The following is a 72089-nucleotide window of genomic DNA, read 5'->3' on the forward strand; positions in this document are numbered from 1 at the left end:
AGGCACAGAGAAATTAAGTAACTTGCCAGAATATGCAATAAACAGCACACACACAAGTCAGGATTTGAACCCAGGCTGTCTGAACCAAAGCCCAAGTAGTAAACCACCATATTATGTTATCTCTTAGTAGAGAAGGGGAATTAGTTGTAAACAAACTCAGCTAGTGAGTGGCTATTTTAATAAAACGTAAAAACCTTTGAAAGGTATCTAGTCTAGACCTTGGCACACAGTACATGTTCAATAAAAATTGGGACTGGGTGATGAGGATAGATGTATGTACGCATGCATATTGACCCACGTTCACTTAGGGAAGCAGCTGGGAACACTGGGTTAACCAGAAGTAGGTTATTTCCAGCTCGTTCCATCACTATGTATGTGGCCTTACAAAACCAACTTAATCACACTAAATTCCATTTCCCCCATCAAGAGACAATACCAGTAGATGCCACCTCACAGAGTTGAAGTGAAGACAAATGAAATGAGACATCGAAAAACATAGCACACTGCCTGGCATAGGGTAAAAGGTTATGATTCTGCCCTTCAGTTTCATTTAGACCCAGGTTTATTTAAGGACTTAATCAGTGTGTAGTATCATATAAGAGCAAATATTTACTCAAACATTTCCCCTAAGAGCAAGTTCAACTATTTTTGGAGAGACAAAGAAGCCTTTGGTAATTAACATTGATTTAAGGTTTTGAAAGAAAAAAAGATTAAGAGCACCATTAGAAAACCAGTTATGAACAGAAATTTGCAAAGTTTATAGAGCTTCAAGTTCAATACTCCACTGTCCCCAATACTTTATAATGTGTACAAGAGAAAACTGGAAACTCTGCCCTTGACAGGCCCAGATGATAGAGAAACCAGAGAGGAAAAGTTCAGATTGGCCACACTCAGAGCAACAGAAGGGGAAAGCAGGCCTGCCCCTCTCCTTGCTCCGTCTCTCACCCCCATGCCATCTCCTCTTCTCATTTCCTTCTCACTTCCTCTGGCCTAACTCCTCCTTGTCACACCTTCTCCTGGAGCAGCTGTTGAATGTTGAAAGAGCACAATGAGCTGCCTTTGCTGCCAGTGGCTGTGACAAGGCCCAAGTGGCCTCAGTGAGTGATCAGAGTAGTCATGGCCTGAAGTGGATGGAGAGTGATTTTCCTTAGTCCACTATAGACATGAAAGGACCATTTTTGGTCAATGAATGGCACCTGATTAAAAACTCCGTATCAGTTCAGGGTAGCATTTTACCAGTGGCCACACGCATGGCTGGGAAACAGTACTTACGTGCCATCTTCCTGGGATTCTCATGGACTCCCTAGGCAACTTGAAGATAAGATTTTTGTTTTGTTTTGTTTTGTTTTGTTTTAAAAAAAAAAAAAGTCTCACTCTGTTGCTCAGGCTGGAGTGCAGTGGCACAATCTTGGCTCACTGCAACCTCCACCTCCTGAGTTCAAGCGATTCTCCTACCCCCGTGTCCTGAGTAGCTGGGACCACAGGTGCCTACCCATCACACCTGCCTAATTTTTGTATTTTTAGTAGAGACGGGGTTTCACCATGTTGGCCAGGCTGGTCTCGAACTCCTGACCTCAAGTGATCTGCCTGCCTCGGCCTCCCAAAGTGCTGGAATTGCAAGCATGAGTAACCACGCATGCCTAAGATTTCAATATTGCTATTCTCTTTGCCATTTCTTGATGATTAGTTTACACCCAAACAGAGCTTTTCACTGATAAGGATTATGTGATGACATAATTCTAAAATACATAAAGAAGAGGAAAAAGTACCAGTGCTGGGACTAGGGGGCGGGCAGAGCCTTGGAAGTGATGAGAAATACCACAACCTCTCATGACCCACAAATAAGCCTGGAGACTGTGCTCCACGATGTATGTCCATGTTTGTACATCCCAGGGAGCCCTAAAGAACAGCTGGGAACTTTTTATCCAAAAAGTAAGAAATAAATCCCAAAGCAATTTTATACATAATTCATGTGTTTGCTGACATATTTTGAGCTCCCTCTATGTGCCTAACACTGGGCTAGGAGCAACAGAGATCAATAAGGCACAGTTCTTGCCTTCAAGGAACTTGCAGTCTGGAGGAGAGGTCAAGGAGACCAGGCTTCACACACAGGATGCTGTGAACAGCAGAGGGGAGCCTAACTCAGCTAAGACTGACTTACAAAAAGCTCTGTGAGCCACTTGACCTTTAACAAACCTAGAGAGGAGGTTCTAGGCATCAGAAACTGCACCAAAGCATATAAGTACATGAGACAGTTAGATACCGCAAGGAGCAAAGCTTAGGGAAACCACGAGAGATGGCTCAAAAGGCGGACAGGAGCCAGACTGTGAATGGCCATGCTAAAGAATGAGAATTGTCGGCCAGGCGCAGTGGCTCATGCCTGTAATCCTAGCACTTGGGAGGCCGAGGAAGGTGGATCCCCTGAGGGGAGCCTGGCCAACATGGTGAAACCCCATCTCTACTAAAAATACAAAAAAATAGCCTGGTGTGGTAGTGGGTATCTGTAATCCCAGCTACTCAGGAGCCTGAGACAGGATCACTTGAACCTAAGAGGCAAAAGTTGCAGCAGTGAGCCAAGAATGCACCATTGCCCTCCAACCTGGGCAACAGGAGTGAAGAGTGAAACTCTGTCTCAAAAAAAAAAAAAAAAAAAAAAAAAAAGGGAGAGAGAGAAGTGTAAACTCCAGAAGAAAGGAAACCACTAAAGTATAAGCTTGCGAATGACATAATCAGAGTTGAATCTTAGAAAAATCATCTGGCCAGAGTGCAGGAGCTTATTGCCAAGAGTTCATGTGACAGTAGAAAGGCCACAACCTGGGCTCACTTTACAACCCCTTTCCCAAAGTGAGTACTCACCTGGCATTAAGCAAACATCCCAGAAGCCCAAGTTTATAGGAGCCAATGGCTCTAACACTGACCCCTCCTACCTGCATAGATGAAGCAGGGCCATAAATTATTTGCAGCTATTTTCATTAAGAGATCGAGCCCATTTTCCTACTCCTTGAATCAGGGCTGGCCTTGTGACTCACTTTGACCAATAGAAGTGATGTTGTGAGGCTACCAAGCTCAGCCTTAAGATATCTTGCAGCTTCTACTCTCACTCTTTTGAACACCACTATCACCACATAGGAAAGCCCAGGCTAGCTTCCTTGAGGATGAGACCAAGGAGAAAGGTCCAGATAGCAAGCCATTCCAGCAATTCACCCAAATATGAATGAGACGGTCCCCACCAGCCAGCCTTTAAGCAACCCACCAACCAACTGCCACATAGGTGACTCCAAGAGGCAAGATAAGCAAAACCATGGAATTGAACCCAGCTCAAATTACAAAATCAAGAGATTAATGGTTATTGTTTCACACCACTATCTCTTGAGTGGTTAGTTACCCAACAATAAATAACCGGTCCTCCTCTCTACTGCGATTTGTGAGAGCTGGCACTGGAACAACAAGCTGTCCAGATCTTCGCGAGAATTAATACTGTCTGGAGGGCAGACTCCATATCCCTAGTGCGGAAAGGGTTTCTGGATGGATTGTCTGAGTCTCCTTTCCTCCAGAGTGCCAGTTAGGATGGCTGACTTGCTCTAACTTATATCTAACTATAAATGCACTGCCTGATTGATGGGACATCAATATTAATTAATAATTCATAGTATGGTCAGACTTTTTCACATGCAATCACAACTTTACATCTCAAGAAATGTCCCTGTAGCTAGCTGGAAAGCAGCTTTTCCTTCAGATTCTAACTTGAAAAAAAAGTTACCACAGTCTCTCTGAGTAGAATTTGGGTTAAGTGTGTAAAAAAGTCAAAGTTGACAAGAAATGCCATTTTTCTCCTCGATGCAGGATGTCTTTCCTGCAGAACATAGCTTTCATGTGAACAAACCCCACTGCGGGGCCAGACAAGGAGAAGACAAAATGACTTGGTATTCACGGCCTCTCCAGTAAACCACTCAGATTCCAGATGGTGGAAGGGTGGGGAGGAGCCCTGAAACGGGCACTTGAAACCACAGCTGTTATTGAAACTCATGGCATCGAAATTCCTGAATCTACATCAAAAGGGAAAGAGCCTTGTTGCCACACACTTGAACTCATTTTGAACCTGCAGGAATTCTCTGTAGCATACTACCATGCTTTATCTTTGTTCCATAAATCTAAAGTTTAGTTTCTATCTTTTTTGTCACCACATCATACCAAACCAGCTAGGCAAATTTTTATCAAATTTAGAGGATGTGTTCAGGATGTCCCAACTTGAAAAAACAGGCCATGGGGCTTGCAAACATGCAAGTCACTTCAGGAGGCCCTGGGGGGCCAGATAAAAATGAGACAGGAGAGGTGCTGATAACTACCAATCAGAGACAGGGCAAGGAGTGACCATGCTGCGGCCAGAGAAAGCAAAACAGAGTTTCAGATGCCAGCCCAAACTAAAACTCATCCAGACCTCTCGACGGTGAGCATCAGTTCAAGGTGGAACTGCTTCTCGAGAAGCTGCATTTGTGGTGTCCTCCCTGCAACCAGCGGCAAGGGTTTATTCATTTAATGAGGGTTAAAGAGTCTTCCCAGTAACACAGGGGAGACCAGTGAGTGTAAGAAATACACATGGGCAGCGCATCTTGAGAGACACACTTTTTTGCAAACAAAGATATATTCAAAGCTGAGTTCAAATGCGTTCCACTCATGGCTCATGGCAAGCATTTAACAAACAATAGTTGAATGAATGAAGGAATGACTGGATGGGTGACAGAGTGAATGAATGAAGGGATGAATACCGTATGGGGAGGAGCTGTGAAAGGTAGAGAGGCAAAAGGGAATGTCTGGCAATACCCTTCACCGAAAGCCAAGCCTTGTTAGCAGGGCTTTACATTGAATGGCATTTTTAGTTTCATTAAATAATAATAGTGTTGAACGTTTTCAAACTATATTTAAAAGATCTAAAATATAAAACAGTGGCTTTAAAAGGCAAAGCTTATACTGTTTCTGTAATGCTTTTTATAAGATCGTTTACCTCGTGCTTAATATTGGCGATGCCACTGTTCCTGCAATGAATTGACAAACCAGTTCAATACACCTCATTTAGAACCATTATGGAGCATTTCATCAAAGATCTGGTTATGAACGCCCCCAAAGAAAGGATCAATGAGGTTTTTATTATGCTTGGGAAAGATTTCTTTCAGAAAAAAAAGAATTCCTATAAAATGGAAGGGGTAAATAAAGTGTGACCAGGGCAAAGGACACATTCCATTTTATGCCACTGAAGGCAAACATAATTTTTATTTTTACAACAGTCTATTCCCACATATATTATCCATGTAATTGTATATGTTTCAAAACCCACTTCATAGCAGTTTTACAAGCGGCAAAGATAGACTAGCCTCAAGAGGTTGCGCTCAAGAACTGCCTTAAAGAGAAAACGGCACTATAATTAGCGAATTTGGTACATTAACGATAAAGCACTCCTTGGAGGGCAAGACAGGCCCGTAGCTCACCAAACTCCTCCCCCTCTTGGAAGAGTGCTAGAGTGAGGCGCTGGTGGCTCACATACCACTGCAATTGGGTCAAGGTTCCCCTGCATGGTGGTCTTAATTAAAGAGCCCATGAAACATTTCATCATTTATTTTCTCCACACAAAACGCATTAATTTAGCCTTAATTTGATTCTGTTTAGTCTCAGATAGTTTTATAATTTGATAAGAAAAACATTTCTAATTGGCTTCAGTATTTTTCATTGTACCTGCCAAGTCAATAATTTGAAGAAAGCTGAATAAAATTTTCAAAAATGTTCTGTTTTATATAGTTTCCCCACTTTTGTTCAGCCTTGTCAATAAGCTTATTCTTCTTGTCCTCTATATGAAATCTTAGAGGTATGTAAGGCAAGCACTTGAGAAGAGCAAATACTGTTTTCCTATAGGTATCAGTGAAGATTCTCGGGGTATAAGCAAGAGAAACAGACTTTGGCTAATGCAAGAAGCGGGTTATGGAAATAATACAGCTCATGGAGAGGAGGGAGAAGAAGAGCACAAACTCAGACAGTACCAGGAACTTCCCTCTCAGATCCCGACTTAGTTCCACTAGTCTTCAGTCTCTCAAGATAAGGAAACTGATTGGCTCAGCATAGGTCTAAAATCTCCATCCTTGAACCAATGAGATGTGGTCAGGAGCTTGGGAAGAAAGCCCAGACAGGGTCACTAAGGGCACTGTGAGCTGCACAGCCATCCTCTCTCATGTCCACTACAGTCTAGACTTGTATCTTGTAAATATTGCCTGAGCTACTTTTGTTGTATACTGACAATAGTGGTTTTTTGTTTGTTTTTTTTTTGTTTGTTTGTTTGTTTTGCAGAATAAAGTCAACAACAGGCATTTGTGCAGAGTTTTACAGTTTTAAAATACTTGATATAATTACTATTATTAATAGCAAATTATAAATAGCAAAAGCCATCATTTAGTGAGTGCTTATTAACTGTCTAACAGTAAATCACCACTTACTATATGCCTACAAGGTGCAGGGCTGGTGCTAAACACTGAGTAGATTAATCTTCACAACAAACTGGCAGGTTTGTGTTATTATTAAGTTTGCCAGGCGTTTCAAAAATAAAGTAAAATAAGAAATTCCAAATTTAAGTTTTATCTCATATATGGATTCATTTGACCTTCCCGAGACCCTATTGAAATCATAATTATTCACAATACACACAGTCAAGGATACAAAATCCAGAGAGCCAGAGTGCCTGCCCTGTATCTATACATGATAGAACCCTCATTGCCTACCTGCTCGTCCAGTGCTCTTTACAATGTAAGGACAACAGAACTTGAGAGAATCTATCAATGAGGACACTTCTAGAGCTTTGCCTACCTTAAACAAACTCAGTTGTAGTTCACAGGATCAGGAGTCATTACGGAGATAAATTCTTACTGGGTTGGATTTCGGTTTTGTTTATTTTCTCTGACAGGAAGGAGGAGGAAGTACTGTCTAAACTGCCATAACTAATAGACTCAAAAGTTAAGTGACTTAATTTCTCTCATACCTGTGTCTGGAGTGAACAAGCCAGGACAGGGAGAGCAGTCCTACCCTCCTGCACCTGTGGCTTCAAGTTATCACCATTTTTCAGACAGTGGGAAGGAAGAAGAGCGACGTTTAGGACACATAGCTTACGCTTTAAGGCCCAGAATGAATGCATTCTCACATTAGCTCACATCCTATTGGCTCAAATATAGTCACATAACCATACCTGACTGCAAGGGAGGCTGGGAAATACACTCTCTAGCTGAGTCAAACTGTCCAGCTAAAGCTTACAGGATGCTGTTTCTAAAAGAGAGGAGGAGAACATGGAAATCAGGGGGAAATGAACCATTTCTGGCCCAAGGTGTATTTTTTATGTGTGCTTTCTTTAAGCAATCAGAATTTGAAAAAAAAATTCCCATAACCAGGGTCAGATCTAGATTTTTCTGGAGCTTGAAGCACATATCAACAGGGTTGAGGCAGAAGCAAAGACCTTTTTCAAGAAAAATAATACAAAAATATCCCACTTTTCAAAATGTTGCAAAGCATATGATATCGTGAGCATATTGCTAAGACTCTTCCAATGCCTTGCATGGGTCGGGTCTGTACAAGTGAGAAGCTCAGAAGCTTAGGCCTCATTAACTTTGGGGTGAACCGGTTTATGCCTGCAACAGTTGCATTTTTCTAACTTCTTGTTCCAGCAAACTTATGATCACATAAAAGCTGTTATCTTGTATCTGAAATAAATGTTGGGTCAGTGACAGAAACAGTCTGATTTTTATGGTAGCCAGTTCAGTTAGTCTCTCCGCCTGGCAGCCCAGCTGGTGGTTAAGAGGCCTTTAGTGAGCGATACTGACCAGTTGGTCTCTGCTCAGCCATAAATAAACACCGCCAGAATAATGACTCATAGAAAGCAAATGGTAATGTTTGTTTGATGGTTTGTTTCATTTTGTTTAAGCTGAATTGGAAGAGCTGGTTCCTATTCATCACCATTCTGACCAGCATTGTGGGCTAGGCAAGTGGAAGCCAGTGACTGATGCCCTCTGGGCCTCAGGTCCTGAAACAGTAAAATGAGGAGCAGAGCTGCACCCTGCTCAAGGCTCCTATAATGGAGGGAAGATTCTGGTGGAATCTTAGTGAAATGTGCTCCAACCACCTCCTCTTCACGGGCCTGAGCCTAAAGAAAAACAATCTACCCTTGCAGCGGTTCCTTCACCATTTGCCCAGAGCAAATAACAAAGCATTGGCAGGCACAATTTTTACTAAAGTTACCTTAAGTGGATGAGAGAAAGCTGGTTGCAGGCATTCTTCCTAGAATGCTCTTCTCTACTAGATATTTCCAAAAGTGACAGTTCTTAGTACAGCTTACTCATTCTGTTCATTCATTCTACGACCATTTATTTTTACCTGCTCTATGACAGTGGACTGGAGAACATAGGAGTGTACAAGGGAAGGGCATTGAAATCAAGAACGTACACACACAGACACCACAGACACACACACACACACACACACACACACACACACACACACAATGGAGGGTAAGAAGGGCTGAGCCAGAGTTATGCATAGAGCGAGCCATGAGGACTCATGCATAATCTGGAACTAGAGGTGGGGTACAGGTTTCGCACCAAATGGGGACAATTGAGATTAGTCCCCATTCAGTTTTATCTTTCTTCCTAAGTTACCAGGCTGGCATGATCCTTTACAGAGTACTGCGTCTCTATGTCATATGATACCAATCACACACCCCTGCATGGTACTCTACAATCAATGCCCTTCTCTCTCCCAGTATAATATAAGCTGTGGAGGACGGTGGGAGGAATATGACCAGTGTGCCTGTGGAAAGAACACTAATGTTTATCAAATGTTTATTTTAAGTTAATTTACATACTCTGTTTTATTTAAATCATTTTTAAAAAAACTCAATGAGGAAGATAATATCCACATTTCACAGATAGGAAAACTGAGGCTTAAAAAAAGTTTAGGGAATTTGTCCAGGCTCATGTACCTAGCAATGGTAGAGTGAGGATTTGAGACTGGTCCTTTCTGATCACAAAGCCAATATACTTTCTAGATATCAGACTTACTCCTTTTTCTTTTACCCCATAGTAAATGGGACACTTAATTACTATTTGTTAATAAGGGAATCTTTCTACTGAAACATCTGTCTCACTGGGCCTTTCTTCTCGGGCCTTGTTTAAATTAGTAACAAAGAAACCTACCACAGCTGGTTTCTCCTGATAGAGACATCCATCAGTTCAGGATGAGGATGTAAACTACTTTGGCAGAAGTCATTAAATAATGATTGCTTGGAAACAACTCTGACCTACCCACATGAAAAAAGAATATTACCCTCCAGAATATTATTTCATGAAGGGTGCTGGGAAACCTATGCTCCGTACCTTCAGTTCTTAAGAAAAAAAGCAAACCAATGAAAAGACGGGGCGGGGGGCGGGGGACAGATCATGATTACTGGAAGTGTTTTTTTTTTTTACCACACAAACTGATTTCTGCATTGATTGGCAGATATGTGATTTCATTTGGCCGGTTGCGGTCATACCAAAAGCAAATTTTCTTTTTTACCAAATTCTATTATATTTCCTATTACTGGGGCTTTGGAAAATATTACCTAGTATTTCCCATTTAGTGTTCTTAGAAGAGAATCATCTATCTTCTGTTCTAAGAAAAAGTAACTAGATATGTTTTTAGTTAGTATTAATATTCTAGCCACTAAGTTTATGTGGCTATTGTATAAATAATATAAAAGAGGTTGTTGAGAATTTTATAAAAAACACTTGGCCACATGACATATATATTGTTCACACCACAGTGATTAGACTAGCCCAGTGAAATTAAGCTGATTTAGGTTTTTGTGTCTGTGCACAAAAATTCAGCAGTTCTGTCTTCTGATGCTCTTTCCAAACTCTTAGCCCCAGAAGTATCCAACTTTGTATGAAATACTTGAAATAATAATCACACTTTTGTTAACATAAGTTAATAATCAGACTTTTATTGGACTCCAACTCATTTTTTAAAAACTGAAATCCTTAGCACACTCTAAGAGACAATTCAAAATTCCTCCTCAAGTGATTCAACAGAAAGCTAACATAGGCTGATAAATAAAGATTGTTCTAACAAAATAGTGGAGCTGCTGGCCATGGCTAGCAGAGCAGCAACAGCAGCCCACTGGGAAGATGAATTGAAACAGTCAGCTGAGGGGTGAGGATGCCACCCCAGCAATAACTTGGAGAGAAAAGAGGTAGCTATTTCCTATTACTTCCTGTAAAGGTAAACAGAACTTTTAAAACTCCAGCTCCAGCATACATTAATACTTGCCCAGATTTGGTGAAAGCAGGATTACCCCATTTTGGGTTTTGTTTTTTCAGGTGTGGACATTTTTATTATTTCCTTTCGTCTTTCTTTTCTTTTCTTTCTCTTTCTCTTTCTTTTTTTCTCTCACTCTTGCCCAGGCTGGAGTGCAATGGAAAGACCTTGGCTTACTGCAGCCTCTGCCTTCTGGGTTCAAGCAATTGTCCTGCCTCAGCCTCCCAAGTAATTGGGATTACAGATACCCACCACTATGCCCAGCTATTTGTATTTTTAGTAGAGATGGGGTTTCGTCATGTTGGCCAGGCTGGTCTTGAACTCCTGGTCTCAGGTGATCCACCCACCTCAGCCTCCCAAAGTGCTGGGGTTACAGGCATGAGCCACCATGCCTGGCCTAGTTACCTTCTTTAGTGAACCCCAGAATCATAGAGTTCATGTATCTCTACAAACACACTTCAGAGTTTGTGTTAGTCCATTTGTGTCACTGTAAAGGAATACCTAATTTAAATAATTTATAAAGAAAAAAGATTTAATTGGCTCACAGTTCTGCAGGCTGAACAAGCATGGCACCAGCATCTGCTCCTGGTGAAGGCCCTTGGACGTTTTAAATTTCTCATAGCCCCATTTTCTCAATTGTTAGTGGGAATTAAAATGCCTGCTTCCAAGATAAAGTGTTAAGTAGTATCTGAAAACCATGACACAATGCCTGGCACACCAGTGAAGTACAATAATGTTAACTCCCTCTCGTTAATTATGGTACCAAAACTACCAGAGAAGAGGAAGGGTTTACCAATGGAAACACGGTGGATTCATAGTATAGATCTTGAAGATTCTGAGTTGGAAAAGCTGGCTCACAAAGGAAAACTTTATAACCAAGCTTTGCCAGGAAATATCAGGCCTTCCCAGAGCACCAAGAGTTTACCTGAATTCTAGCTATTCATGAGAGAAACACAACCAAGTAGCTGGGATGCAATTGGAAACACCAAGACAGAAACACACATGCAGTAAGATTCAGACCTCGAGCATGAATAAGATCTGGCTGCCTTTGTGAAGACTAGATAAGGGCTTGGGGATTGAGGAACCCCTTTGTCCCAAATTATTATAAAGATCTTACTCCTCATCAAATAGAATTCTTTGGCAAAGTCTGAACTTCAAAACATGTTGAAAATATGACTACCAATTATCTTCCAGGGAAAAATATCTGGAAAAACTTTACCACACATGGGAAGGTAACATGATTCTCAAAACAACTCTTTAGAAAAAGGTTTAACTTTTAGTCAAAACTTCCTAGTTCTTAAAATTTTATTTGCCCATTATATTTTATTATCTATAAGACAAGGTTTATTTCATTCTGAGCCTACTATCTATTAATGACTTGATTCTAAGCTCTGAACGATTTCTAATCTACTTCTCTTTATGGTATCAAATGAAAATGTGTGAATAATAAAAAATAGAAATCAATCATTTAAGTTAAAAATACTTACTACAATCTTCTTTCATTGCTTTTAAACTTTAGCATTCTTTTAAAATAGAAGTAAAATGCTAAATACCTGAAGACATCCATAGCAGTTTTATCTATTATAATACAACCGCCATCACCACCACCACCAACAACAAAAACCTAGAAACAATTTCAATATCTGTTATGAATTGAATCACCTGACCCCCAAAAAAGATATGTTGATGTCCTCACTACCTGTACCTCAGAATGTGGTCTTATTTAGAAGAGGGTCTTTGCTGATGTAGTCAAGATGAAAGGTCTTTAGGGCAAGTCTAAATCCACTATAACTGCTTTCCTTAGAAAAAGGGGTAATTAGGCGCAGGCTGACAACTGTCATTTCAGCACTTTGGGAAGCCAAGGCAGGAGTATCACTTGGGGTCAGGAGTTTAATGCCAGTCTGAGCCATAAAGTGAGACTTCCGTCTCTACTAAACATAAAAGTAATTGACCAGGCGTGGTGGAACGCTCCTGTAGTCCCAGCTACTTGGGAGGCTGAGGTGGGAGAATCATTTGAGTCAGGGAGGTCAAGGCTGCAGTGAGCAGTGATCACATCCCTGCACTCCAGCCTGGGCAACAGAGAGAGACTCTGTCTCTAAAAAAAATAAATATATTTTTGCCCCCACTGGCTGCTCTGAAAAGCCATCTTTGCATTGTTCCCCGTCGGACTCTTTGCTCGCCACAGCCGCCTCCGCCCCGCGCCTCCTTCGCCATCGCGGACTCCGGCAGCTTCATCGCCAGAGTCCTTGAACTCTGGCTTTTTTTTAAATCCCCCGCATCGGATCACCGGCGTGTCCCACCATGTCAGACTCAGCAGTAGACACCAGCTCCAAAATCACCACCAAGGACTTGAAGGAGAAGAAGGAAGTTGTGGAAGAGGCGGAAAAGGGAAGAGACGCTCCTGGTAACGGGAATGTGGATGAGGAAAATGGGGAGCAGGAGGCTGACAATGAGGTCGATGAAGAAGAGGAAGAAGGTGATGGTGAGGAGGAGGATGGAGATGAAGATGAGGAAGCCGAGTCTGCTACAGGCAAGCGGGCAGCTGAAGATGATGAGGATGATGATGTCAATACCGAGAAGCAGAAGACAGACGAGGATGATCAGACAGCAAAAAAGGAAAAGTTAAACTAAAAAACAAAGCAAAACAAAACAAAACAAAGGCCGCCGTGACCTATTCACCCTCCACTTCCCGTCTCAGAATCTAAACGTGGTCACCTTCGAGTAGAGAGGCCGCCCGCCCACCCGCCGCGGGCACTGCCACCCGCACATGACACGACGCGCTCTCCACTACCCAACCCAAACCATGAGAATTTGCAACAGGGGAGGAGAAAAGAGCCAAAACTTCCAAGGCCCTGCTTTTTTTCTTAAAAGCACTTTAAAAAGGAAATTTGTTTGTATTTTTTATTTACATTTTATATTTTTGTACCTATTGTTAGGGTCAGCCATTTTTAATGATCTCGGATGACCAAACCAGCCTTCGGAGCGTTCTCTGTCCTACTTCTGACTTGACTTGTGGTGTGACCATGTTCATTATAATCTCAAAGGAGAAAAAAAACCTTGTAAAAAAAAAAAAAGCGAAAACGACAACAGAAAAACCATCGTATTCCGAGCATTCCAGTACCTTTGTTGTGTATGTACTTAGCTGTACTATAAGTAGTTGGTTTGTATGAGATGGTTAAAAGGCCAAAGATTAAAAGGTTTCCTTTTTTTCCTTTTTTGTCTATGAAGTTGCTGTTTATTTATTTACTTATTTATTTATTTTTTGGCCTGTTTGATGTATGTGTGAAACAATGTTGTCCAACAATAAACAGGAATTTTATTTTGCTGAGTTGTTCTAACAAAAAATAAAAATAAAAATAAAAAAAATTTAAAAAAATAAATAAATAAATAAATATATTTTTTAAAAACTTCAGAGGATGGAGGATGGGATTTGGACATGACATAGACATGCACAAAAAGAAGATGAGACACAGGGAGAATATGAGGCAAAAACTGAGGATTGAAGTGATGCGTCTTTGTCCAAGGAATGCCAAAGATTGCTGGCAAACCACCAGAAGCTAGGAAGAGGCATGCTCCCCATAGAGGTTTCAGGGGGAGCATGGCTCTGCCGCTACCTTGACTTTGTACTTCTAGTATCCAGAACTGTGAGATAATGTATTTCTGTGTGTTTAAGTCACCCAGTTTGTGGTACCTTGTTACAGCAACTCTAGCAAAGACATACTATGTCCAACAAGAGAGAGATACTTAATTGAATTATGAAAGGTCAAACTAATGAAATATTTTATAACCACTATAAATGATAATTTTAAATGAATTTGTGGAAACTTGGATATTTATTAGAGTATAAGGGTATATATTACAAGTGATGAAAGAACATATTTACAGAATCATATATACTCTGAATATAATAATAGAAGCATTTCCATTAGTAGTATAATATATTGCAAATGTTAAAAACATGAATTTCTATTTCCCACTTGGGATCATGGCTGCTTCTGCCTTTGACTTCCAGGCTAAAGCAATAGGGTTATTGCCCCAGGGAAGGTACACAGGTAAGTACTGCAGTGGAATGTGTAGTCAGAACAAAGAGGCGATGAATTAACTTTGAATCTCAGAACCAATTTTCTTTTTTTCTTTCATAAAACATTGGTCTTGAAAGCAAGACTTGCTTGAGGGAGAGAGGAGTGTCTAAATAACAAAGTGCCCTTGTTAAAATACCTAAGATGAGGCTCGCCAGCTAGATCATGATTTTAATTGAGGAAGACTCCTATCCAATAAGAAGGGATGAGGGGATGCTTGTTGGCTGGTGGGAAGGAAGGCTTTGGCCCCCTCATCTTTAGATTCTGGAAGAAAGGTGGCCTACACCCAGCTGGAGGTTACCAATCCCAGTAAACACTGCAGTACAGAATGAGCTGTGAATGTAAAGGCTTTTGTGGGCCACCCTGGATTCTGCATGGCTTGGCTAGGACCCAGAGGTGCTTTCATGCCTCAAGGGCAGACACAGATGGCAACTGAGTTAAGAGAGAGCCTGGGGACCCACCAGGTGATGAACGAAGTGGAAAGACCCAGCCAGGGCAAATGGAGCATGTGGCACAGACTCAAAGAGCCTGTAGCACCAGTGGGAGATGAGATGAGGGATGCCAAGTCCCTGGGAGAAACCTCCAGCCTTTCCCAAGCAGACTAAAGATGACACTAGCAGCAGGTCTCAGCCTCAACTGCTAGCCAATACCCAGCATGGAACTGGTCTCACCCCAGCAGTCACCCTTCCAGGAAGCCACCAGACCAACACTTTCAGAACAGGAATCAATACAGGTCCCAAGGAAATCTCTAAAGATTCAAGGACCCTTACCCACTTCCACCTCATATTCCCAGGTCCTGCTAAGAGAGAAGCAGGGCAGGGAAGGTGTGAGTCAGAACCCATTTTATCTAAAGCATGTGAGCTTCTATAAAGACTGTTTAAGTGACTGCAATAGACTAAATTTGCCAGTGAGCGTAAATCTAGTGGTTAACATTTCTCCCCCGACTACCAGAATACAGATGGGGATTTCTGAGGAAGATCAAGTTGGTTTTATATAAACAAAAAACTATGTGTTTCACACAGCTAAGTATATTATGAGAAAATCTGTGACCTTACAACATGGTATGTAGACAAAGATTAAAAGGAAATATCCAAAATGAAAAAAATTTATATTTTTAATTTTTTACATTGTTTAAAAATAATCTTGCCTAGTTCCTGTCTCTAAAGAAGGTGTTATGGTTGCTACATAACAGCATATTTACAAGATTATCCAAATTACTACAAGTAAACATCTTCCCAGCCAAGGCCTGGTTCCCATATAAAAGCATCAATAAAGTTAAAAATGAAAAAAATCTATTCCTTTTTACCCCATAATTTATCTAGTTTTCTGGAATAAGTGAAAATAAACAAAAGAATAGAGAAATATAAATGGTTCAGACCTTCACCACATCATTCATTCCCATTTAGCTGCTGATAATCTGCAGAAGTCATTTGTGAACATCAGTCTTTCTCAGCCACTCAGAGCTAAACGTGCTCAAGGGGGTCTGCAGAGCCACCACCCAGGTCCTGCCCCACATCTACGAGCACTTTTCCCTTCACACTTTCCAGAGCTCCACGTGGTATGTCCCCAAAGTAATTCAAAACTTAATATGAAAGAACTGTCTGCATGGTTTGGTTTTCTTCTCTCACATTTAGAAGACCAGCTGCCCCATACGGTTTGCCTGAGAACAGGGTCAATCTCATGATGCAGAGTGCCCGAGGCATGTGGTTTGAAAGGTGCAATGACAGGTCTTCCTTTCAAGAACATCTGCTCCCTTTGCAGGAAGGTGCCAGGAGCCCCAGCATCAGGGACTCACTCCATTGGCCCTCAAAATGCCTTCGCTTTCTAGAATTGCCTCTTAAAATGCACTTAACAGCTGGCAGAAATAACACTTTCCACTTTTGACAGCTATCACTCACCCAGGATTCACCAACCAGCTACCTACAAGGCCCAAGATGACCAGAGCCACAGTAAGTACCAGAAAGAAAGAGTCACCAAGTAGGCGTGTGAGAGTAGGAGAAAGAAATCTGGGAGTGATTACTTCACTCTCCACCACTAATTGTAAGAACAATAGTTACCATTTTAAATGGCCACTGTGTGCTTGGCACTTTGAAACTGTCTCATCTAATTCTCATAGCAATCCTTTAAAGTGAGTATTGCTATCTCCAGTTTACAGGTGATTAAAATGAGGTTCAGAGAGCTTAGGTAATTTGCTCAAGGTCTTGCAAATTGTGGAGCTGAGTTGAAAGTTAAGCCTGCAAGCCTACTGACTCTAAAAACCACACTGTCTCCCATATTGCATCTGTCTGCATGCATGTGTATGCACATACAGGTTCACAGGCACTACTGGACACTACTGGTAGAAGATAATTTGAGGCTATTTGTAAAAAGCACTAAAAATAATGACTCCAGCCCTTCTACTTTCTGAATTGTAGGAAGTTATCTTAAGAAACAAATAATAAACATGCACAAAGGTTTCACTATAAGGTTATTCACTGAGATATTTAGCTAGAAGGCAAAGTAACATTCAATGCTGGGGAATTAGTTTTAAAACAGTGTATTATTTCCATACAATAAAATATAATGAACCATTAAAATGGTGTGGAAGGAAATGGAATGACATGAAAGAAGAGTTCATAATATGCTGCCAAGCTGCTGGTTGGTTGGTTTTCAACATGTGTGGTGGTTACTATTGCCACATAACAAATTACCCCAGTTACTCTATTTTGTTTTTCTAAAAAATGTGTAAGTCAGAAGTTTAAAAGGTCTCATCTGGAAAGTTCTTACATGAGGTTCCGCAAGTAATTACAGTAAGATGAAAGCTAGGGTTACAGTCATCAAAGGCCCTTCTGGGCTGAATACCCCAGATAGCTGTCAGTTGAGAGTTGGAGTCTAAGTTGCTGACTGCAGTGCCTACACATGGCCTCTTCATAAAGCTTGAGCTTCCTTACAGCATGGTGGCTTCAGGAAGTTTAACCTGAATGGTGGCTCCAGGCTACTGCACAAGTGTTAGGAAGAACAAGGTGGAAGCTAAACCACATTTTCTGACCTAGCCTGGGAAGTCTCATAGAGTCACTTTGGTCACATTCTACTGGTTACAAGCAAGCCACAAACCTGCCAATACAAGGCAAGAGAACAATGAAAGGAGTGTCAACAAGTTTGCGATCACAGCATGTTACTAAATAATTTATCTCATATAGCTGCATTTTTTTAAGTAGACATGTCACTAGGAACAGAAATAATTACAAGGACACAAGTAAAATACTGAATGATTTTCTCTGAAATTTGGATGAGTTTTATTTTCCCTTTTTATTTGAAAATTTTACACTGAAAATTTATTAATTTTGTGATCAGAAACAAATCAAATAAAAATATTTAACTTTTAAAATTTGGAAAAGACACAAACGATATTTTACCTTCATATCCTATGCTAGCTAGGCACTTTTCCCCATATAACTATCTTGCAAAATCATCATGGAGCAATCTATCACACCCTCAGGTACAAATTACACATGAATTCATTCTTATTTTCTATCATATTTATGTCAATAAATCTCCTCAATGTCTTATATCACTGGTTACCTGCCATGACTAGGAACCCATAGTGAGCCTGGTAACTCAGTGTGAGAAGTGACCACCACTGAGGAAGAGACCACAGCCATAGCCTTCTCATGCAACCCACTCAGGAAAACCCAGAAGCCCAAGAGACCCCAGTCACACTGGCCTGATTATGGCAGCTGTTGGTATTGTTTTCACATAGGAAGTAAAAAGAGATATCAGATCAGTCAGTAATATTGGCTTTTGAGGTGTTACTCTGAGAAGAAAAAAAGAAAAGTCAGCTCAGTTGACTAAGTCCATCAACAGTGATAAATACTGCCTCTCAATCAAATGGATAGCCCATAACTGGGATGATCCATTCATTTAGGCTGCCTTCAATGCCAATACCAACTGCTTCAGACAGAATGAACAGATGTTTTTCACTTAGTGGGTGGGAGTATATACTAGACCAAAATATTCACAAAGGTCTCAAAGCCTATACCATATTAATGACCCTCTCTTTTTCTTTCCTCCTCCCCTGAAAACACTATTAAAAACTAAGGTCACCAGCTGTTGCATGCCGTCAAGAACTAAAGAATTTATGGCAAGAGTCCTATTTAATTACAGCTCATGAAACTGATCCTATAGTATTGCAGACCTTATATATAAATATTATTTATATCCCCAACTTTCAGGAAAACAAGGACTATTTCACAGCCTTGCCAGAGGTCAGGGAGCTGCCCCAGTGTTAAACATAAAAGGTGTTGTATAACATAGCTAAACAGATTATGGGCTGGTTTGCAGACATGGTTTTCTTCTCCACACAGCCCTAACTCTCCCTCTCTGACAATGGAGAAAGAACTCCATTCAATACACATCTCCTTAAGGCCAACAGTACCTGTCTCAAGAGTGTGTACTTAATTCACAGGACCACAGGGAGCCATTGAGGGCTTACCAGGAAAAGAATGATATGATCTAAACTACACCTTGGGGGGATTAAAGCTGAAATTAGTAAAATAGAAAACAGAACTAAAAACAGAACTACATAAATTTAGAAACTAGTTTCTTGAAAAGACTAATACAATGGATAAACCCCTATTAATTTTGATTAAGGAAAAAAGATAAAAACAATAAAATTGAAAATATGAAAAGGACAAAATCACAAGTTCTAGAAAAGATTAAAGGATTATAATGGAATATTATGTACAATTTATGGCAACACATTTGGAAACAAAAGGAAATGGATGATTTCCTAGAAAAAGACAATCAATTGTTCACAGCTGATCCACGAGGATGTAGTAAACACGAATAGACCATGAATACAGAGAGGAGTGACGGACCACCTGTTGGATGCATCTAGGACACAGTTTTTGACTGGGGATTGTTTATAAGGAGTAAAAAAGAGATAGTTGAAGGTAACTCTTACTAATCTTGCCTGATTAGGTAAAAAGACTAATTTAATGCCCAGAAAATCAGGTGGACAAGTTGAATTGAGGGGAAAGACAATGAATCATTTTGGAGGCATTAATAAGGTACATCCAAATGGAGATGTGCATCCAGGGGCACAATATAATGGCCACCAAGTGTATACACCCAGAGACTAATCAGGATGATGCACTAGTAGGTAAGAAGAAAATAAATTATATTTATTTTTATCTCATTTTTTCTTAAGATGTTTGTGTCATTTTATTTATTTATTTATTTATTTATTTATTTATTTATTTATTTTGAGTCAGAGTGTCGCTCTTGTTACCCAGGCTCACCGCAACCTCCGCCTCCTGGGTTCAGGCAATTCTCCTGCCTCAGCCTCCTGAGTAGCTGGGATTACAGGCACGCGCCACCATGTCCAGCTAATGTTTTGTATTTTTAGTAGAGACGGGGTTTCACCATGTTGTCCAGGATGGTCTCGATCTCTCGACCTCGTGATCCACCCGCCTCGGCCTCCCAAAGTGCTGGGATTACAGGCTTGAGCCACCGAGCCCGGCGTCATTTTATAATGTATAAAATATATTAGTACTGTATATTTGTAGAGGAATATATGTATATGTAAATGTATGTATACAGGGATGAATGCTCAAAAAATTTTTAATAATATAGGAGAGTAAACAAAAACATTTGGAGGTAAATTCATATGGGAGAATAACACTTAGCAATAAAAAGCCAAGAATCACTAATACAATAACGTGGGTGAATCTCAAAATCATTATGCCGAATAAAAATATGATATAAAAGAATGCATACTATATGATTCCATTTATGTGAAAAATGGAACCTAATCTACAGTAATAAAAGTAGATCAGGCTGGGCATGGTGGCTCACACCTGTAATCCCACCACTTTGGGAGGCTGAGGTGAGCGAATCATGAGGTCAGGAGTTTGAGACCAGCCTGGCCAACATGTTGAAACCCTGTCTCTACTAAAAATACAAAAACTAGCCAGGCATGGTGGTAGGTGCCTGTAATCCCAGCTACTTGGGAAGCTGAAAAAGGAGAATCACTTGACCCCAGGAGGCAGAGGTTACAGTGAGCCAAGACTGCCATTGCACTTCAGCCTGGGCAACAGAGCGAGACTCCATCTCAAAAAAAAAAAAAAAAATAGATTATTGGTGATCTGGGGCCATGGACAGAGAAAGAATGGATTGCAGAGACATGAGGGACATGAGGAATGGTTTGGGTAATGGGAACATTCTGTATGTGGATTGTGAAAGTTGTTTCCCAGGTGCACACATCCATTAAAATTCACTGAGTGGTACAATTTAAATAAGTGCAATTTATTATATATCAATTATACTTCAATAAAGTTGATTCTTAAAAACATTTGGAGGGCACCCTTGTAAAAGAAAAGGCTCTTGAACCCTTGTGTTCCTCAGCTATGTTTTGCTGTCATTACAAAGAACACCCGAATCTCAGTGACTTATAACAATAAAGGTTTATTTTTTTCTCTCATGTTGTATGCTGGCTGTGGGTCAGCTAAAGCTCTGCCCCATATAACTCATTTGTTTCAGAATCCGGTTCACAGCACTGCATACATGCATAGAGGTTTTTTTTGCTGGTCCTCATCTCCTTTTTTTTTTTTTTTTTTTTTTTTTTTTTTTTTTTTTTTTTTGCAATAGAGTCTCTCTCTGCTGCCCAGGCTGGAGTGCATGGTCCCATCTCAGCTCACTACAACTTCTGCCTCCAGGGCTCAAGTAATTCTCCTGCCTCAGCCTCCTTAGTAGCTGAGATTACAGGCAGCCACCATCACACCCAGCTAATTTTTGCATTTTTAGAAGAGACGGTATTTCACTATGTTGGCCAGGCTGGTCTCGAACTCCTGACCTCAAGTGATCCACCCACCGCAGCCTCCCAAAGTGCTGGAATTACAGGCATGAGCCACCAAGCCTGGCCTTACTGGCCTTAATCTTAAAATTAGTAGACAGACAAGACTCACCAGGAATGACAGCCCATAATATGAAAAAAGGAGGCTAAAACAAACAAGCTGGAGAAAATAAAGATTTTTGCAAGGAGGAAAAAATCTTTAAAAAAAAAATAACATTTTAAAATGAGCTTTTTATTTCTAAGTAAATTTAAAATGTGATAAAAGAAATGGGAAAAATAATAAACATTTGAAAATTAGAAATCAGAGCAGAAACAAAATGCAAAGTAAAATAAGAGAGAAAATGTAAGAAAATCAGAGAACCAGGCTGAGAAGTCTAAAATCCAAATAATAGGAATTACAGAAAGAAAAAAAACTGAGAAGAAAAATCGAAATAATAATTCAAGAACAATTTTAACAAGTGAAGGACATAAATTTTCAGAATGAAAAGTTCTTCTAGTTACTCAGAAGATAGCAGATTCATATCAAAGTACATTATCATGAAATTTCAGAACACTGAGGACAAAGAAAAGATCCTATGCTATTCCAGAGAAATGAAAGCAAAATTCTTGCAAAGCTTCAAGAACAGCATCTGAATTCTTAAGAGCAACATCAAATTCTAGAAAGCAATGAAGTAATCCCTTTAAAATTCTGAAGGAAAAGTATTTCCAACTTAGAATTCTGTACCCAGCCAAACTCTAAGTACGAGAATAGAATAAAGACATTTTTTTCAGATCAACGAGGTCTCAAATCTTACTTCCCATAAATCCTTTCTCAAGAAGCTTCTGGAGGGCTCATTCTACCAAAAGAAAAAAAAAGGAATAAACCAGGAAAGAGGGGAGAATGGGACCCCAAAAATAAGGGAACCAAGATAAAAATAGTTGAGGAATAGCAAGGGAAGATGATAGCTATTTGGCAGGCCTAAAAAACTGTCCCATGTAGAGCACATCAGAAGGCTTATTTTCTTCGAGAACATGTAATTTATGCTTAATGTGTTTATTAAACATTTTAAAAGGAGATTTGTGCGATTTGGAGAAACTTAGGATTGAATTCAGTGATAAGTACATAGATACTTAACGATTGTTAAAAACAAGCATGGCTATAAACTCCAGGGAAAACCACATACTGGACAGGATGGGAAATTTTACTGTATTACACTACAGCACCTGAGCAAGCATTGCATAGTCATTAATTGTTTGCTCAATACATGAACAAGCATTTACGTAGTCATAGTTTTAAGCACAACACAATGTTGACATAAATGAAATTACTGTATAACTGTATTGAGTGGGTGAGGGAGGACATAGGATGGGTGTGTGTATTATGGGAAGAAGGTGAAACAGAGTTAGAACTTCACCTTCTAAGGGAGATGTCAATATGACAGATAATGTCAGACACTGAAAACTGAATGTGGTATCCATATAAGTATGAAATAAGAAGATAAATCCCAAGAAGAAGGAAGCACTGTGCTTGTCCTCAAGAACAGCAGAGTCAAGAGAGAAAGGGATGTGCAAAAATTATTTAACATAAATATGGGACCCAGCAGAGAGAGAAACTACTTCTGCCTAAGGATGTCAGGAAAAACCTCATAGAGAAAGTATTGCAGATAATAGGGAAAACTCCCTTCTCCATTCTGTCCTGCTTTTAGAATACACTCTGCGCACTCCATCTCAACATGGGTTTTAACTGAGCATGTAGTCACCAGAGATTCTTCCACCCATCGCCACTCCTGCTAATAGGACCATGTTACTAAATTCCAAAGGGAGCCAATGTGATGTTAGCAACTTCTGGATTATATTCTTAGAAAGAAGTCTTTTGTTCTCTACTGCAGTCTCTTTAGCTCTTCCTATATAATATATAATATATAATATATAATTATTATATATTAATAATATATTATATATTATGTAATAATATATTATATAATATAATATATATTATAATAATAATATATAATATATAATATATTATATATTATTATATATTAATAATATATTATATATTATATTATTAATATATAATAATATATTATATATTATATTATAAATTATATATATTATGTAATAATATATATTATGAATTAGTATGTCAAAAGATAGATTGGTTATTGAGCTCTTATTGTATTCTTTTATATATGTCATATAATATATATTATGTATAATATATATTATAAATTATATATGTTATATATATTTATTTTATATATGATATATAAAAGAATACAATAAGAGCTCAATAACCAATCTATCTTTTGACATGCTAATTCACTTTGAGTAGCATGTGTCCATGAAAATATTTCAAAGAAAACAAAGCTATTTTTACAGAGATGTTTCCAGCAATCCCATTTATACAAGTTTTTTTTAAAAAGAAGCCCCAAAATTGGGAAATGAATGAGTAAATTTTGGTGTACTGCTGTTGCTATCAGACATTCTTATGTAGCTATTAAATAACATTCATACATATATATATAATTGTATGCAAAATGCTTAAGTGAGACTCAAAAATGTTAGAACATAAATCATTGTATTTACTAATGGTATTTATATAAAAATATAGGTCTCTACACTGAAAGTAATCAGAAAATATATATGTAACTTTTTTCTGTAAAATGTTGAAGTATGCAATAAAAAATAAAAGATTAATTGGTAAAGTAAACACTCCCGCCAGGTTGTAATCACCTGTTACCCCAGAGTAATAAGCAGCACTATTTATTGGCTGTCTAACATAGACCAGCAATTCTGCAAGGCTCCTTAAATACAGCTCTTATTTAAGCATCACAGCTACCCTGCAAATTGGATGCTATTGTCCCCATTTTACAGACATAAATTGAGGCTCAGAGAGATTAAATATTTTACCAAATATCACACAATTTATATATGGCAAAGCCTAAATTAGGATCTAGCTCTGCTTCCACATTTTTTCCCAAAAGAATCAAAATAATCCATGCTCAATGAAAAAGATATAGAAAGATACAAATGCTATTCAGAAAAAAATCTATACTTTCACCCTGTAGAGACACTCACTCCCTGTATTTCCAAATTTCCTCCCAATATTTTTTCAGCATATTTTCTAATAGTTGAATTTACAGTCCATATATAATTTCACATCCTGCTTTTTTATTTAACATTACATTATAATGACAAGTTTTAATGGTTGTAGAATATACTATTATGTGGATATTCCATCATTTATTACCAATGTACATTTGGATGCTACCAGTTTTTCACTACTACAAAAAGCACCACAATAAACCTCTTCATATACAAAGCATGCTCAGCAAGAAAATCAATTACAAGATGAATAATTGGAATAAAGAGTATGGAAATTTTTAAGACTCTTGTTACTCGTTATTGAGTTTCTTTCCAGGAAGGTTGTATCAATTCACACCAGCAGTAATTGAGAGTGTTCGTCTTACAACACCCTTACCATGACTTACTGTATTACTTTTTAATCTTTGCTAATGGATAGATAAAAAATAGGCATACTATTCTTGTTTGAACTAACCGATGGAAGTTTCTTTTTCACATGTTTTAAAATGCAATATTGTTCTTCAGAAGTTACATTAATTCCCCAAATTATTCCAGTTTTAGACATGTCACAAAGCAATTCTAAGTCCTTGAATTCTCTATCACATGCTACCTTCCCAAATAAGGTAAATCTGTCATTTTTTTAAATTTATTCATCTACCCACCCATGCAATCCTTAAACAACCTTTATGAAAAGTGTTTGACAAAATCATTGCGTTTTTAAAACATTAATATCCTTTAACCCCCACAGACTCTCAGTAAAATGCCTTCTAAAGACCAGTTACATTTGATTTAGTTTCTAAAGAGGCTTAAAGAAAATAAACTCGGGAAAATAGGCTCCATCTTTTCCTTTTATTTTTTGTTTCTCTCACCTCATTTCAAAGAGTAAAACCTATTACCAAGACAGCTGTTTTGAAAACAATGGAAACAAGCAGGCACTACCACCTGTAGCTGTGCAATTACAAGCTCTGCAAGCGACAACTCAGTTGTGCTGATATCCAGTTATTTTAGATTTTGTTGCGAAAAACTCCAAACCTTGGGAAGATTCTAGTTCATAATTTTTCAGATAGATAGATAAATAGCCCCTGAAACAGCAATAAACAATGACTGCCCTAATTTAACCTTCAATGAAGCAGATGCTTTATTAAGCAACTGTAATGTTAGTCACTTGCAGTACGTCCCAGGGTTGATCTGTCTGTAAACACGCTACCTCCCTCAGATGTGCCTAGCAATGGGTCTTTTGGCAAGCGAGAGCAGGGCGGTGCAGATTAATTATCCAACAATTTCCCCAGCAACATCACAAAAGTTTTATCTGCCCGCACATGTGTGGTGGTGGTAGTGGTGTGGTGGCTGGTGAGTACTCTGTAAGCCTTAAGTTACTACAAAGCAACAGGCCTCCAAATATTTGTACACGTGAGCATGCATTTGTTCACTTATTAGTTTATTTCACACTGCTATAAATACCCAAGACTAGATAATTTATAAAGTAAAGAGGATTAATTGACTCACAGTTCCTCACGGCTGGGGAGGCCTCAGGAAACCTATAGTCATGGCGGAAGGAGAAGTAGACATCTTCCTCACAAGGTGGCAAGAGAGAGAAGAGAAAGTAAAAGAGGAAGAGTCCCTTATAAAACCATCAAATCTCGTGAGAATTCGCTCACTGTCATGAGAACAGCATGGGGGAAACCGCCCCCAATCCATTCAGCTCTTTCTCTCTACACGTGGGGATTATAATTTGAGATGAGATTTAGGTGTGGACACAGAGTCAAACCATATCACTTAACAAATGTATTGGGTGTGGACTGTGTGCTAAATTTTAGAGATAAAGTAAGGCAGAAAATGGATAAGGTCATTTTCCACGTGTAAGGCTCTTTCAGGGCACTTAAAGAAGGGCATTCTAAAGAAGGAAGACAGACAAAATAAGGAAACAAATATATAAACCAGAAAATGGCAGATTATAGTAAAAAAAAAAATGCTACACGGAAAATCAATAGGGTGATGCAGTAGAGTAACTGGTGTCCAATTTTGACAGGGACTCAGGAAGTCCTCTCCGAGGAGATGACATTTTAGCTGAGACCTGAAGGGTGAAAACGAGCCAAGGAGCCAGCGGTGACAAACCTCCAAGGAAAAGAGTCCCAAGCAACAAAGAGGGTGAAGCCCCCAAGGAACAGAAGATTGACCAGGTGGCTGAAGCAATGTAAGGGCTGGAGGAAGAGATGAACAAGGTATGATTTGAGAGGAAGAAAATATTACCTTACAGGTCCTGTTAGTGTTCGACTTTCCTGTATGTGCTAACGGAAGGCTTTGAAAGGCTTTAAGTGTGAGTGGGGATATCAGGGAGAGATGTAATCTGATTTATGCTTCTCCTGCATTCAAAGCTAACTCCCTCACTTCCCATAACACCACCTGTTCAATGAGATCTGCTCTGACTGCCTTATTTAAGGTTGTGAACACTAACCCTCCTCTTCTGTCCTTCTCTTCATACTTCCAATCCCCTTTAACCTGCTCTAACTTTTTTCCCATGACATTTATCACCTTCTAACACATCATGTAATTTACTGATTTGTTATATTTATTGTTTCTTGTCCATCTCTTGTGTAACTGTAAGTTCCGGGGCAGGGATCTTTCTTTGTTCATTAATCTATCCCTAAAAGCCTGGAATGGTAGAAGGAACATAGTAGGTGCTTAATAAACACTTATTATTTAGATGAATGAGTTTCCATAAAGATAATAATTTGAAGTAATAATTAAATAGCATATTCATGTTTTAATCCACTTTTTTCTGTAGAATGATGTGAGAGAACCATGCTTTATCCACAGCAATGAAAGAACTATAATGGGCCACTTCACTACCAGGTGTCACTAGTCCATTCTAATAATCTCAGTGGCAATTTTCTTCCATTGTTAACAGCCTACTTCCTCAAGGGGCAAAGAGGTGCTCTGTGGTAGCTTGTGGATATTTACCCATGCCTGGCATGTTATTTCATCTGAACATGAGGCTATTTTTATTGCTTGTGGCTTCTTGTGTTTACCATATATTCCTGCTGACAGTAATAATAATAGGATCTTAAAGCTCGGTTGTTTACTGGAATGCACTGCTCTGCATTATGTAGCTGTAGCTATCAATATGGTTATATATATTCACAAAAGTACATGAGACTATTAGCTACAATAGTTATTGAAGCATTGAGCATGGATAATATAGAAAACTTGCAAAGTTATTATAAAATATTTAAAAATATGTTGACAAGTTCTGCTTTTGTAACTCAAGATTTTACATACATATATACTCAAACCAAAGTCTTTACAGGACTAAGATATCAAACAGCTGCAGTGAGGCTCAGGTGCAAACCGAAGATGGATACCTAAGGGCTTACAGTTCAGACCCACCCTCTTTGAATGCCATTTGGTTTCACAGTTTCTTCTTCCTTCATCTGTGCAATACTGAAAACAATCTTGCTGTGCCTTAAGATTTCTGGAACACTCTAAATAAAATTGTTACCTACTTCATAGTCCCAAAGAATTTCATGCATAGAAACTAGGATGTGTCACAAGAGTGCCCTGAAGGTTCCTGCTCCTGTCTTCCTGTGAATGCATAGGAAATTGTTGGTTGCCTGCCCATGAGTCCTTCCCCTTTTGTCCTTCCATTGAGAAAACCCCAGGTTACTCTGGTGTCCACTCCCTCCTCAGCCACAATGCTTCAGAGGGTGAACGATGGTGTGCCACAGTCCTCACCAGTGAAACACAAGCATCTTCTTGCAGAGCTGTGGAAAAGATTTTCATCACTTGTAAGGAGTTACAGGAGACAAACTAGCCCTCTCTTTACCCCTCGTTTGTTTAACTGAGCTGGCTGTGGCTGTGTCTGCACACAGCGGCTGAGAAAGCAGCAGCCATCTTGCACCCAACCCAAAAGACAAGCTTGCATGCTGAAGATGGTTCACCAGGAAGGCCTGAGAAGTTGGGCTCATAATGATGTCATCAGCTGCAAACTTCCCCTCCAGGAGTCATCTCATGTCTAAACTTGAGATGTATAACATAATAATAAAGCCCTTTATGAGTATAGCGATGTGATAGGCTGGATAAAGACCCCCTAAAGATGACCGTGGCCTAATCGCTGGCTGTTGTAAATATGTTTTGTTACGGGACAAAGGGGAATTAAGTTGCAGACAGAATCAAGGTTGCTACTCGACCGATGATGTTTAAAAAGGAAGATGATCCTAGATTGTTCTGGATGGGCGTGCTGTAATGACAAGGGCATTTAAATGTGGAAGAGAGAACCAGGAGAGAGGACAAAGAGAGATGGCAATATGAGGAGCATGTGGCCGGACACTGTTGAAGGAAGGGGCCAGGAGCAAAGGAATGCAGGCGACCTCTAGAAACTTGGAAAAGCAAGGATATTGGGGGAGGCTACGCATGTGTGAAGACAGGGTCATATGGGAAATCTCTGTACCTTTTGCCCAGTTTTGCTATGAACCTAAAACTGCTTTTAAAAATAGTCTATTTAAAAATAAATGTTTTAGAAAACAAAAAAAAAAAGTATTCTTCTCTAGGGCATCAAGAAGGACCCCAGACTTGCTGCCACTTTGAATTTAGCGCAGTGAGACCTGTGTTGGACTTCTAGCCTACAGAATCATAAGACGGGAAATTTGTGTTATTTTAAGCCACTAAGTTTGTGGTCATTTGTTATAGCAGCCATTAAGCATTGATACAGATGACCAAATATTTTATTTTCCAAATCCAGGCACTTCTGAGAGTGAAGGGAGTGCTAGTAATCATTTTGGCAGAAAAAGCAAGGTAAATTGCAAATGAACGGAGAACACTCCACTTCTTGTTGACACCGCTTTGAATTGGGTTTTCTGACATTTGTAGACAAAAATGGCTAAATAATTATAGTGAACGTGCCATCACATTCCACATATTGGTATAAATTCATTTTCAAAATGTTTTAATTTTGAAACATTGACTTTAACAGTCAGAGCCAACCCCATAGGAATTAGTAGTTATCTCAACCCAGGTACCAGCTACATGTATAGAGGCCCTCCCACAATTTAGAGAACCCAGTCCTGAAGCTGGCTCAGAAAATGAAAAAATAAAAAAAAGGAAAAGAAATAAACAATCGGTTCCCACTTTTTAAAGTTTACATTTAAGTTGGGAAGACAAATGACACAGAAATTAAAGGCCTAATGAATTGATTTCTAGAAGTAGCTGTCTGTTGGCAGCACCTTGCGGTGTGCCTGTGCCAAGATGTTTTATTCCCCAAGAGACAAGGGAAATGGAAAACCTGGTGTTTTCACTCCTAGTCTAAGCATCCTTTCCTCTAAATGCCATGAAAGTTCTTTCCCCCAAAGTGAGCTACAAGAAATAGAAAACAAAAGCTTGTTTTGAAAAGCAAGGTTAGAAAGGATTTGACATCGTTAAAGAATAACAGTCAACCATCAAATACAGAAAAAATACATATAATTGCATAAGAATCTCACTTAAAGAAACTCTACCTTTAATGCAATTCCCCCTTTATGTAAGAAAATAAGGATCAGTGCTGGAATGAGCTTAGGGAATTTGTCTCGGGTATTTAAGTGGAGGACAGCAGCAGGACAGGCAAGAGTGAAATGCATAAAAATCCTGAAGGGATTAACTCAGATTCTCTATCTCTCAAGGAATGCAAGAAGAAAGAGGTAAATTCCGGGGACTACAGCTTGGGAAAGGAATTTCATTTTATGGAACCACTGGAGCAATGCGGACCCCCTGCACACAGAACCAACAACCTGGGGCATGATCAGAGGACTCTGTGGCTCTGGTCGTCACGGGCATTCATGGGGGAGGGACTCCATTTACGAGAACAATTTCCTGAGTTGAGAGAAACAAGGAAAGATGAAGGGGAGATTCTGTTGATTTAGGATGTATATAGGAAGAGATTTAACTACCTATAAAGTCACAAATATGATTAGAAACTACAAGATACTTTTTCTTTTTTCTTTTTCTTTTTTTTTTTTTTTTTTTTTTTTTTTTTGAGACGGAGTTTCGCTCTTGTTACCCAGGCTGGAGTGCAATGGCGCGATCTCGGCTCACCGCAACCTCCGCCTCCTGGGTTCAGGCAATTCTCCTGCCTCAGCCTCCTGAGTGTCTTGGATTACAGGCACACGCCACCATGCCCAGCTAATTTTTAGTATTTTTAGTAGAGACGGAGTTTCACTATGTTGACCAGGATGGTCTCGATCTCTTGACCTCGTGATCCACCCGCCTCGGCCTCCCAAAGTGCTGGGATTACAGGCTTGAGCCACCGCGCCCGGCCTACTTTTTCTTTTTTTAATAATAATTTTTATTATAAAAGTTGAGCATTTCATAGGGGGAAAAAGAAAGTCCTTACATTTTCAAGTCTTTTGTTATGCACATGCAAATAGAGCAATGGGCTCACACCAGGTATACTTTGTTTTTGGTTAAGGAAACTTTTTTTTAATTGCATTTTAGGTTTTGGGGTACACGTGAAGAACATGCAAGATTGCTGTATAGGTACACACATGGCAGTGTGATTTGCTGCCTTCCTCCCCATCACCTTACTTTTTCTTTTAATTGATTTTTTCAGATATTTTAGAAAATGTTCGGAGGAAACAGAAATGTCTCTTTAAGAGAGGTCTGCAAAACCCTCTAAACATGTTTGGTGAAAAAAACTGCTGAGACCGCTGAGCAAAGGTAAAGAATACCAAGGTATGTCAAGCAAGATAACTTTCATATCAAAGCAAATATGTCTACGGAGAGCAAAGTACCTGCAATTCAACTCCTGATGTGTCTTAACTACTGTGAGAAGGGAAGCCAGGGAGCATTAAGGATATGAATATTGATTGGTGAGGAAGTTGAAGACCTGGTGTAACCAGGCCATATAAATGAGTCAAAGAGATCCATCCTTTCCATCTTAACTTCCACCTGCACCACCACAAAAGAAACCACAATTCCCATCCAGTTAATGACTTTTTCACTGTTGTAAAGAAAAATGGCCCTACTCCATTCTGCATCTTTTTGAACTCTTGGTAGCTTCCAGCCACTGATCAATAGCTATTATCTTGCTCCTACTTCTAAGGTACCCTCCCAGTTGAGTCAGCCTTATTCATTCATTCATTCATTCATTTGTTCGTTCAGTAAACACCTATCAATATCCCCAGAGTGCCAGGCACTAAGGGAAGATGAAAAAGACCCAGTCTGATTCACTTCCCAATGGTGTGCACTTGCCTTGAGCAACTGAGCCAGAAAGGACAGTTGCCCAAATCCCCATTTGTTTGGATTCACCTTTTCCATGTTTTCCCAGCTACCATTCTAGGTAAAGCCTCCCAGTGTCATTCCAGGACTTGAATAGCAATCTTGTGATAGGCTGCCTCTTCCTGTCTGCATTTCATACAGGCACAGTGGAAATCTGGCTCAAACCCCAGTTACCATCATCCCCTTCTCCAGAGACCCAGCTATGGCTTTCTTTTGCTCAGTAGAATAAAGGACCACCTCAATCTGCTCCTACTATAATAGCTTTCCTGCCCACTTCTATGGATGAGGTTAATTCTCAGGATCTCGGCTTAAAACTCAAGAGATACAAAAAGTTGCCTTTGGCCAGCTCTACTTAACTCATGATCACTCCTGTTACCCTTGGTATACTCCAAAAATATGCCTACATGTGTTTTTATCTTCTCTTGTTCATGTATTGCTATTTAATTGCTCCATAATTCTGTATATTTTGGCTTTCTTGACAAAGTTCTCTGTCTTTTATTTAATATTCTCAAAGCGCCTGGTACAGAACTGTACTCACAGTACGACATTTAAAATGTTAAATATTTGCCTTGCCATCAATTAAATGTAGAAAATGAGACCAGCCTGGCCAACAGGGTAAAACTCCGTTTCTACTAAAAATACGAAAATTAGCCACAGGTGGTGGTGGGTGCCTGTAATCATAGCTACTTGGGAGACTGAGGCAGGAGAATCACTTGAACCCGGTAGGCGGAGGTTGCAGTGAGCTGAGATCGCACCACTACACTCCAGCTTGGGTGACAGAGCAAGACACCATGTCAAAAAAAAAAAAAAAAAAAAAAAAGAGAGAGAATTCCCTCTTCCTTCCCCAAGGAAGGCAGTATTAGTGCTCTCATACTCATTGCCAGGCGACAGTGGTATTCCAGACTCCTCCCAGACCAAAAACAAAAAACGTCCAAGAGCCATGTCCAGTCCACATTGTCTTCTGTGAGTCCTCTTTTATATTAATAGCAAAACATTACTACTTTGAATGCACCACAGTTTCATATTTGTTTCCTTCCTCTCAACCTCTACAACCAAAGTGTTAGCCCAAATCTTATCCACCCTATATGACAGGAGCCCATCTCCAAGAAGTGAATATAGCATCTACCCACCATATTCACCCTCCTCATCCACAACACTCAGCAGATGAGATGACACGTTGAGTACTTTGAAGATGGTGCATCAAACGTAGGGTGCCTTGGAGGATTTCACCCCCAGGTCCTCCATCTTACACAGCAGTCTCCAGAGCAGCCCCAAGTAGCAGAAAGTCACTCTTGGCCTTTGGAGCCAGGTAGGCCCACTGTGAAGGCCAAATCCACCACTTACAAACAGTGTGAAATGAGTGATGTTACTGGACCTCCCTGCGCCTTAATTTCCTCATCTGTGAACGAGAGAGAATGCCACCTCCTTTGCAAGTTCACTGGGGGCATTGAATGATAAAATAAGTGTCAAAGTTGTAGCTCTTCAATGTTAGGTCTCTTCCCCCAACCCTCATCTGTCACAACACCCACGCCACCCTTCAGCTTATTTGAAGGATCACAGTGGCTTCCCTCTGCGAGAATGGGAGAGAACTGGGCAACATTATTTTTGATACAAGGACTCCTTTCTATGACAAATGTCAGGAAACTCAACCTAAACTTCTTCAGCAAAAAGGGAATTCATAACTGGTTGGTCCAGAGTTAGAACCAGCTGCAGATCTGGCCAGACTGGGCCTTACAGTTGTCCCCAGGACCCACATCAACTCTGATTGGACTATCGTGGGTCATGCACATCCCCTGAAACAATCCCTATAGTCAGGGGATGTGAAGCTAGATTGGCCAAACTAACAAGTGAATACCCATGAGTAGTACCACATCAGTGCCCGTCCTGAGCTTAGGAAATCAAGGCTTCTGCTTTGAGTTGGGATGGTGGTTAGAGTCCAGCGTATTAGTGTCTGAGGGCCAGGATAGGAAACTACTCCAGGGAAAGCAGAGAAAGGTTCTTGGAGAACCCAGGACAACTTTAGAGTTCTTCACTATTTTTGCTCTGGCCCAGTCTTGTTGGTCTGGGTAACAGGTAAGGGCACAGGTTCTCAGCCATCTGGCTTCAGTTTCCTTTTCTGTGAGAAAGAAAGAATTATCAGTCTTCAGCAAGTCAAAGCCTAAGACAGTCTTTGCTCCTGTAAGCACTCAGCAAGGGTTCTCGGTTAACAGAGATCACAGGGAAAGAGCACCCACACATGGCCATGGGCATTAACAGTTGAGCTGAAAGTGAATGACTAAAGCCATCCCTGCGGAAGCCTCTTAGGAGAAATAACAACCCAAATCTGGCACTCTGAATTTACAAATTCCCTGGGATGTGAACAGAAAACTTTCTATTATACTAAAACAATGCAATTAACATAGCAGTTAAAAGTTTCAAAAAGGAAGAATGACTATTTAGCTCTCTAGCTCCCAGTTGCCTTTGTTTACTTAGCTTTTCCATGAATGTGCACCTAGCATGCATTTCATTAAGCAAGGGAAAGCTACCACTGTGCTAATTGCATACCTGCCTGCAGTATTCATTACAAAAGCCCCTTAATCAGATGGTTAGCCTGAGTGATTCCCCTTGGAAGGTGACCTGACTAGTATCTTAAAACACTCACATGTCCCAGCCAGGTTGATGGAGGGCAGGAAGTGTAACCTTTGACCAGGCAAGTGGTAACAATGTTGCCCTTTCTGCAACCAAGAACCAAAGGAATTAAAATTGAGTCAGTCACCAAGTAGATCGCATTTAGGGTCCCCTATAAATCTCTCTGAAGCATTTACCAAAATGTTTACTTTTCCTAGTAATTTAAAACGAATGGGAAAAGGCTTTGTGCCAAATATTGAAAAAACAAATTTGGTTCCTTCTTCATCATTCCGTTCCAGCAGTCTGTGTCTTTACTTCATCTTAGAGTGTACTTTACTGAGCACTTTCTTAATTTGATAATGATATTGCAAATCACGGTTTATCATTGCACAAATTATATATTTCTGCCCCTTCAGCTGGTTAAGCTGAAATTCTTCTTCAGTGATGTACATATGTAGATGGCATTGAATTTCTCACATGCTAAATAAAGCAGAGATGATGAAAATTCACTTCATGTAGTTTACTTTAAACCTCCTTTTGTTGTCTACGTCCTCTTTAATAATATTCAGATTGTGTTTTGCAATGCCACTAAGAATCTGAGTGGGACACAAGGGACCCAATTCTATGGCTGTTCCTGTTTATAATTATACTGTTTATTGGAGGGGCAGGGGTAGGGCTTGGATGGAGACGTTCTTTGGCAGTTAGGTTAAAACCAAGCAAATGTGAGTATAAAAGCAACTTAAACTTGATTTTTGACTTTGTCCTGTACGGAAGGTTTTGGCTAAGAGAGCGTAAAGATTTAGTTCAGATTGTAACTGCTTTTTGTCTGACCTTCATATCTCAGATGTTTCTGCATTGACCAGGGCTACTTAAAAACTGATGCAAAGTAAATGCAGCTTTGATAATGCTTCCTACTTTGACACTACATCACGTTATCCTTCTCAAGCAAGGTATTGATTTGAAAATTGGCTTCCTGACTTCTAAGTAATTGTCAATTCTTTTTTTAATGGAGTTCCTGTCTACTGAATATACATTCCCTTTTGTTTTTTCTCTTTCTATAAATGAAGCACATTCTGAATCTTTCAGAATCATTCTTAAAATAAAACAATGGAGGAAAACAAATGGTATTCTGGTTCATTCCCAGGAACTGTCTCTACTTGCTTCACAATTCTCTCACACCTCATGCTGTCATTTCCTGTTTGCCCTGAACTTTAACTGCAAAATCAGCCTGACACATAGAATTGGTCTAGCTATAGAAAAGGCGGTTTTGTTTTCATACAGTAAAAAATTCTGTTTGGATTTTATATTTGTTTTATTCGGATGTCCCCATTTCATTGATCTCTACCGCATAGGCGTTGCTGTATAAACACGAATTTACCTGACTTTAAAATTTCACTTAATAATCTGAACCTTTAGTACATCATCAGAAATGCGTTAGACATGCTGCGTGAATCTAGAAACTACTGGTGACAGACAGGGAAAGTACCTGACGGCCCAGGTTATTCTCAGAATGTCCAAATCCCATGTTTTAGTCATTACTGGGAAGTTTGAGATTATCCTTTAGTAAACATCCAAGTAAATGGAACTTTCTCTGCAATGAAAAGGAACATTCTCTGCCCTTAAACGTTAGAGAAAAGTGATGGAAAAATAATAGCTAGAGTACGGTAAGCTACAGCGAGTGTTTCATCCAGGCTCTACCATTGCTGCCCCTCAGACCTGCCCTCTCTTCCAGGGAAGTCTGTACATAGCTTCCTGCTGTTCAGGGCCCTCTGAGTTGGCTTAATGTTATTTCTCTGTGGCAGTGCTGGAGTTTAATAATGTTCATCGTGTGCACAACAGTGCTTCTTGAATGCTGGCAACATTGCCTCTAGACTCAGGCAATCAGGGCCCCTGTCTTGGGCCCCACAATATATAGAGCTTGCCCTGGTCGCATTCTTCCATTTCTAGGACCTGCTCCGGGTACCCAAGACCTCAGAATTCCCTGACCAAATAGCCTCAAGGAGGAGGCACAGGACCAGCTGTGGTTACGTGGAGGAGGATGGTGCTTGAATACAAAGCTGAGGTGTCCAGCGTGGGAAGAGAGAGCATGTGGCCCAAAGCTCAGGGCCTCCACTGGCAGCTTTGCCTGAGGCCCTGTATGCCAGGTCTTCCATGGTGAAGAGGGGAGATGGTCACAGCATGCCTGGAGCCTCTGACTTGCCTGGGAAGCTGGATGGAAAGGAAGTAATCAGAAGGCCAAGGGGTTCTGCAAATGAGAAGCACAGGGTGCTATGGGAGCCTCTGATGTTGAGGAGGCAACGCAGGCTGAAGCTTGGGTGGTTAGAGGAGAGTAGGGACATTCTCCACGGAGGCCCTGTCACAGTCTCCACCCACAATTTCAAGTGCGCCAAGCCAGAATTCATACACTAGGACTCAGATGTGCAAAAGCTGTATATAACCTACTCTGTTATGCGTCAGTCTGATGTGCTGAGATACCTTTATCTCCTTGCATTTCAAGGCCTCTTTTCCAGTGTAACTCATTCTTTTTCATGTTTCCTTAATTGACAAATATGCATTTTTCTTCCATCATCAGTGGAGTGGTGTCTTAAGAGAAAGATCTTTTTTTAAGAAAGAAAGAAAAAGAAAGAAAGAAATGAAAGAAAGGAAGAAAGAAAACTACTGTTTTCTCACAAACTGTACAGTGTAAAATTTTGACCTGTTTCCTATGTCAGGTGTACTGTGAACTGAGGAGAACAATATCTAACTCAGATAGTTGGTATGAGGGGTAATGGGGTAAAATATTTAAAGCACATAGCTCAGAGCCTAGAATAGGCTAAGTGACAATAAATGTTCATCATATTCTCTTAGAAAACATACTGTTTTTTGGAAATTTTTGAATTAAAAGAGAGAAATGCTGTATTCTTCACACTCTATGATATCCAGTTTCCTTTAATGCTAACAAATCTTTAGGTTTTCTACAAAGATAAGTACCTATTAATAAATACATGCATATGTATTTGAGAGGTAACAGAAACACAGAGAGACTCTGAAATATACTCTTCTAAGGTGAAAAGAAAATAATGAATATAAATATTGTCTACTTCTGTTTTATTTTCTACTAAATTTCCATTTTAAAATGAGACAAATGTATTCCTGACCCGGAATGGTGCTTTTGGAAAGATACTAAACAGAAATCAGGTCCTGTTGCCCGAGCTAGGGTTGCAAACAAGTACATGAATGTGGAAATGATGAGTATCTTGACATTAAGGATCCCCTTTGAATTTGAAATTTCCCCTGCCTGCTGTTTCTGTGTGGAGTGTGGATACTCCACATGTTTCACTCATTTATCTTTGTTCCCCATCAGCCTCGTACCTTCTTGACTCTACCTCCTTGTTTTACTAAAAAGCTTTCCAAAGATGAAGTTCTACGATAAGGAATAAAATTCTGGGATTGTCTAAACCCCAGTAACACTGACGACATGAAAATCCACAGAATCACAGCTCTCAGTGGGTTGATAAATAGCACTTTTATCCTCCCCCTGGGTTTCTGGTGTGTTACGGTAATGTAACATGCCACCTTTCTATATTTACTGTCTCTGCCTCCTTTTATTTATAGAGAAAGACACAATCAGACATCTATATTTTTTGTTTTGTGTGGTTTGGGCAGCAGGTGAATCTATAGGCATATAAATGTGTTATTTTCTAGATAATGTAGTAAGTGCAGTCTAATAAAGTTTTTCTAAAGGCAGTGTGACTACCTCCATAAAGTAAATTTAAAGATAAAAGTGCATTGGAAGTTTGTTTTTAGTTGTTGAAAAAAATAATGAGTGCAATAAACAAAATGTTAGAACAAATTTCTATAAAATGAAAACCACACCTGTATTTCTCCCACTCACATGGTTACTTTCACCATTTTCTGTTCAGTCTTTGTCACACACACACATTTTACAGAGCTATCCTCATTTAAATGCCAGTATGGATTTTGCTTTTTAACCTTTATAAACACACCCTCAGGTTTCTACGCAACAAATAAATTTTTGTTCATTCACTATGGGCCAGTATAATTTAGTTACTATTAGTGGCTTAGGTCACAATTATTTCTATTTTCATAGCCCTGTTTTCTGAAGGGTTAAAGTTGTTTTTAAAGTAGCACCTTGGAAATCATATCAGAAGCCTTTCTAGTGCAATAGAAAGGCTATCAATGGAGGAACTGAGATTTTAAAGAGGTTATAGGACTAGCCAGGATTATTCTTAGCAGATCAAAGACTGTAACTCAAGGTTCCAAAACCCCAGACTGTGGCTCTTTCTGCCTAGACACAACTGCCTCCTGCCAGCCCCTGGACTGTTTGCTCTGCGATGGGTATCTGAGCAGGTGTGGGGTCATAGAAAGACAACGAGAATTCCTGCTTGTCTGTTTCTCCAACTACAAGAAACCCAGCAGATGCTATTGCCTTTGTGCAGGTTGGCTTGAATAGCATAATCCTAACCTGATTACTTTCCTGTCTTTCAAAAACTGTTCTTTATTTCATGGGAAACTGAGCCCTGGTAACTGGGTTCCAACACAGTCATAGTCCTAAAAAAATGTATCATAGAATTGGAGATTCTGTGAACATGGTATACATATTTACACAAATCCTATTAAAACTGAGCCACATTCAAGGACTGCGCGATGACTCCTGGAGGTAGTTCCTGGGACACCTCTTGGCACTTTGGAGTAAGACAAGGTCCTGGAGGAAACTTGGAACTGCATGGCTATTTCAGAGAAAAAGTCAGACTGGGAAGCCAAGTCCTCTATTTACCAGCTCGATTATCAGCCAGCTGGATTCATGCATAAAAGAGTTTCTCTGGGCTGACAGAATTAGTCCCATTCACATAGCCACAGGATATGCTTTATTTCAGCACACGTCCTGGGCATGCAGAGCCCAGGAAATGCTTTAAGAAGGTAGAGAGTTGAGGGTTCAGCAAGCCTGGGTCTCCTGGTGAGTTCAAATTTCCATGAGTGCCAACTGAAATGGTGGTCCTCTTAGCTGGGTTTTCAGCTCGCCAGCTGTCTACAAAGGAACCAAGAACTCCACCTCACTTCACATGAGACCCAGGCAGTCATCATATGTAATCATGTTTAGTGATAGCTGAGCACAGCTGCATTTGAACAGATGACCTGGTAATCTGCACTAGAAACGTCCATATCCCTTTACAAATCCCTGGAGCCTCGCCATGCATTTAACTTGTTGTTCTTAAAGTTTCACATCATTTTCCACCTGTTAAGCCACCACTTCAAGAGAATTATTGAGTCTGAGAAGAAAAGAGACCACTTTTGCCCTCTCCTTTGTACTTTGAAGCTCATCCTCCCCATGGCTAATAGGTCTGGTAGTTCAAGGATTGGATGCTGGTTTGCTTATTTAGGGATCTGCTTGTGATTGGCTATAAAGAAATCAACACTTAAATCCATTAGAGAACACCTACACTGCAATGCAGGCATTTCTTTGTGAAAATAGTGACACATAGCATCCTATAAGATTTCAGATACATACAGATGGCTTTTTCTGGACAATCAAGCATTTGTCATGAATGGTAGACAAAGAAAGCTTTATGTTCACAACATTATTACAGCTGCCAGCAGCATTTGTTTAATAGGAAACTATGAACAAAAAAGGAAAGTCATGTTACTTTTGCATCATGAGTAATACTGCACCTCAGTGCCTGCTCCCGGAAGTTAATAACTACAGAAATATGCTTAAAGATACGTATTTGCTTCTCAGGTCTCCATCACACCAACATATGATCACAAATATCTGGTGAATCACATGTATGTTTGTAAAATACGTATTATCTGAGAAAGAAAGCAAAAAATTATATAAAATTTGACACAATTGGAACTTTCTGGAACATGTCAGAATTTTTAAAAACTATTTCTGTTGTTTTTACCACTTTCTAGAACTTTATGGATTTAAAGCTACCAAAATACATCTAAAATCTGACATAATTTAAAACTCTGGAATATGACAGAATTGTGTTTTTCTTTTTTTATTACTATTGTCATTTTTGCAACTTCTTCCTGCCTTTTGGACCTAAAGACACTGAAGTCTTTTACATGTTATCAAAATTTACAGAGAGCATTTTGCCACAGTATAACTGCTTGAGGAATGCTCTGGTGGCGTGTGTTTGATAGCACTGGTTTTATCTTATGATATTTATGACAAAACTGAGAAAAGTTTAGGATATCTAAACTCCTTCCTTTCACCCACACAGACAATTCATTCCAGAAGAGAAGGAATATTCTTTCTCATGCTCTTTTGCCAAAGGTCTAAATAAAAGAAACAATATGTAAAAGGTTTTAATGTTCCTTTGGGTTTGGAAGAAGAGGTATAAGAGCTTGTACTGAATACTTTTCGAATAAACTGGTGAATAACATGTACATGCTAATAACATCTTAAATTGGAAAGCTCCAGACAGAAAGGTCACCATTTTTCCCAAGGACATTTGCCATAGTCCTTCCTGTGGGAGCCTGGGGGAAATAAGTAAAATTTTCTTGATGCTCCTTATAATTGCTGGAATTTACTTTCTAAAGCTCTACTTTCTGAAAGCATATTTGTCTCTCATTTTTTAATCTTCACCAGGTATTGAAGAACAGAAATTTTTCCTAAGATGGCCAGCTATGAAAATGGCTTAACTACCAAGCCACAGACCAATTGCTACACCAGAACTCCCTAGGTGTAGTTACTAGGCTGTCTACCTCAATCTAGAGCCTTGGCTAAAGACACAAAAAGCTAGGTGAATAGACGGTGTTACTGGATTTGAGAAAGTTGCTGATTGAAGGGGTGAGCAAAAATGAGGAATTATTTCTGGAGCCCTTACAAAGAAATTAAATTAAACTTACCAATGAAGGAAACTATGTTCACAGGGGCAACATATCCTGAACTAGACAATTCTTTTTGTTAATTGCTGTAGGCAAAACAAATATTTAACTTGTTAATTTCTCTATGCAAAGTAAATAAAGAATCCCGTTGGTTGGGGAAAGGAAAGCATCAGGATAAATAGCTAATATATGCGGGGCTTAATACCTACGTAATGGGTTGATAGGTGCAGCAAACCATCATGGCACACCTTTACCTATATAACAAACCTGCACATCCTGCACCTGTAACCCAGAACTTAAAATTAAATTAAATTAAATTTTTTAAAAAAGAATCCCCTTAATGACCAAAGTGCTTTCTCAAGTATCAATATTCCCAAGATTATATGGGCTCTGACAATTATACTGTATTACCTTATTAGGGCTGCTGTTACAAAATACCACAGATTTGGTGGCTAAAACAACAGAAATGGAGGCTCTCACAGTTCTGGAGGCTGGAAGTCCAAGGTCAAGGTATAGGCAAAGTTGGTGTCTTCTGAGGGCTCTTCCCTGGGCTTGTAGACCGCCACCTTCTTGTTGTGTCCTCACATGGTCTTTGTCTATGTTATTTGTATTCTAATCTCTTTGTATTAGATACCCATCATATTGGATTAGTACACACTTAGGACTTCATTTACCTTAATTACTTCTGTAAAGACCCTATCTCCAAATGCAGTCACATCTGCAGTAGTGAGGGTTAGACTTCAACATAGGAATTTGGGAAAAGACACAATTTATTCCATAACATATCATATGAAAAGCAAAGTAACTCTTAAGTGGTAATACTTGTCTTGGTTATTTATAATGTTTTACATTTCATTAACGTAATGGTGGTATTAAGTTATTTATCTGTCCATGAATGGAAAAATTGTAGACTTGAAATTAAGGCAAACTTCAGAAAATTTTGCTGTTACTACTAGTGAAAATATTTACCTTCCAGTAGTTACATAGTTGTACCTATGAGATGCAGCATATTCCAACTGATAACAGCAAGGGGTCTCAAAGAAATATCAATTTGATTAATATGTTTTTACTTAGCTTGGTGAGATGGAGAGAACACTGGTCACAGCCAAGAAAGCTGTGCTTTGCCCTCATTGAGGGGAAGGGACTTGCTTCAGTATACCTGTGGCTTATTTCCTCAGTAGAGGACAGCAATTAAGAGAGCAGACTAGGACTACCTAGATTCCAATCTACCACTCATTAGCTGTGTGCTTTGGGACAAGCAACTTAACCTCTCTGTTGCTCTGTTTTCCTATATGCAAAACAATAGTAACCTAACTCAGAGGCAATGAGATGAAATGATGCTGTATATGTAAAACAGTTATAACAGTGTCTGTCCTGATATAATTGTTCAAATATCCACCATTTTATTGTCTATAAATAAGCAATAGGATTAAATGAGATACTTTCTAAAGTCCCTTTTGACCCTAAAGCTAAGATAGCAATGTTGCTCTTCTATTTTATGACAATCAAAGTTTCTACCTGGAAATTGCATGGCAACATTAGTAGACATTATATCAACTTAGAAGTAAATTTACTTCATTCCATTTGCAATTACCTAGTTTTTTATACTATAGAGCACCAAATGGATTGAGTTATACTATCCATCACACTCTCAGGACATCCTGAAGTACTTTTGTATCAGTTCTTCAGCATACCTATGGTATTATACTGTGGAGGCTATACCACTCGAGTGGCTATACCACTCGAGCTAAGATACACACAGTATAACGTAGTTTGCCCTAAAGCACAGGTAAGGTGATTTCATGTTGCTCTCTGCCACGTTTCTATATTATACTGTAAGCAGATTTTTTCTTTCATTCTTATAATATCCAACATTGTATTCTGGTTAGGAGGAAATAATTTTTTGTGCTTCTATTGAGGAAACTAAGCATTCTATGATTAATAAATAACCAGACCACCATGAAAATCCCTTTCATTTAGAAAATCAAGCATTCAGAGACACTACCATATCAATTACAAATTACAAATACTTTATGAAAGTAGTTTGCAATATAACTGATGATTAAGTAACATGAAAGACAAATCATGGATTGGAGAGATGAGAAATTGTAACTATTAGAAGGCATGGCCTGAAAACTGGAATCACAGGGGAGGCTTGCTAAAAATATACATTCCCAGGTTTTTCCTTGGAGATCTTGGATGAGGTCAAGGAATCTGTATTTTAGTGAGTTCTCCAGGCTATCCTTATAACCAGACAAGTTTAGGAAACACAGCAATAGTCCAAGCAATAGATTATTGGAACCAACCTGCTGTAGTGTAAATGTGTCCCCCAAAGTTCATGTGTTGGAAATTTAGTCGTCAGTGCGGTAGTGTTAAAAGGCAGAATCTTTAAAAGGTGATTAGGTCATGAGGGCTCTGTCCTTATGAATGGATTATGCCCACTCATGAGGAGTAGATTAGTTTTTGCAGGAGTGGGTTCCTGATAAAAATATGAGTTCAGCCTCCTTCTCCACCCTCCCCCCACCCCTCCCCTTTGCCTTCCACCTTCCATCATGGAATAATGAGAGAAAAGACCCTCACCAGGTGTAAGTCCCCTGATCTTGGACTATCCAGCCTCCAGAACTGTAAGAAATAAATCTCTATTCTTTATAAATTACTCAGTGTTAGATTTTCTGTTATAGTGGCATAAAAATATAAGACACAGCCCCTGAGGGTGGTAATGGGGATGAACAAGAGAGTAGAGATCAGATATACTTAGACATTAGAATCCCTATGAGCATTGGCTATAAAATGTATATTGCTATGTATTTTACTACAGTACCTTTACTCTAAAAAGGGCTTAAAATATATATAAAGGCCACTTTAGAAACACCATAAATTTCGAACAGAGGCGGGGCCACCATTGCCCAGACAGTTCTAACTACGCCCATATAAAAAGGACTACAGGGAAGAGCTCAGGGCAGCTGGGCGGAGCCCACAGCAGCTCAGCAAAGCCCCTGCGGGCAGGCAGAGGCTAGGCGTGCTGCTAGCTGGGCGGGTCCGACCTGAAAAAAAAAAAAATCAAAAAAGGCAGTAGTGCAACGGAAACTCATAAAGCTCCAACTCCCTGGGACAGAGACAGACAACAGGTGGATAAACCCACAAAAATGGGTAGAAACCAGCGTAAAAAGGATGAAAACTCCCGAAACCAGAACACCTCTCCTCCTAAAAGTGATCACAACTCCTCACCAGCAAGGGAACCAGACCGGATGGAGAAGGAGGGTGATGAAATGACAGAATCAGACTTCAGAAGATGGGTAGTAAGAAACTACAATGAGCTAAAAGAACATGTTCTAACCCATCGCAAAGAAAATAGGAACCTTGAAAAAAGATTGGACGAACTGCTGACGAGAATGGACAGCATAGAGAGGAGAATAAGTGAATTGATGGAGCTGAAAAACGCAACACGAGAACTTCGTGAAGCATGCACAAGCTTCAACAGCCGAATTGACCAAGCAGAAGAAAGAATATCAGAGGTCGAAGACCAACTCAATGAAATAAAAAGAGAAGGCAAGAACAGAGAAAAAATCGCAAAAAGGAATGAACAAAATCTTCAAGAAATGTGGGACTATGTGAAAAGACCTAATCTACGTCTGATAGGGGTACCTGAATGTGATGAAGAGAATGAATCCAAGCTGGAAAATACTCTTCAGGATATTATCCAGGAAAACTTCCCCAACCTAGCAAGGCAGACCAATATTCAAATCCAGGAAATACAGAGAACACCACAGAGATATTCCTCAAGAAGAGCAACCCCAAGGCACATAATCGTCAGATTCACCAGGGTTGAAATGAAAGAGAAAATGCTAAGGGCAGCCAGAGAGAAAGGTCGGGTTACCCACAAAGGGAAGCCCATTAGACTCACAGCAGATCTCTCAGCAGAAACCCTACAAGCCAGAAGAGACTGGGGGCCAATATTCAACATCCTTAAAGAAAAGAACTTTCAACCCAGAATCTCCTATCCAGCCAAACTCAGCTTCATAAGTGAAGGAAAAATAAAATCCTTTGTGAACAAGCAAGCACTCAGAGATTTCATCACCACCAAACCTGCTCTACAAGAACTCCTGAAAGAGGCTCTACACATATAAAGGAACAACCAGTACCAGCCACTCCAAAAACACACCAAATGGTAAAAAAGCATCAACACAATCAAGAATCTGCATCAACTAACCAACAAAACAGCCAGGTAGCATCAAAATGACAGCATCAAATTCACACATAACAATACTATCCCTAAATGTCAATGGACTAAATGCCCCAATCAAAAGACACAGACTGGCAAATTGGATAAAAAGCCAAAACCCATCAGTGTGCTGTATCCAGGAAACCCATCTTACATGCAAGGATACACAAAGGCTCAAAATAAAGGGATGGAGGAAGATCTACCAAGCAAATGGAGAGCAAAAAAAGGCAGGAGTTGCAATTCTCATCTCTGATAAAATAGACTTTAAAGCAACAAAGATCAAAAGAGACAAAGAAGGACACTACATAATGGTAAAAGGATCACTGCAACAAGAAGAGCTAACGATCCTAAATATATATGCACCCAACACAGGAGCACCCAGATACATAAGGCAAGTTCTTAATGACTTACAAAGAGACTTAGACTCCCACACAATAATAGTGGGAGACTTTAACACCCCATTGTCAATATTAGACAGATCAACCAGACAGAAAATCAACAAGGATATCCAGGACCTGAACACAGACCTGGAACGAGCAAACCTAATAGACATTTACAGAACTCTCCACCCCAAATCCACAGAATATACATTCTTCTCAGCACCACATCACACCTACTCTAAAATTGACCACATAATTGGCAATAAATCACTCCTCAGCAAATGCAAAAGAACAGAAATCATAACAAACAGTCTCTCAGACCACAGTGCAATCGAGTTAGAACTCAGAATGCAGAAACTAACTCAGAACCGCACAGCTTCATGGAAACTGAACAACTTGCTCTTGAATGTTGACTGGATAAACAATGAAATGAAGGCAGAAATAAAGATGTTCTTCGAAACCAATGAGAACGAAGACACAACATACCAGAATCTCTGGGACACATTTAAAGCAGTCTCTAGAGGAAAATATATAGCAATGAGTGCCCACATGAGAAGAAAGGAGAGATCGAAAATTGACACCCTATCATCAAAATTGAAAGAGCTAGAGGAGCAAGATCAAAAAAACTCAAAACCTAGCAGAAGACAGGAAATAACTAAGATCAGAGCAGAACTGAAGGAAATAGAGACACAAAAAACTCTTCAAAAAATCAATAAATCCAGGAGCTGGTTTTTTGAAAAGATCAACAAAATAGACAGACCACTAGCCAGATTAATAAAAAAGAAAAGAGAGAATAACCAAATTGATGCAATAAAAAACGATAAAGGGGATATCACCACAGATTCCACAGAAATCCAAACCATCATCAGAGATTATTACAAACAACTCTATGCACATAAACTAGTAAACCTGGAAGAAATGGATACATTCCTGGACACCTGCAACCTCCCAAGCCTAAACCTGGAAGAAGCCGAAACCCTGAATAGACCAATAACATGGTCTGAAGTCGAGGCAGCAATAAAGAGCCTACCACCCAAAAAAAGCCCAGGTCCAGATGGGTTCACAGCTGAATTCTACCAGACATACAAGGAGGAGCTGATACCATTCCTTCTGAAACTATTCCAGACAATCCAAAAAGAGGGAATCCTTCCCAAATCATTTTACGAGACAAACATCATCCTGATACCAAAACCCGGCAGAGACTCAACAAGAAAAGAAAATTTCAGGCCAATATCCATGATGAACATAGATGCAAAAATCTTCAATAAAATACTGGCAAACCGATTGTAACAGCATATCAAAAAGCTCATCCACCATGATCAAGTAGGATTCATCCCGGGGATGCAAGGCTGGTTCAACATACGCAAGTCCATAAACGTAATCCACCACATAAACAGAACCAAAGACAAAAACCACATGATTATCTCGATTGATGCAGAGAAGGCTTTTGACAAAATTCAACAACCCTTTATGCTAAAAACCCTCAATAAACTAGGTATTGACGGAACGTATCTCAAAACAATAAAAGCTATTTACGACAAACCAACAGCCAATATCATACTGAATGGGCAAAAACTGGAAGCATTCCCTTTGAAATCTGGCACTAGACAAGGATGCCCTCTCTCACCACTCCTATTCAATATAGTACTGGAAGTTCTAGCCAGAGCAATCAGGCAAGAAAAAGAAATAAAGGGTATCCAAATTGGAAAGGAGGAAATCAAACTGTCTCTATTTGCAGATGACATGATTGTATATCTGGAAGACCCCATCATCTCAGCCCAAAATCTCCTGAAACTGATAAACAACTTCAGCAAAGTCTCAGGATACAAAATCAACGTGCAAAAATCACAAGCATTCCTATACACCAGTAATAGACTTCAAGAGAGCCAAATCAAGAACGAACTGCCATTCACAATTGCTACAAAGAGAATAAAGTACCTAGGAATACAACTAACAAGGAACGTAAAGGACCTCTTCAAGGAGAACTACAAGCCATTGCTCAATGAAATAAGAGAGGATACAAACAGATGGAGAAACATTCCATGTTCATGGTTAGGAAGAATCAACATCGTGAAAATGGCCATACTGCCCAAAGTAATTTACAGATTCAACGCTATTCCCATCAAGCTACCAATGACCTTCTTCACAGAACTGGAAAAAAACACCTTAAACTTCATATGGAACCAAAAGAGAGCCCGCATAGCCAAGTCAATTCTAAGCAAAAAGAACAAAGCGGGAGGCATCACACTACCAGACTTCAAACTATACTACAAGGCTACAGTAATCAAAACAGCATGGTACTGGTACCAAAACAGAGATATAGACCAATGGAACAGAACAGAGGCCTCACAGGAAATACAACATACCCACAACCATCTGATCTTCGACAAACCTGACAAAAACAAGCAATGGGGAAAGGACTCCCTGTTTAATAAATGGTGTTGGGAAAACTGGCTAGCCATGTGCAGAAAGCAGAAACAGGACCCCTTCCTGACACCTTACACCAAAATTAACTCCAGATGGATTAAAGACTTAAACATCAGACCTAATACCATAAAAACCTTACAAGAAAATCTAGGCAAAACCATTCAGGACATAGGTGTAGGCAAGGACTTCATGACCAAAACGCCAAAAGCAATGGCAACAAAAGCCAAAATAGACAAATGGGACCTAATCAAACTCCACAGCTTCTGCACGGCAAAAGAAACAGTCAGTAGAGTGAATCGGCAACCAACAGAATGGGAAAAAATTTTTGCAGTCTACCCATCTGACAAGGGGCTGATATCCAGAATTTACAAAGAACTAAAGCAGATCTACAAGAAAAAAACAAACAAGCCCATTCAAAAATGGGCAAAGGATATGAACAGATACTTTACAAAAGAAGACATACAGGAGGCCAACAAACATATGAAAAAATGCTCATCATCACTGGTCATCAGAGAAATGCAAATCAAAACCACATTGAGATACCATCTCACACCAGTTAGAATGGCGATCATTAAAAAATCGGGAAACAACAGATGCTGGAGAGGATGTGGAGAAATAGGAACACTTTTACACTGTTGGTGGGAATGTAAATTAATTCAACCATTGTGGAAGACAGTGTGGCGATTCCTCAAGGACCTAAAAATAGAAATCCCATTTGACCCAGCAATCCCATTACTGGGTATATATCCAAAGGATTATAAATCATTCTACTACAAGGACACGTGCACACGAATGTTCATTGCAGCACTGTTTACAATAGCAAAGACCTGGAACCAACCCAAATGCCCAACGATGATAGACTGGATAGGGAAAATGTGGTACATATACACCATGGAATATTATGCAGCCATCAAAAACGATGAGTTCACGTCCTTTATAGGGACATGGATGAACCTGGAAACCATCATTCTCAGCAAACTGACACAAGAGCAGAAAATCAAACACCGTATATTCTCGCTCATAGGCGGGTGTTGAACAATGAGAACACATGGACACAGGGAGGGGAGCACTACACACTGGGGTCTGTTGGGGGGAAATGGGGGAGGGGCGGGGGGGTGGGGAGGTGGGAAGAGATAGCATGGGGAGAAATGACAGATACAGGTGAGGGGACGGAAGGCAGCAAAGCACACTGCCATGTGTGTACCTATGCAACAATCTTGCATGTTCATCACATGTACCCCAAAACCTAAAATGCAATAAAAAAAAAAGAAAAAAAAAAAAAAAAGAAACACCATAAATTTCTAATGAATGCTCTTTCATTAAAAAAGAAAAATAGCGCCGGGCGCGGTGGCTCAAGCCTGTAATCCCAGCACTTTGGGAGGCCGAGGTGGGTGGATCACGAGGTCGAGAGATCGAGACCATCCTGGTCAACATGGTGAAACCCCGTCTCTACTAAAAGTGCAAAAAAAAAAAAATTAGCTGGGCATGGTGGCACGTGCCTGTAATCCCAGCTACTCAGGAGGCTGAGGCAGGAGAATTGCCTGAGCCCAGGAGGCGGAGGTTGCGGTGAGCCGAGATCGCGCCATTGCACTCCAGCCTGGGTAACAAGGGCGAAACTCCGTCTCAAAAAAAAAAAAAAAAAAAAAAAAAAAATAGCTTACTTCCAGTATTCTTAAAAGGGAAAACTCCCTTTACTCATTTTAGAAATCTTCAATTTTACAGAAACAAAGCAATGGCACATTAAGTATCATTAATTGTCCAAAAAATTTAATTCAACAAATATTTTATTTTTGAGAAACCATGTGATGTGCTGCAGGAAATACAAAGATGGAATCCTTGCCTTCAGTAAAATTTTAATCTAGCAGGAGAGAGAAGATAAAATCCCAAATAACTCTAAAGAAGAAACATGTAAAAAAAAAAACAGGGAAGAAAGATGGAAACTTCCATGGAGACTCAGAGAAGGGAGAAATTCTATATTGTTCAGATATTAAGAAAACTCCTCATGAGAAGATATTATTTGAAATAGAAAGATAGGAAAACATACATATGAAGGGAAGACATTTCAGTAAAAACAAATTGCATAAAGAAAAACCAGAGGAAAGAAGGCATGTTGTGGGCGTGAGATACTATGACTTGTCCAGTCTGATAGAGAACAGAACCCATACAGGATGGTAGCAAATTCTCAAGCTAAGATAGTTAGACTTAACTTGAGGCAGCAGAGAGTCATTGAAAGTGTCCCTTACAGTGATGCAATTGGATTTTTTTTTAAGTTACCTAATGATAAGAAGGATGAATTGGAAGAAAAGGACCTGAGCTAGGGAGTTTCAACTTCATGAAAGAAGTCATGTTTTCTCAATATTCAAGGGGATTCCTTTCATGAAGTTGAAATTTGCAAATAGTTAAAGGTACTTGTTCCCAAACGTCAGCATAAAGAAAACCATCTGGAAGGCTTGTTCAAACACATATTGCCACAATTACAGTTGGAGACTTCATCACCCCTCTCAGCAACTGATGAATCACTAGACAGAAAATCAGCAAAGATATAGGAGAACGGAGGAACACTATGAACCAACAGGATCTAAATGATATTTCTATAACTCCATTAACAGCAGCAGCAGGAATACATTCTTTTCAGAAGGCTGTGGAACATAGGCCAAGGTGGACCATATGCTGGGTCATAACACAAACCTCAACTAATTCTTAAAAATTGAAATGATATATGTTCCATGACAATCATGAAATCAGATTGGAAATTAACAACAGAAAGTCAAAGATAAATCTCCAAATACTTGAAAATAAGACAATACAGTCCAAATAATCTATGAAAAAGAAAAATCTCAAAAGAATTTTTGAAAATTCATAGAACTAAATCAAAAGTGAAAATATGACATAATAAATTTGTGGAATGCAAATAAAGCAGTGCTGAGCAGAAAACATATGTTTATATTAGAAAATAGAAAAGTCTCAAATCAATAATCTAAGTTTCTACCTTAAAAAAAACAGAAAAAGTTCTCCACTCTCCCTGCTCCACTTGACTAGCCTAAAACAAAACAAAACAAAAAAGAGAAAAAGAAGATCAAAATAAACCCGAATTAAGCAGAAGGACAGAAATAATAAAGAAAAGACTAGAAACCAATGAAATTGAAAACAGGAAAACAATAGAGCAAATCAATAAACAGCTGTTTTTTTTTTTTTTTTAAAGAAAAGCAATAAAGTTGATTAAGTTCTAGCAAGACTAACAAGGACAGAGAGAAGACACAAATCACCTATCTCAGGAATAAAATAGGAGATTTCAGTATAGTTCCTACAAAGGGTTTCAATACAGATAATAAGGGGATACTACAAACAACTTTACATTCGTAATTTGACAACTTAGAGAAAATAGACCAAATCCTGGAAAAAAACAAACTACAAAATCTCAACCAAGATGAAATAAATAATGTGAATTGTCCTATAATCATGAAAGAAATTGCACACATAATTTTAAAGTTTCCAGAAAAGAAATTCCTGGGCCTGGATAGTTTCACTGGAGAATTCTACCTTACATGTTAAAAATTAGCACTAATTTTATATTATCTTTTTCAGAGAATAGAAGAGGAGGAAACACCTTATTTTATGAGACCAACATTACTGTAATACCAAAAGCAGACAAACAGCACAGAAAAAGGGAACCTATGGATAAAAATCTCTCATGAACTTAGACATAAAATCAACAAAATTTTAGCAAATTGAATCCAGCAATGTATTTTTTAAATTATGTATCACAGTGAGGTAAGATTTATTCCAAGTATGTAAGGCTAATTCATTATTCAAAAATCAATCAATATAATCCAACAAATCAACCAGATGAGGAAGAAGAAAAACCATTTGATCTTATCAATTTATGTCCAAAAAATTGACAAAATGCAACACCCATTTGTGACAAAAATTTAGCAAACTGAAAATAGAGGAGAAATTGGTCTTTATCCCTTTTGATATGGGTGAATATCAGTTCAGATAAAATGTCTTTCAACTTCAGCACAAGGCTACTCAACCTGGTCCTAGAAAAGAAAGAACAAACTAAAATAAAATTCACTTGTAAAGGGAGACATCTCCATCTTATCCATATCTTACAACGAATCAACCCTTCTGAAGCAGCAGGCAAAAAGCAGCCATTGTGAAAATCTCCTGCTTGACCAGTGCTTGGTGACGCAGAGCTTCATATTTTTGTATCTACCACCCAGAAGGGCCTCCACACGATCTCATGGAGATAGAGGCTGACTGTAGGGCAGCGAATAAAATGCTATTTTCCTTTTCAGTTCCTTGCTCAGTCACATTTCATGCTCTCTTCTCTGAATGTTTATCACCACCAAGAGTCATATTTCTGTTTGAGTATCTGGCAAGTGACTCCCTGCTGAATAGGGGGGAGAGAAGCCCCATAAATCAGAGAGTCCTGCAGTCCACATGCAGCCTTCCTGGCCAGTAGTGGGACCCTTTAATATTCTTCAAAGCTAAGTACTTCAGAGCAGCACTCTTAAAAATAAAGATCCAATTACTTAGAGCTGGTTAGCATTAGAAATACCCCAAATCCCCAAATGAGCAGAATCTGAAGGGGCTATGAATAGCTCCCTTGGCTTCCTGGGAGCCCTGATCAGCTGCCAACCCAATGAGTTCAAAGAAAACTTGCCTGTCTGCAATGCCAGGCTTCTCCAATATGAGACAAGGCACCCCATAGGCCACTAAGAGTTGGAAATAAAGGGCAAAATCATGGGCCTGTAATTACCAGTAAGAGATCCAGATAATTCAGGCCTGGTGGAGTGGCTCATGCCTGTAATTTCAGCACTTTAAGAGGCTGAGGTGGCTGGATCACTTGAGGTCAGGAGTTCAAGACCAGCCTGGCCAACATAGTGAAACCCCCATCTCTACTAAAAATGCAAAAAAAAACAATTGGCCAGGCATGGTGGTGGGCACCTGTAATCCCAGCTATTCAAGAGGCCAAGGCAGGAAAATTGGTTGAACCCAGGAGGCAGAGGTTGCAGTGAGCCGGTATCATGCCACTGCACTCCAGCCCAGGTAACAGAGCCAGATTCTGTCTCAGAAAAATAAAAGACATTCAATGTACAGAAATGTGGCAACCTGCAGCACTTTTAATCTTAAAAATAATACTTTAAAACATGAATACATTTTTCTGAATATTCCGAAGTCCTTACTATTCCCGGTGTGTTCCTTAAATAAGCAGTTTTGGCCTCATGTAGGAGCTTTTGCAAAATGCAACTTTCCAGACCCAACTAGAACCACCCTTCCAGATCCACCCAAAACCACCCAATCAGTATCTGCATGTTTACAAGAGCCCAGTGATTCCTAGGCACATAAAATTGAAGCAGTGTTGCCTTAAGGACAAAAGCAGCATCTGCCTGTTAACTACAGTCAGAAAGCTGCTGAGAAGAATGAATGCAGAGATATCTCACAATGACTGGGTCACCACCACAAACACTGCAAGACCAAACTGGATAATTAAATAGTGTGAAGTCCAGGCCTGAACAATTAGGAAAACAACCATAATCTGTTGACTCTTCCCCATCAAATGTCCATGAAGACCAGAAAGCTCTGAGACTCTGCCTAAATTTAGATCTCAGCCGGGCACGGTGGCTCAAGCCTGTAATCCCAGCACTTTGGGAGGCCGAGGCAGGTGGATCACGAGGTCAAGAGATCGAGACCATCCTAGTCAACATGGTGAAACCCCGTCTCTACTAAAAATACAAAAAAATTTGCTGGGCATGGTGGCGCGTGCCTGTAATCCCAGCTACTCAGGAGGCTGAGGCAAGAGAATTGCCTGAACCCAGGAGGCAGAGATTGCGGTGAGCCGAGATCGCGCCATTGCACTCCAGCCTGGGTAACAAGAGCGAAACTCCGTCTCAAAAAAAAAAAAAAAAAAAAAATTTAGATCTCATATATATCCAGAGAAGTGCTAATTCAACCCCATTTGCCATCTCCTAATTGAATTTCTCATTTCCCAAATAACTGGTAGTTCTATAGTTTGCAGAAGTTTATTGTTTGTTGGAATAACTGAACGAATTACTAGTTCAGGATTCTGGAAAGACTGAAAATTTATCAGCAAATCATCATGATTGTTGCTTGATCTCCCTTGGCTTTTAAACTTCTTGTCTTTAGTGATGGAACCGTAGGCATTCACCACGAATGAATGGCATTCACCATGGAACAGAGAAGGAGGAGAGAAACAAGCTGGAAAGTGGTAATGGGCTATTGAGACCGTATTGGGGGCAGTACATTCTATAGGGTTAAACTTGGCGATGTTTAGAAAGTTTCTTGGTGTCTTTCATTATATAAGCCTTTATGGAAAACACAGCGCAGCCTTGTAATAGTCATAGTAACCAGAGATATACTTTGAATAACTAAAGTTTAGGTGTTACAGACAGTTTTGGCACTCAGTTTTAAATATTTTATCTAATTGTACAAATAGTTTTAAAATATATGCTGAAAGATAATTCCCACAGGGGACTGGGATAACCCTGCCACATCCTCTTTTTGGAAATGATATATTTTGGTAAGAAGATAAATTAGTCCTTCTTTCCCATGGATAACTATTGTACAAAATATCGAAGGAGCTTTTCTTACTTGGAATACTCTAAAGAGAATTTGGACACCTGCTGTTTGCTTAGCACTCTCCAAGAAGCCATATTCACATGTGCATCTTGCCTTTCAGGTGCTTACCCTCTAGAGGAGGGGACAGACACACAAACCTGAGAGGTATTTTACAGGAAAAATGGATGGAACTTTAAATCAGAGTATCAGGCAGGCAGGTAAAGGAGATCCATGAACCTGGCTTAGAGATTAGAAATGCCACTGGCAGAAACTAGAATGATAGGTGAGAAAAGGAGAAGTGAGTTGTGAGTGGGAAGATGATGGACTTGGCTGCAGCCCAATGAGTGGAAGATGGCTGTGAGGCATGGAATAGCACAAGTCAGCGTAAAATTAAGTGTGAAATGGACAATTAGTACTAGAGGAACTGAAAGGAGGAAACTAAACAGACTAGTCAGTGAAGGAATGAATAGTGACTCAAAGCTTCACGAAGGAGTTATGACTTGTATTGAACCTTAAAGAAAGATGAATTTGTTCAAGGTGAAGTAGAGTTGGGTAATGGAGGGCTTTGAAAAATCTAGTAGGCATGGGTAGATTTGAATGGGGAGGAAGTAGACACAGGTTTCTAGGAGGGAGGTGATGAAAACAGCATGTAGGAAATTTTGAAGCAGGGAATTTTCTGTTCAAGGCTTTCAGAGTCAAAATCTCTGTTGGAAGTAATTAGAAAAAAAAAACATGAAAAGGACAGAACAGATAAAAGACATACATTTTAAAATTTTTCTTTGAGACAGGGTCTCATTCTGTCACCCAGGCTGGATTGCAGTGGCACAACTTCAGCTCTCTGCAACCTCGGCCTCCTGGATTCCAGTGATTCTCCCATGTCAGCCTCCTGAGTAGCTGGGACTACAGGCATGTGTTACCACACCTGGCTAATTTTTATGTTTTTCATAAAGACAGGATTTTACCATGTTGGCCAGGCTGCTCTCAAACTCCTGAGATTGAGTGATCTGCCCACCTTAACCTCCCAAAGTGCTTGGATTACAGGCATGAGCCACTGTGCTCAGTCAAGACATACCTTAAAGGGAAAATAGGTAAAACTTAGAGTTGGTATATTGGGCACTGGAAAAGGAGATAAATGAATCTGACAGGGAGAACGGTAGTGCTATTGAAAACAACCAGAAATAGAGGTGGGGAAAAACAGAAGAATTGTGAATAGAAAAATGGTGAAGTTGCCTTTAGATATTGATATGGTTTGGATCTGTATTCCCACCAAATCTCACGTCGAATTGGAATCCCCAGTGTTGGAGATGGGGTCCGGCAGGAGGTGACTGGATCATAGGAGTAGATCCCACATGAATGCTTTAGCACCATCCTCTTGGTGCTGTTCTCATGATAGTCAGTGAATTCTCACGAGATCTTATTGTTTAAAAGTCTGTGGCACGTCCCCACCCTCTCCTGCTCCTGCCATGTCAAATGACTGCTCCCCTTTCACCTACTGCCATTATTGTAAGTTTTCTGAGGCTTCTCCAGAAGCCAAGCAGATGCCACTATGTTTCTTGCATAGCTCGCAGAACCATGAAACAATTTAACCTCTTTTCTTCAAATATCCAGTCTCAGGTATTTCTTTATAGCAATGCAAGAATGGACTAATACAGACATAATGAGTTAGAGGGGATAGCCAAAACGACTACATAGGAGGAAGTAGGACTGGGATTAGGGTAGGGAGGGTAAGAAGCCCAGGATGCCAAACTCAAGAAGGTGCTGACTCTCAGGGTCTCAGGTAGTACAGCCCTGAAAGTGAGGACCTCCTTCAACTTTGCACCGGGACCGCCTAGTCCCCGCCCTATGGAGAAGATGGAAATATGGAACTTGAGGTTAAATGAAAAATAAAATTGAGGATACAGTCTTTAAAGGAAATAGCATAAGAAAGACGATTATTTATGAGGTCTTCAAAGTAGACACCAAAGAGAAGGAAGTACAAAGGGCTGAGTTTTAAGGAAGTCTCCCTAGGAAACCTGAAAAGAAACAAGAATGAGCAAATCTAACATAAAAAGGACAAATGAAGAGTTAGGGAAAAAGATGTTTCTGTTTAAATATGGTAGATGTAGCAGATGTTGTCACTTCCTCCTGCGTAATCAGAATGATGCTTTTATGCCCTTCCAAATCACCATGTAAGTGGTAATTAAATAATTTTTGAAAAAGTATTCACTCACAAGGATTAAGAGAATGAGTGAGGAGATGACAGTAATAACATTTTGGAAGGAAGTAGAGAAGTTATCACTCTCTAGGCAGAGTCAGAAAACAGTGGGCAGGGGGAAGCCAGCAGTGGGGGAAAGTCTGGAATCAAATATATTGCACCACAGAACCCTAAAAGGCTTAGGAAATGGAGCACTTGACACCTCTGGCAGTGTGGTTGTGGGAGAACTAAAAACAATGAATTGGTTAAAATTCTATATACAGTGTATTCTATGGCAGTTACATACAACACATCTCCTTCTTCAGCCAGCATTAGGCAATATACTATCACTAACCTGCCAGAATTCTACAGATTTGTCCTCCAGAAAGTTGAATTCAAGTGACTTTGGACTCAGGAACACAAGTCACAGCTGAGCACAGGATTTCCTTACTGGAAACAGAAGGACTAAGTCAAAGTGTGTACATGGAACAGTGCCCTTCCCCAGTGGAATCCAGAATGCCGGGGGCCTGGCTAATGGCTCCCAGGCAGGATTCCTCTCTGAGAATCACTGACGAAGCTAAAGAAAACACCAATACATACAAACAGCTTGGACATTCCTCTAATAGAAGAATACTGTCAGGCCACCTAAGAGTGAAGCCTAGTGGGAATCTGGGCACACTCATGCACCTGCACACAGCTTCCAGATCACATGGCAGAGACTCACTCCACAAATGGACAGACAGCCAAGGATTATTAGACATGTGAGAAATGCTTGTAACACAGAAAACAAGGAAGGAACAAGGGAGAAAAAGGAAGGAAGGAGGGAGGGAAGGAAGAAAGAAAGGAAGGGAGGGAGAGAGGGGATGAGGGAGGGAGGGAAGAAGGTAGGGAGGGTGAGAAGAAGGGAGGGAGGGAGAAGGGGAAGGGAAGGAGGGGGAAGAGAGAAAGGGAAGGGAAGGGCAGCAGGGAAGGCAGGAAAAGGAAAGCGAGGGAGGAAAGAAAGATCAGACTTGGAGAAAACAGAAATAATGTATGATCAGATAAAAATTAAAAATATTCTCAAAATTATGTTATTTTAAGAGAAATATTTAAAGAAGAGTAAATTCTTGGAAACTAAAATCATAGAAAAAAAACCAACAGACTGGAATATAAAGTTGAGGAAAAAAAATCCCAGAAACCAAATAAAAATGATAAATACATGAACATAAGAGAAATAAGATGCAAATTTTAAGTAATCCATTTAGGAAGTCCAGCTTTTGAATAATAGTACCTTTACAAAGGAAGACTAGGGCAAGAGGTGAAGAGGAAATCATCAAAGAAATGATACCAGAAGAGAACACTCAGAAGAAAAAGACAAACGTTTATGTCTTAAGAGGGCTCAAGTACCCAGCAAAGCAAATGAAAAAAGTCTAATATCAAAGTTCATGATCGTGAAATTTCAAAACTCTGGAAACAAAGAGGAAATCCAGGAAGCTTTGTAACAGCCACCTACAAAGGAAGGCATAGAAAATCTTAACAGCAAAATCAGAAACTGGAAGACAATGGAACAATGTCTTCAAAATATTGAGGGAAAATTACTTACATCGTAGAATTCTATTCTCAGTCAAACTATGATCAAATATTAGGATAGCAAAACATCATTTTTGTAAATGCAAAGACAAAAAAAAGTATTTTCTCTGCATTTTTTTTATTTCGAAAGCTAATAGAATAGAGGCGTACTATCCAAAAGAAGGGAAAAACAAGAACCTGAAATGTATGGCATCCAGGAAACAAAGGATCCAGTGCAGAGAAAGACAAATGGAATCTACAAAATGATAGTAAAGGAAGCTTCTAGGACAATAAACAGCTTAGTCTAGACTAGAGAAAGGCAAAAAGAGATTCTGGAGGGATGTACCTAAGAAAAAAGTTACCTGGTTTGTTTAACTGAAGGCAGATAAAATGTATCACTCTGTCCAAGACTTGGGGATAAACTAGAACAAAAACAGAAAACTAAGCAAATGAAAAAGAGAAGGAGAGTTAAAAATTCCAGGGAGACCAATAAACTATGCAGGAAATAGTATCATATTATATGGCTCAGCTGTGAAAAATATTTACATAGCCATGAACTTTGAATATTGGTCTAAGCAAAATAAAGATGGAGGGAGGAAAGAGGTGGAAGAAAACAGACCCACATCATCCAAGTAGGAAAGTAGGAACTTAATAGATAGTATCTAAAGCTGAAAAGAAGGATTTTTAATAGTGGCATAATGATGTTTTTCAAAATAATGTTCACAAATACTAAAAGAACAAGTTGGAAGAGCTAAAAGTGGTTGCCATTGAAAAGGACTCAGAGGAGGGGAAGACTGAGTCAGAGGCTATTATTAATCATTTTAACCCTTTAAAATGATTTGCCTTGTAAAAGGCAATTTATAAAATTTTTTAAAGGGACAAAAATTAATAGAATCAAGATATCAAAATAAATCCATATTTTAGAATCAGCTGCAGTTATAGCGAATACATATTCTAAGTTTCATGGTAAAACATATTAAACATTCTGCTCTGACAAACTTATTAAACAGTATTTCAAGTTTTATCATTTCAAACTAATATGCTTTTTGAAGAAAAAGAAAAAGAGATGATTATGATGGAATTATACAGCCACAGGATTAAGAAGTGGTTTTTAAGATAGTTTTAATTGTGTTACATATAGCAGTTCCATTTGTGTTACTTATGCTTTACAATCTTAAGTATTTTCTGTTTTACTTTGTACCATGTATCATTCTTTACCAAGTTCATTCTTTCATCTAGAAACAGTACTGAGCAGATGACATATAAGTACAAGAACCCCAACGCTCAGAGGTTAAAAAATAATTCATTTCTCATGTTTTCCAGATGTCTATCTGGTAGAATCTTTCATTGATTTTTTTTTCTGACTTCATTATTTAAATAGTTTTTCCCATATGTACATGCATCTCCAAACAGTGGCTCACAGCACATTTTGACGTAAACACATAAACATTTCAGTGGGACAGAAAACTGTACTTTATTCAGACAACTGATTAGGGATGAAACAGTGGTTTTTACGTTGTTTTTGACATTTAAAAAGGGCTGAAGTATTTTTATCCCTTTGCTGCCTGTTGTTCTGCTAGATACCTAATAACTTGGAAGAGAAGATCCTAACATATTATATATACTGAAATGCTGTCCGATGCAAAGTGATATTTTCCTTTCTATTTTTCATTTCTGGATGCTAGCTCTAGTAACCAATATAATCATTTTCTTTTATTGGTTTTCTTATAAAATTTATCCTTGTTAGATTCATTGATGACTATATATTACTGAGGCATATGATAAAATTTCATTGTGATATTACCACTGCATAGGAAATGCTTTTTGCTGGATGAAAATAACTAGTTTTCGAGGTGAAGATGAAACCAGGCTTGATGCACAATTGCAGAGAATGGCATCCTTATTTGAAAACTAATCATCAAGAAGTCCCCAACCCTCAAATCAATGTTATTCTCTGCTGAGAAGACATGCTCTAGATAGACTTCAGTTTTCCAATTTAAAAAAAAAAAAAAAAAAAAAAAAGGGTTTTCACACTTTCAATACTTCACAATTTAAAAGTTTAGCTCTTTAAAAGACTTTTGATTTTCTCACCACTGGCCTGAGTAGTACACCTCCTAAATCCTTCTAGACAGTCTTTGGTGGCTAAGGCCTGATTAATGTGAATTAATTTGGGCCAGAAGATTTGTTAAAACAACTCAAGTCAATTAGTGACTCTCATTTGAAGGATTGTATGGGTATATAGCCCCTAGTTATTTTTCCATTTTTATTTGAGGGTATTGTAATAAAGTATAATATCACTGGGTCCTCCTTTTTACTGAGAAATATTGAGGTGGTCTCTGCCATTCTACCGAAATGCCTAAAGCACCACGTTCATTTAAAAAGCAACAAAGGACATCTTTTTAAAGCTTTTTCAAGGGTTTTTGATTATTCCTGGAATATCTAACTCAGAAGGACATAAGATGTTAAAAGTGTCACTTAAAGATTTGAAATAGCCCATTCCTAGAAGATAATTTACTTTTCAGTTAAATTTTATCTCTGCCTGGGCTCATGGAGATACTGTTTAAAAATAAAGTTAAATTTTCTTCTTGGTAGAAAATGAATTTTAAAAAGCAGTTTCCTACTTAAAGTTAGAATGATTGTTCATTTTAAATAGTAAAAGTATTCCAAACCCCACAAAGATTAAATGACAGCAAATTTATGAACAAAGCTAATTCTTAAAATTAGGACAAGAAGCAAACGGTTCTTGCTACATGAACTTCATTCAGTCTAATCTGAATTGAGAATATTTTAAATCAGTGTAGTTTCATTTCTGTAAACTACACATAACTCATACAGCTAGCAAGGCACTGCTTATAGAGATAATTCAGGGATCTGGCTAACAAATAGAGAAATGATTCGTAATTATCACACCAATTATACATGACTGGTTGCTTTCCCAGACTTAAAATAGTATGTACACTAAACTTTCTTTCTTTGTGGATTATTAATTTGCTTGGCAAATCCGTTCCCATTCTAGAAGTAAGAGCTCACTTCTTGTCTTGCTGACCAAAGTTCTTCTAAGGAGATTTCCGTATACTTCATAGACAACATGTTGGCTAGCTTTTCAAGTAACCTGACTGTGTTCCTCATTGCCCCACTGCCTTTGGCTTACACTGGAGCAAGTCATTTGGTGTCTATGCAAACCTTAATTTCCCTATTTGAAAAGTGGGGCTGAAGGTTTGTGCAAGTTCAAGTGAATCAATTGCTAAAATCCAATTTGATCCTTAAAAAGATGACCAGGTAGATAGCACTTTCCTTCTTGAATCACTGTGAGGGAGTCTGACCATAATCACATCCCTCTTGGCCATGGCAGTATATGTGTGCAAACAAAACTACTGTTTTAGCCGTTCTAAAAAATATGCACGTAGGGACTTATAAACAGCATATTTTTACTCATCAAGTCATTTTTAAAACAGGCTGAGAATGACAACTTAAAAGTGCTTAAGAAAATATTATTCATTCTGCAAAAGAGTTACTATGGCCTAGAATGCAAATTGGTCAATTGGGATTATTTTAAAAGTACAAGCCAGAGGACGCAGGAGTCACTGCCCTCCGCCCTCTAAGACAAGCCCAATCTCTTTAGACTTGGCCCACCCGCCCCTAAGCTGGGTTGGGTCATCATTCTTTCAGGCTTTTACAGCACAGACATGTGCAAAATTTTTGATTTAAACAAGGCAGAAAATCACAAAACCCAAAACAAATTTGCAGTAACGAAAAATAGTGCTTTTGTGTTCCAGATTTTATTTTAAAACATTTTTTCAGGCATCTCTATGATTTCAAGCCTCACAGCCCAAAGGCATTAAACTGTATTGAAGCTTAATGGTCTGAAAAGTTTCCTTTTGAATTAAAGCACATCCAGTTACAAAAGTGTGATGGGGGGAGAAAGAAGGGGGAACCTGCAACGAATCCGGAAATTCCATCTCTGATCCTGAACTTTGAGGACACAAAAATAGCCAGCATAATACTTTCAACTCACATAGAGGAGAAAAACTTCTGGAAGCTGTGTTTCTATCCTGGTGTCCAGTTAAGGAGTTTTCCATTAGTGAAGGACAACCCATAATACAGAGGGGTCTCAATGGCTGTTGAGAAGGGAAAAATATAATTCATGTTAGCTTCTCCAGACCCTGTTATTCTCACCAAGAGCTTCACTTGCTGTAGAGGCAAATTCTAGGAACTTTCATTTTATAGATGAATATGGGACCTTCTTTCAAGACTAGTGAACTGCAAAATAGGAATAACTACAAAAGAGTGCATATAGAAAATTTAAATTTTTTATTTATGGGTACAGTTTAGATCTTGTTAATTTTCTGTTTGGTTTATGTAATGTACATGTAACATAAAGTAATCATATATATACATCCCCTAAATAAATGAATGTACTTATGCTGGGGTATTCAATCACGGAAATCCAGAGACTACTTCTCTGGGCACTATACCTGGGTCACAGCCTAGACTGCCTGGTGAGATGAGGGAGCACTGAAATTGGAAGTTGTTCTAACTCTTAGTCCTTAAAGGAATCCCTTGGATGCTGCAGGCACAGGCGCCCCTTCCCCAGCCTAGAGAATCTGATCAACAGTAGTTCTACCCAGCTGGACTTTGTGATTTTGTGATTGTGTCCTGCTCTTTTTTCTTTTGTTTGTTTTTCATTTTTTAAGTGCAACTGTGTATTAGTAACAACGGGACTATAACAAAAGTACAGGTAACTTGGTCCTGTTTGAATCTGTATTGTCATCTCTCACTGTAAAATATGCACATTTGTTTTTAGTGCAGATCAGAACAACTTGCACCTAATCATGTCCCATTCAATGCCCTATTTACTATAATGGCATAGGTAATCTCACGCATAGAGATACGGAAATGCTCACTGTCAAAGTGTACATTTTTAACATCAACTTCAAGTTGCTATTTTTTAAGACTGACTTGTGTCTCTGCGCAAACAGGATATCATGTACAACTTTCTCTTAATTAAGTTTCAGTGTTTCCTCTTTTGAGTGTATGTTACCTGAATGGTTGTTTGGTGAAAGGAAGCCATGGTGACCTTTGAGAAGTACAGATGCTGTGTCTAAACTTCAGGATGTTTAAAGGAAGAAAAAGTAACATCATTTAAGAATGTGAGGGAGGCTGGGCACAGTGGCTTATACCTGTCATCCCAACACTTTGAGAGACTGGGGCACGAAGATCACTTGAGCCTGAGAGGTTAAGGCAGCAGTGAGCTGAGATCGCGTCACAGCACTCCAGCCTGGATGACACAGCAAGACTCTATTTCAAAACATAAAAATAAAAAATAAAAAGGTTATAGTATATGTATTGAAATGGAAAGGTATTAATAGCCTAGAAATAGCAGAAAAGGGCAATTTTCAAACACTGTATGTTAAGATTCTATTTACGTAAATGTATGTTTATATATATGTTAAAACATGACAGATTTTCTTTAATAGTGGTTTTCTGTAGGAGGTAGAATTCTGATGAAACTTCGATTCCTCTGTTTTGTTTAAATATTTTATCAAACATATCAAAAAAACAAAGATAATTTTTGTTTAGAAAATAAAATGTTACAGATATTACAAATAATATAAACTTTTACACTGTTGGTGGGAGTATAAATTAGTTCAACCATTGTGGAAGACAGTGTGGTGATTCCTCAAGGACCTAGAAATAGAAATTTCATTTGACCCAGCAATCCTATTACTGGGTATATATCCAAAGGATTATAAATCATTCTACTATAAGGACACATGCACACGAATGTTCATTGCAGCACAGTTTACAATAGCAAAGACCTGGAACCAACCCAAATGCCCATTGATTATAGACTGGACAGGGAAAATGTGGCACATGTACACCATGGAATATTAGGCAGGCATCAAAAACAATGAGTTCATGTCCTTTGTAGGGACATGGATGAACCTGGAAACCATCATTCTCAGCAAACTGACACAAGAACAGAAAATCAGACACCGCATGTTCTCACTCACAGGTGGGTGTTGAACAGTGAGAACACATGGACACAGGGAGGGGAGCATCACACACTGGGGAAATAGTGGAGGGACAGCAGGGGGGTGGGGAGTTGGGGAGAGATAGCATGGGGAGAAATGCCAGATATAGGTGATGGAGAGGAAGGCAGCAAATCACACTGCCATGCATGTACCTATGCAACAATCTTGCATGGTCTTCACATGTACCCCAAAACATAAAATGCAATAAAAAAAGAAATAATAATAATAATAATATAACCTTTTTTAATCATAATCTTATAACACAGAAGTACCAGACATCTGAGAAACTCTTCTAATATAAAGGAAAGAAATCTAAACCAATAAACTTGGTGGAGGAAGGAAAGGATGTTAGAGGTAAGAGAAACAATGCAAAGGGCAGAAGAAAACATCCCCCAAAACACAATTACTATTCTTGGCAGGATAAGAGAAAATATTGCATGAAATAAGAAGCTCTAAAAAGAGAACAAGCAAATGTATTTGATCTTCATTGTTGGCACTTGTAATGAGCAATGAAGAGTTCCAAGAAGAAAAGTTTGATAGCCAAAAAATAAAAATAAAAATTGCAATTAAAGGATCTAAGAAAATCTCCTAAGGAAATAGACAATGAAAGAAAAATAAAGAGTCAAAAAGAAGAACCCCAAAAATGAAAATTAGAGTATCAATCTGATACTGATAAATAGAAATGACAAAAAAAAAAAAAAAAAAGGAAAAGAGAAAATGGTTGGGAGAAAATTATCAAATAAATAATATAAGAAAGATTCCCAGAACAGAAATATATATTTCTGAAAAATGAAAGGCCCTGTGAGAGCCTAGCATAATTAATGAAAAGTGTCCACATCAGGAAATTTTAGAACACTGGGGCGAAAGAGAAATTGTAATAACTTTCAAATGGGAGAGTGGGAGACACAGTACATATGAAGGATCAGGAATAAGAATGGCATTAGACTTCTCAGAAGCTACATCGGGACCTAAAAGACAATTAAGATCATTTTTCAATTTTGAATCCTGTAACCAAACTATCATTCCAATATGAGGGCAGAATACAGATATTTTAAGAGATGCAGAAAATCAAAATAAATTGCCTCCTCTGCCCTTTTTCCTCAGGAGTGCTTTTTTTCCCCCCTCACAAAACAAGATAGTGAAATAAGAAAGGAATATAGGCACATCAAGAAAATATGGGGTGAATACAGGAAAGGGGCAAGGAAAGATCCCAGGATTGGGAGCCTCTAAGGCAGCTGGGTCTGATAGAAGCAGGAAGGCCCAGGATCCAGAGAGGTTTTCAGGGCGAAAAACACCAGGGTGACAGGCAGAGAGGGAGCCTGATAGAGTATCAGATGGATTATTGTGAGGGAGATGGTACTGAGAGACCATTAGGAAGTATGTAAAGACATATTAATTGGCACAGAGCAAACAAATCCAATGAAACTCAGGGGAATTAGTCATTCCAGAAAAAGTGAAAGTGCCATGGCTAGAGGAAAGGTACCATGGGATACTTCCTGGCTCAGACAACCATATCGATAGTCAACCATTTTATTAACTCTGAAACACTAATTTAACCAAACACAATGGGGAAAGTCTAGAGAGTGGTATAAGAGATCTACATCCTCTTAGCCACAGTGGCTATGCAATAAGTCATCAGGAAAACTGCGGGCTCAAGAAAGAGTCGCATACATTTACTCGGGAATACGGAAGTCATACCAGAAGAAGCAACTAGAAGGGTGTGGAGTAGTTGAAGGACAAGGGGCAAAGCTTTCTCACATAGTGAATGAGAAATCTCTTCTCATAGAAGACTTTCTATTAATAGCTTTTGCCTACAGATGAACATCAGTTCTAATAATCTAGTATAAAATGTCTTAATGCTACACTTTAAAAAGTCAATTATTATTTTGCTAAACATTTAATATCAAAAGGCAAAGGAATTCCTCCCACCCTGCCCTTTCCATCACAGGCCTGTAAAGTCCTCTATGCCAAGATGAATGGGATCAGACTAGATACCTCACTGGCCTGAACAATGCAGACTGTACAGACAGTATCCAATTTGCGCATGGATTTGTTTCAGAAATTTCTGGGCCAGTTGTTTGGAACATGGGAATGTTTTTTCTTCTCCTTCCCCACCCAAGGAAAAATGTTTTAGATGATTATTCATCATAGAGTTCTAGATGATCACCTTCTCAATGGGTGGAGCCAGGGTGATAGAATGAGGGAAACCGTAAGTTCGATATAGGTTATTTTTAACATCTGAGATTTTCTGCTGAATGGTGACTTCATTGTTATATATTACTTCATAAAATTGTATCAATAAACAAGTAAAAACCATAAAACTATGAGAGTGTGTCATAAACCAAAAATTATTATCAATCCATTTCTCTGTACCTGAAACCCAATGGAGAAAAACAAACCAGCTCAGAATCCTGTTTATCTGATGATACAACAGATGTTACATGTGCCCATATATTCAGCAATTGCATGCAATAAATACTTCTTAAACCTCTCTAAGAGTAAGGCACTGAGAAAGTTCTACAGTTACAGTAATTAAGAGAAATTAGGCCCAAGACCTGTGGCTACTGGAGAATAATCTTGGTCTTTCAGAATTCAGAAATTATATTTAAATATATGGACCATTTCAAAATGTTTTAAAAATATATACACAGTAGTTTCCTCAGGCATCCCATAACTAGTCACCAAACAAAAGTAAAAGACGACAATAAGATGGATTAGGAAGAGTGTATTTATTTGCTCTTCATTGTTGGCACTTGTAAAGAGCAGGTTTAATTAGGAACATGAAGAGTTCCAAGAAGGTCTGAGCAGGTCTGGAGGGACGCCGCAACACTGCAGAGGCCTGCAGGAGTTGGTGGTGCTGGTCCTGTCTCCTTGACACACACATTTTTAAGGACTGCTTTAAGCTTATTAGTCAAGATTAGGGAAATGTTTGGGTCACAAATATAGTGAGTACATGTTGCTAATACTGAGAAGGTTAAGGTGTCTAAATTTTTCTTATTTCTTGAGTCTTCCTGTCTTTGACACATATTCTTTTCCAGTTTCTCTGCGGTTCCCTTGAGTTGCTTTATCTCATTCTAAAAATACCTCTGCCTTGAATACAAAATATGTTTTATCTCAGAGAGATTCGTTTAACACTGTACCCCACACGTCACAGACCATGCACACACACTCAGCCCCCACATTCCTGACAACTCGCATAGCCAGCAGGGCCTTATGCTGGGTAGACCCAGACCCAAAGTTCACAGTGAGACTTCAGGGCCAAGGCTTTACAAGGGCTCATGGAGGGAAAATGTACTAACCCTGCAGTTACACCTTTGCCAGGGGCTGGGAACTGAGGGCAGCTGATGCTTAGTTCCTGGCAAGGCAGTTGAGGGGGAATGATTTCTCATTATTTGAGTAACACTTACATTGTACTTACTCTACCTGGCCTGTTCTAAGTGCTTTACAAATATCAATAGACTGAACCCTCACTGCAGACCTGTGAGGTAGATACCATTTCTCCCGCTGACAGATGAAAAGGTGAAGGCCATAGAGGTCAAGTAACTTATCTAACATCACACAGCTGAAAGCAATGGAGTTGGGATTTGACCCAAGCAGTCTTGACCCAGGGTCTGTGGCCTTAGACTCTAGCAACCTCCTTAAAGCCTGAGATAAGAAGCTTCCTTTCCAGTCTTCTAACCCCCAAAATAATTAGTAAGCTGTTGCTCCCATCAAAAGGTATGGAGAGTGTGGGTGGGAAAAGTGCTGGGGATAAATCCAGATGTTACCTTTCCAATGAAGTAGAGGGGCTGAAGCTGGAACAGGGAAATGAGGGAAGGCAGGTCCCCAGGAAGAGCAACTTTAGACAGTGAAAATCAGGTGCTTCCTGACCAGGACACAGATGGGGCTGGATAATGCTGTTGTCCACGGAAGTGACGCCAGGCCCAGAGGCCACTCAAAAATAGGAAATAAGCCAGAAATGTAGGTTGCAGGCTGCCTGTACTGGTAAGAGCATACTCTGGTTATCTGTGGATATAGCACTTTGGAAAATGAAACCAAATCGCTCTTGTCAGGGAAGTGTATAAATAGCATTTGCAGACCTTGGCTGCCTTTCCTATTCCCCTCAGTTACTGTTCACCAAATACACGCTATGAAGAAAGAGTAGCATCCCACTGAGTAAAGGAAGATGCAACAGACTTTTTTCATCGCTACAAAGCCATTCCATTTAACTTGCTTGTGGGCTTGGTACATATGAAACGTTTGGTGGGGACCTCAGCGCCAAGGACCCCTTGAGGGCGTCTGATGGCACAGTCTGCAAGACTGAAAGCAGCAGGGCCTCTCAGAGGCACTACCAGTGAGACATAAATAAATAAATGAAGAGAAAACAGAGGAGTTTAGCCCGGATAAAAGAAATCCACAGGAGGAAGTTCAGCCACTCTAAGAATAACTGTCCCACAAAACAAAACCAGGCCAAATACAACATCTCCTACCTCAACCAAAATCATCCACCTTTTGAAGTCGGTGTTATGTTCCAGTCTTTTTCTTCTTCTTTATTCCCTGTAGGCTCCTCTAAGGTAGTCCATTCTCTGTGAGAGGATATATGTGAGCAAGGTTTCATTTGACATCTGTTTTGGAACTATTAAATTTGAGATGGTTTTTTTAGAACACATGAGAGTTTAAGAAATAGTTAGGTGTCCATTTGTGATGCAGGCTAGATAGTAGCCAGTGTTCTTATGAGTATGTCTAAAAAATTCAAACTGACTAAAAACTAGGAAAAAAATTACATAGATTTAATTTCATTGAAAGGATTTTTAAAACAAAAATCCAGCAATATAATGTACCCATACCTCAGTTTCCCCACTTGCATATCATGCTTTTGTTTGCATAATATTACTCCCTGGACCCTTCCCAGCCCTCAGGCTGTGAGGCTGGCATAATCAGTTGGATTTCCAGTAGTGGTGATGGATTTGCTCTAATCCACCCTCACCCTTTCACCCGTTTCCACTTGTGATGAATAGAGACCATTACAAAATGGCGACAGGGTGAAGAGTGCAGCCTGGGGGAGCTCATGCTCACAAGGGTCTCCAACACCAGAGTGTGGCCTCTTCTGTGTGGTGCTTTAACCTATTGAACTAATAAGCCACAGTAAAATAAGGATGCTTGTCACCGATTTGCCAAATAGAAGTGATTCGAGAATATTTTTTTAGAAAAAAAAGAAAGATTTTAGAAGCTTTGTTTCCACAGTAAGGCAGCTATTTAAATTCCAACTAATATTATTATAAGTCAGGAACAGAAGCAGTAGCAATAAAATTATTTCTCTAAGTCAACAACCGAATAGAGACTACATGTGTCTACAAAATTAGTTTCATAAGATGATGCTTATTTTAGAAACATCAATACTAAAACAGCAGTAGCAGAAAGTGTTTTTCTCCTTAGTTTAAGCACTGCTTGGATATGCATTATATTCAGCAAAGCAATAACTGAACAAATTCCTCTTAAATTTCTCCAAGTTCAAGTATATGGCTTTGAGCATGCCACAGCTTTATAAAACAGCCTAGCTGTAAGTATGCAATAATCGCTCATTTCCTGGCCATTAATTCAGACATCATGCAATTACCCAAAGGCATCCATTTTCCTTTGCTGCTATTTTGGGGACTGCTGTCCTATTGTCATCCCTGCCTCAGACCTCTGACTTAGCCGTCTTTTAATTAGAGCCAGTCAGAACGACAGGCAGAGTCAGCCTGCTGAGGGTAATCCATCACACAGCTCTCTTTGCTCCCTGGCCCCTTAGATAACTGTTTATAAACAGGACATTTCGTATATCAAGATAGCTGCTTAAGGAAACAGAAGAATAAATGGTGACCATCTTGTAAGCTACTTTCCTGAGATTACAAACTCTAGTCTAGGGCTGTATTTACTAACACTGTATGTGGGTTAAATACCCAAATAAACTTCCAGTGATAATTATTTGGAAGATGTTTTATAACTGAGCTTGCCCTCAAATGAAACGATGCTGTAATCTAAGAGTTGCCCAAAGTATTAACTAATACACTTAAAATTTAACAGTTGGGATTTTTTTTAAAATAGCATTTTAGCTAAATCCTTTCTTTCCACATTAGTCAACAGCAGTAGTCCCAGTTCTGGAAAAGAAAAAAAAATCAACTCAATTTTTGTAGACTTCTTTCACTGTCATTACTGAAAGCACTGCAGAGTATTTACTATTTGCTATTATTTTTCTGGTCAAACTAAAGGACTGATTTATGCCTGCTGAAATCTAAACCTATTATCTCAGGGAGAAGATATATAAGATCCAAAGTTCTATTAGACCGTAACTCAAATCTACAACTACATGGTGAGCTGGTACATGTGCAGGTGCAGGGGTTACAGACACCAGCCCCTGCCCTGAGATGCTCAGGAGATGGAGGGAGCGGTGCTGGTGAGACTGATGGGCACAGCACCACACAGGCAGAGGCAGTGGGCACAGTTTGGGCAATGCTAAGGCAGAGCAGTCAGCTGAGATTTGACTCCCAGCTCCTCCACCAACAGTGGTGTGACCTTGGCAGTTCACTGAAACCATCTGTTTCTCTGTTTTATTATTTCAAAGTGTTTCTTTCCATTTCTTTCCAATCCTCTACAACAAAGTTGAAATCATTTTTGCATATTTATATCTTATTTACACACTTAGTACATCAGAAGCATTTTCTCATAGTAAGATTATTTTTCATGACTGTATATGATTACAATGCATGGATATACATTAGCTTATTAAGCAAATCTTTATTGTTGGACACCTATATTGTTTCTACTTTTCACCATAATAAATTGTGATGAATATTTTCTTTATCTTATAAAAGATCTTAATAGCACTGAAATGAAATAGTCCATGAAAAACTTTAAAAATTCAATAGTGACATTGTCTAAAACTCCATAGTTTAAGAGGTAATTATTCTGTAACTTTTTACTTTTCCTTAAGTACTATTTCATTTTTTGTAATAATACAGATTTTATAAATACTATATGATAGAAATGTAATTCTATTGAATTCTATTGAATGACAAATATTCATTGATCTCGTAGTCTGTTGCCAGATATTAGACCACGTCCTGAATATACAGCAGTGAACAAGACAGACAAGCCTCAGCCTTTCTGGAGTTTCCCTTCTAGCAGGGGAGACAGACAAAAAACACACAAATACATGGAAGTTACTTCAGAAGGTGATGATTGCTTTAGAGAAAAATAAAGTCTAAGAGGGAGCTAAATACTGCCAGACAGAATGGGGGAGGTGGGTTTTTATATAGCGTAGCCAAAGGAAAACTCACTGAGAAGGTGATATTTCAGCAAAGATGGAAGGAAAACAGGTGAGAAAATTATTCAGGCTGAGTGAACAAGAAAGCACAGAGACTCATTTGGCTAGACCAAGTGGGTGACAGAAATTTGGTGGGAGATGTGTTCAGAGAAGTAGCAAGCCTCAGACCACACAGGACCTAATAGGCCTTTAGAAGGACTCTGAGTTGAGTTTGCTCACATGTGTTCTTAATAGATATTTTCATGCACATTGTGAAAGTATCCATTTCTTTTAAAAATATAGTTCTCAGCTGGCTGCAGTGACTCACGCCTGTAATCCCAGCATTGTGGGAGGTTGAGACAGATGGATGACTTGAGACCAGGGGTTAGAAACCAATCTGGCCAACATGGTAAAACCCTGTCTCTACTAAAAAAATACAAAAATTAGCCAGGCATGGTGGTACACACTGTAATCC

This window comes from Saimiri boliviensis, chromosome 5 (genome assembly GCF_048565385.1).
Source record: "Saimiri boliviensis isolate mSaiBol1 chromosome 5, mSaiBol1.pri, whole genome shotgun sequence".
Classification (NCBI taxonomy): Eukaryota; Metazoa; Chordata; class Mammalia; order Primates; family Cebidae; genus Saimiri; species Saimiri boliviensis.